The sequence below is a fragment of the Wolffia australiana genome, chromosome 6 (assembly GCF_029677425.1).
Source record: "Wolffia australiana isolate 7733 chromosome 6, ASM2967742v1".
Classification (NCBI taxonomy): Eukaryota; Viridiplantae; Streptophyta; class Magnoliopsida; order Alismatales; family Araceae; genus Wolffia; species Wolffia australiana.
In genome coordinates, this window is record NC_135840.1 from 14,157,194 (window position 1) to 14,229,282 (window position 72,089).

The 72,089-nt window shown below is 42.8% G+C and overlaps 3 protein-coding genes, 1 long non-coding RNA gene and 1 other non-coding gene across 10 annotated transcripts in view; 1 reads left to right on the plus strand and 4 right to left on the minus strand.

Moving 5' to 3' along the window:
- Positions 1–1,208, minus strand: part of LOC144704103 (transcription factor GTE10-like) — a 5,745-nt gene extending 4,537 nt beyond the window's left edge. Inside the window, exons 1-2 of one of the 2 annotated variants that reach the window (XM_078576342.1) lie at positions 1,050–1,208; positions 1–714 (exon numbers count right to left, since the gene is read on the minus strand). The exon at positions 1–714 is cut by the window's left edge and continues 683 nt beyond it. In XM_078576342.1, coding sequence (XP_078432468.1) covers positions 1–442 — 442 coding nt within the window. In that variant the 5' untranslated portion in view covers positions 443–714; positions 1,050–1,208. The remainder of the gene's footprint in view (positions 715–1,049) is intronic. The other variant, XM_078576343.1, reaches the window with a different exon arrangement.
- Positions 1,209–7,205: 5,997 nt separating this feature from the next.
- On the minus strand, positions 7,206–13,406 carry LOC144704546 (uncharacterized). 4 transcript variants are annotated; one of them, XR_013581839.1, is made up of 4 exons: positions 10,423–13,406; positions 9,425–9,578; positions 8,823–9,007; positions 7,206–8,484 (listed from the first exon to the last, which is right to left on the minus strand). It is a non-coding gene; the product is annotated as an uncharacterized LOC144704546 (long non-coding RNA). The 4 variants fall into 4 exon arrangements; XR_013581838.1 differs by having other exon boundaries at positions 9,425–9,599; XR_013581836.1 differs by lacking the exon at positions 9,425–9,578 and having other exon boundaries at positions 10,423–13,401.
- A 22,472-nt stretch (positions 13,407–35,878) lies between these two features.
- LOC144704724 (glyceraldehyde-3-phosphate dehydrogenase 2, cytosolic) lies at positions 35,879–39,233 on the minus strand. Its single transcript, XM_078577246.1, has 12 exons — positions 39,100–39,233; positions 38,962–38,991; positions 38,719–38,819; positions 38,115–38,230; positions 37,900–37,999; positions 37,124–37,270; positions 36,995–37,055; positions 36,802–36,899; positions 36,580–36,722; positions 36,410–36,493; positions 36,218–36,307; positions 35,879–36,060 (listed from the first exon to the last, which is right to left on the minus strand). Exons 1-12 carry the CDS (start codon positions 39,101–39,103, stop codon positions 36,015–36,017), a joined length of 1,020 nt encoding a protein of 339 aa, XP_078433372.1. The 5' UTR covers positions 39,104–39,233; the 3' UTR covers positions 35,879–36,014.
- A 3,580-nt stretch (positions 39,234–42,813) lies between these two features.
- LOC144704723 (trihelix transcription factor GT-4-like) lies at positions 42,814–48,920 on the minus strand. Of its 2 annotated transcripts, XM_078577244.1 has the most exons (5): positions 47,708–48,919; positions 46,690–46,728; positions 45,655–45,780; positions 44,178–44,405; positions 42,814–43,180 (listed from the first exon to the last, which is right to left on the minus strand). In XM_078577244.1, exons 1-5 carry the CDS (start codon positions 48,306–48,308, stop codon positions 42,966–42,968), a joined length of 1,209 nt encoding a protein of 402 aa, XP_078433370.1. In that variant the 5' UTR covers positions 48,309–48,919; the 3' UTR covers positions 42,814–42,965. The 2 variants fall into 2 exon arrangements, with proteins under 2 accessions (XP_078433370.1, XP_078433371.1); XM_078577245.1 differs by lacking the exon at positions 46,690–46,728 and having other exon boundaries at positions 47,708–48,920.
- LOC144705047 (U6 spliceosomal RNA) lies at positions 44,492–44,595 on the plus strand. Its single transcript, XR_013581954.1, has one exon. It is a non-coding gene; the product is annotated as a U6 spliceosomal RNA (small nuclear RNA).
- Positions 48,921–72,089: the final 23,169 nt, after the last annotated feature.

Below are 72,089 nucleotides of genomic sequence, written 5' to 3' on the forward strand. Positions count from 1 at the left end.
TCAGCTCAAATCGCCCACCATGCCCACGCTTCGGTTGATGAACACCAAGAACTGGAGTCCTCTTCACAGAAACTCCATTCCCTGATTCAGATTCTATCTTCTTCTGAAGTAGCTGGATCTGCTCAAGCTGCCCCCTAAGTCTGGATTCAAGTTCCTTTCTCTCTGATGCAGACATCTTAGAGATGGAAAAGACTTGGGAAGACACATTGAAGAAACCATCATACCTGCCCGTGTTCAAGCTTATGCATTGCCTTTTCGAAACGGTAGAGTTTTCAAGCCCATCTGACTCCCCCACTCTCTCGATGGCTTGTCCGTAGTCCGCCATGAATGGGGATGAGTAGCTTCGAGAGAACCTCCGTGGTTTTCCCAACTCTCTAGTGATGACAGAATCACGGAAATCTTGTTTCTGTTCAGCCTCATGAAAGAGAAATGCAGGTGCCATGCGTCTTCTTCAGACACATGCTAATGATCACTGTCACCTTGGAGTGAATTCCGGCAACCAATTCTTCTTCGAGATCTAAATCAAACTCCAGATGAAGCTAATGAAAACTTGGAGCCCGTGGCGAACCCGACAGATTATATCTTCTCCAAATTTCGCCCGAGCGATTAGAACCTGGCGAGTAATTTTGAATTTCAGATTATGCGACCAATAGATCCACGGAAAAACCACTAAAATCCGTTCTTGTATAACACCCGCAACACCGGAACCCTAGCCTGCAGTTTTTTACACAAGCACAAGTTAGAAATTGAAGTTACATGCCAATCAATCATCCCCATCAACCTCCAGCGACACCCGAGCCATTCCAATGCGAAAAAGCGAAAATTGACCTAACTCTCAAGATCTCGAAGACACACGGAGAAAAAAAAAATAGAGACAAACCACATCATGACCTCGGCGAGGAGACCCCGAAATTCCATCACAATTCCATGAACCAAGACATGATAAACAGAGAAAATTAAAATTAAAACAACAACGAGAACCATAGAACGAAACAACGAATCGGGCAAATGGGGGAAGAAAAGGGCAGCCCAAAACGCAGAAAACCAACCTGGATGAGAATTCCCGCAGTCGACGGATCTCGAGTGAACCAAAGCTTCTCAAATTCGTCTCCGCCTTCTCCTCTTCGTCCCCCTCCCTCGCTGCCCCTCACCTCGAAAGGTATAAAGGCAGGGAGTGGAGAGCAAAGAAGGCCGGGCGGCCAATCTTCGATGTTCTCTTGATTTATAGTCCTCCATCAGATTTATTTTCCTCCGTCCGATCTGCCGCTTCGTTTTAGAGAACTGAATCCGACGGCGGAGATGCGAACACGTCGGTGGAGTTCCGTGACCCCGGCACCGTCAAACCACCCGTGAAGAAGGGCTTCAGGTCAACCGCCCCAAACATCATAATGCTTAAACTTAATTCTAAAATTAATCAGTTAATCCTACGTAGTTATCACCGCATTGAGAATACCCATGATGTCGCAGTCAGCCTCACCTATAGAGCACGGACGCGGACAGGACGGTAATTTCGTCCGTAGACCAAAAAATCGTCCCCCCCAGGACAGGACGGGCGGAAGAATCGTCCTCTTGTCCCCAGACAGGACGATTGTTTCGTCCATGGACGAAATAACCATCCTGTCTGGGCCTTGGACGGTGAAGGAAGCGAACGGCGTAATTATTTTAATTTGTCCTTATAAATTTAGATTAACTATAATCAAATAAATTAGATTAAATATATAAACTTACTCAAATTTATAGTGGCCATTAGGTCTGTATTCAATAAATGAGTTGTTAGTCAATAAGATATTGTAATAATACTAAAGAGAATGAATCTAAGAAGAATAAAGTAATTGGTAAATAGAGGGAATATTAGTTTAATAAGATATCTAGAGAAGAGGGAATATCTGATATTGTATGTATGAATATTATAGATACTAAGAATATTAAATAATTAAGAGATTAGTTATTATAGTTAAAGATGATTGATAGTGATATAACTAGCGAAGAAGTATAAATTACTTAATAAGTGTAATTATTTAATATAATCTTACTAAGTAAATAGCTAGATAGATATAAAGATATTAAGATTAAGAGAGGAAAAAGGGACTATTAATGATAATTAATAAGTTTATATATTAATATAGGATCGCATGTAATAGCAGAGTATGGCTTATATAGTTATAATATTTATTCTATAGTCAATAGAACTATTTTAATATGTTTTATATTTTTATATATTTTTTCTATGCTCGATTTTCAGAGTTAAGGGGTCGATTTAGTCGAACACCTTGAAGGTGCTCGACCAAATGCCCAAAAGAGGGTCAGAGTAAGAGAGAGATGTATATTATTTGAATTTTATAGGCTTTGTGTATTTTTATATAGGTTTTATATAATGAAATCGGGGATAAGAGGGTATTTCAGTCGAACACCCGTGAGGTGTTCGACAGAATGCCCGATAGAAGACAGAATAGGAGGGTCAATATTTTTGAAATTTGTATAAAGTTAATAAAATAGAACCTATATAGTTCGAATAATGTTCATTGAACACAAGAGGAGTTCGATAAAATGCCCAAACCAAATCACGGTACAAATTTTTGATCAGAAACTCTAGCAATATCTAGATTAAACTAGAAATATTCAAATTAACAAAACTATAATGGTTTCTCATCCAAATGAGGCGAAAGAAAAATTACCAAGTCGCCTTGAGTCAAAGCTACGGGCGTGCCGATGCAGATCACTGCCGCCTAGCCTCGGTATGCAGATTCCCCTTGCTTCTCTCCTGTGCTGGCACAAGTCTTGGTCTTCTTCAGCCTCCTCTAGCGCCATCTGGAGCTCTAGGAGCCATCGGAGGGTTATCACACCCCTCCTCTTGCTCTCATCGCCGCCAGATGGGATCCCTGCCATCGTTCTGGACAATGGTTGAAAGATGATTGAAATGTGGGCCTTTGAGGCCCCTTTAATGGCCTGGGATGGACCTCCCAGGCCGTTCGATGGAGGGGGAGGCCCCTGGGGGTCCTCCCAGGCAGTTAGATGGTCTGGCGGTCCCTCCTCCGGCCAACAACCGCCTAGCCGTTGGCATCGACGGCCAGGCACAGAGTTGGACCCAACTGCCCTTGGTCATTCAATGCCGCTCATCAGGGTCCAATGGATGCAAGTAAATTGCAGTCATGGACTCAGATTGATGGCGACGACGTCAACACGACTTCTGCGGACACGCCGCCACCGTCAACCGACCAAGTCAACGCTCTGGCATCAAGCACGTCTCCATCTACGCACGCCCCATCAAGCACGTCTCCACCTACACACACCCCGCCACGCGTCATGACACGTCGTCAACGCCAGATCAAGAAGTGCCCTCTGACGTGACATGATATCACGTCGCCTACCTTTACTTTTATTTTTATCTCTCGCATTATCTCTTTCCTCCAAGGCCTATATATATAACCCAATGTTGCAAGAAACATTTGGCAAGTTTTATTTCAAGAATTGAGTTTTCTTCTTGGAGGACTTGCCCTAGCTCTCTCCCAATCGGATCATCGTCACCACCGCTGTCACCACTGCTGCCGGCCTCGTCGTGGTTGTCGATCCCCGTTCTCTCTCGGTGCCCATTCATTGATAAGCCAAAAATAGGGGTAAAGTTTATGAAATTTTAAACCCTTGTCGTCGTCAATTTCAGCTTATACAATAAAATTTATAAAAACTCTACTTAGGATGTGTAATGGTAAGTACGAGTATTGTCCAAGGGAAGCTAGTAAGGAATCAAATTGATGTTCTTCTAGAATCAAATTGAACCTAATTGGGGTCAATTTAATCTTCAACAGAGATCAAATTACCCTAATTAGAGGAGAAATGTAGAAAGGGGGATAGAAGAGATGAGATGAATAGAAGAAATAAGGAACTCTAATTTGAATTGATTGATCCAATTGAAGGGATCAAAGAATTCAAATAGAGAGATTGAGAAGAAGATTTAAATTTGTTTCAACTGATTCTGTAGATTTGATGATTTAGGAAAATGATGGGGGACCATCCGCCAGCTGAGGCACCAGGTCAACCCGCGGTGACACGTCAGTAACCACGTCACGAAGCTCGAGCTGACGAGAAGGACCCGGAGTTCAAATACACGGCGTGACGAGAAGGCTTCCCCAATTTACTTTCCTTGTGTTTTCCCAAACTTTCTCGTTGTGTTTTGTTCGGGGAGGGCCTCCGTGTTTTGGCCCTTCCGTCATATTTTGAACCGCATTTTACGGCTCGATTAGGGGTTTTCCCTAATCACGGGCCGATCCCTAGGGTTTCCTCCCTCCTACTATAAAAGGAGAAGAGATGCCCTAGAGGAGATTATAGAAGTTGAATTATGTTTTTGCAGATTGTTAGAAGGAGAGAGACCCCTCCCAGAGGAGGGAGGGATCCCTTGAGGGAGAAAGGGGAACGCCGCCGCCGCCGGCTCGCTACCGCCGCCTTGCCGCCGCCACCAGCCACCGTCGTTCAGAAGTCCGAGTCTACTATGCCAGACTGCACCGCTACCACGTCGCCGCTGCCGCCCTCCTTTTCGTCTCTCAGAGGAGAGCCCGCCGCCCACCGCTGCCGAGACGCCCTTCCTCCACTGTCGTGGTCGACGACTCTGGTGCCCCGCAGCTATCGCCGACGCCCAGCCCAGGCACCACCGCCGCTGCCCGTTTGTCGTTCTTCAGGTGCCACCGCCTGATCCGGCAGGCGCCTTTGTGCCCTTGTGCCCGCCCGATCGCCGCCGCTCTTCGGAACGCGGACGCCCAGGTGTCCTTGTGTCTGCCGCCGCCAATCGGCCCCAACCACCTCGTCTGACCGCCCTCTCGCCGAGGGGAGACAGTCCAGCACCTAAGCCCTTGCCCGTTTCTCCCGATCGGCACCGCCGAGCCCGCCGGCGAACCGGCCTTGCTCGTCCGTCTGTCCTCCCACCGAGGGGAGACGGTCCAGCACCGAAACCCTCGTCGGTTTGTCCCGACCGGTGCCGCCAAGCCCGCCGACAAGCCGGCCTTGCTCGCCCGTTCGCCCTCCCATCGACGGGAGACGGTTCTGCCCAAAACCCCCACCGATTTCTTCCTGACCGGCGCCGCCACGCCCCGCTAGCGCACCAGCCACGCTCGCCCGCCCGCCCTCCAACCGAGGGGGAAGACGGTCCCCCCCGTAGCCTCACCGTTTCCCCCGACCGGTGCCGCCGAGCGCCGCCAGCAAACTGGCCCCTCCCGGTGCCTATTCATCTTTCATGGGGGCCGCATCCGTGGCCGATCTGTGGCCACGCGTGCCTCCCTCTTCCACGCTCCCCCAAGCCGCCGCTGCTTTACAGCAGACGATCTCCGGGAGACACCTGCCCTGTCGGGGGCCAACGCCGCCCGCCGCCCGCTGCCGGTCGCGCTCTTCGGCGCAGCCGCCGCCCAGCCTCGGTGCCACCTCCGGTGAGTCAAACACGCGCCGGACACCCGCCTGAAGCCCTCCGAGCTGCATCGGACATTGCCGACGTTCCTACTCCTTGTCGCTCTGACATCATCGACTGATCACCCCAACTCATCTTTCGTCTCGCCGCACCAGACCTTCACGCCATTTACGACCCACTGCGACCACCGCGACTACCGGACCTCAGTCCGCATGTCACGACGCTAACCCCTTTGCTGCGTATTATTACCTATTGCAATATTTCCTCTCGTGCTCCACTGTTGAACCACGCTTTCCTACGTTTCTCGCACATTGGGACTTGGGTAGCCACTTTCCGCCGTTAACCCGTCCATCACTATTTTCGGGGATAGATAGTTGGATCGAGGATACCCGCTCCTACGGCGTCCTTCGATTGATCTATCGGATCGTACGTGACACGTACGTGAATCCCTCCAGGGTGCCGCCCTACTTCGGTTATTGCCGTACTTCTTGTTATCTTTATGAACGTGCATTCTCGCATTGCATATCAACATCCACGCTCATTCGTCTCCGCCCTGTGTTGCAACCCGTGCCGTCGATCCCGGCCGTACGTGTTGCATCAGAAAAACTAATCTACTGAATATTGAAATGGGAAATTTAATCTCCTAGAAAGTTAAACCTTTTTATGTTGTTTTTTTATAGTTTTCTTGAAATGCATTTGAATACCCAGTTAAATCTATCAATTTCTCCTCTCAATCCTAATCAGGGTTTGTACATGCCACTCAAGCCAAGCGATTTAGAAGTTCAGACAGAAATTAATAAGAACGATTAAGAGATTAAACTAATAACATCCAAAATACACCAAAAAATTCAAATACAATGAAGGAAAAGGTACCAAACAAGTTGATCCATGCTGGAGCTCCTCTCTGTCCTGCAGCTGTGATAGAGCACCACCAAGAATGAGCTCCCCCTCTCTAAATTTAGCTTTTATACTTAGGTTACATGGTCAAAATCACCATTTTACCCCGTTTAGTAATTATTTTTTATGTATCAATGTAGGTTTGATCTGAATGATCCAACCATATAAAAAGAAAGAGGGGATCAAGACAAGAAAATCCATAAAAAATCATCTCAATCGGACTTCAGGATCAAAAGTTTAAAATTGGTTTAAAATTTATTTATTTATTCATTTCTTTTTTTAACACGCCATGACGTGTCGTCCTCTCATTGGCGCACGCATTTTGAATTCTCCTTTTTGCGGAAAAGTCCTTTAGAAAGTTTGGAATTGCTGCTGAACGCCACCCAAAAATAATTGTGTATATGCCCCTTGCACTTTCTCTCTCCTCTGATTTATCGTAAAAACCATTAAAAAATAGTAAATAATTGCAATAAAACCCTGTAACTGTTTAAATAATAGATTTACGCCTGCATACACGATCGAGAGCTATTTTTGAGGGCATAATTGCAACTGAAATTTACGAAAAGCCCCTAGAAGAGTAGAAATTGCTTTAAAACTCATTTTCTCAATATAAATATATCATTTTCCTCTTTAAAAAATCATTTTTCACTTAAATAAATCTTTAAAAATCCAATTAAATCCTAAATAAATTCTAGAGAATTCCATAGCATTCTAGGAAATTCAGTATTTCATCCCCATAATAATTAAGCTCGAAATTAAATTTTAAACCTGTAATTCTCATTTTAAAATAATTATTTCAAGCTCAAATAAATCTCAGAAATTTATAAAATTAACAGAAAATTAGGGAAAAATCAGAAATCACTTGGAAACATTAAAGTTATGTAAATATATGATAACAACCCCATTTTAAGCTCTTTAAATGCATAAATTGTGCTAATAGCATGAAATAAAGACCGAATTTAGGGAGTTATCATTTGTGCACTGTCATCCAGCGCTCATCTACCCACACCCGGGCCGCCCAACGCCAGGCGCCCTAGCGCCAGGCCACCCGCCCGGGCCGCCCAACGCCAGGGCGACCCTAGTGCCAAGCCACCCGCCAGGGCCGCCCAACGCCATGCGCTCTAGCGCCAAGCCGGCCCACCTGCCAGGCCCGCCCAACGCCAGGCATCCTAGCGCCAAGCCGCACGCTAGGGCCGCCCAATGCCAGGCGCCCTAGCGCGAGGTCGCCCGCAAGGGCTACCCAACGCCAGGACCGCCCTAGCGCCAGACTGCATGCTAGGGCTGCCCAACACCATGTGCCCTAGCGCCAGGCCGCCCCGCCCGCTAGGGCCGCCCAACGCCAGGCGCCCAAGCACCAGGCAGCCTGCCAGGGCCGCCCAACGCCAAGCGCCTTAGCGCCAAGTCACCCCGCCCGCCAGGGCCGCCCGCGCAGGCCACTAAGCCGGTCGCCCGTGCAAGCGCCACCTACGCAAGCCGCCAGGCCAGCCGCCCGCGCAGGCACCGCCCGCACAAGCGCTGCCCGTGCGTGGTCGCCCACCCTTCTAGCTACTATCCATCATCCTCTGGTCTTTCATCACCCTTGGACCGTTCGCCATTGTCTGTGTCGAACGCGGATTGTCTCTTCTCCAACCCGTCAGCGGTACGCCGAGAATTCCCCACAGCCTCGACATGCACTTCGGTGCTGAGGTATCCCTGAACTCTTTTGTGTCACGTGTTCTTCGCCTAGCATTCTGCTAGAAGTTCTTCCATCACCATTGAATTTGTCTTAGATTTTCTGGAATTTTCAACTAGTGGATAAGGTCTTTTCTTGAGTTTTCCCATGAGCGTGAATTCGATAGTATTGATTTTGGTGCTTAGCATCATCGCGGTGGTTGAAGATAGTACTCCCGCCCTCAACGAGGAAAGGGGCTGCACCACTACTATTTCATCGGATTTAAGCCTTCGAAATCGACCGTGAAATTTGTGGTCTGTTTTATCCATTCCCTCCCTAAACCAATCCCAAATATAGCATTCCACCATTCATTTCCCACTCTCCTCAGTTATCTTACACCCCTCATCACCCGTTGTCCTGCATCACAGATTAAATGGTGTACCTCCGCTCTTGCCCTGTCAGTTGCCCACGTCAGCCTTTATTTTCTTCTTATTCGCCCGCAAAGGGGCCTGCGATCTGCTCAACGCCCAGCAACCAATTAGAGGGCCTGAAATAGATATAAAAATGGTTTTTAAAAAATCGAATCGATCTCATTGTCTGATTCTTTTTAACAAGATCAGACGTGCGATATCATATCCTTTTACTTAAAATGGCCCAAAATGGTATGGGTTTCGGGCCAGGTCAGCTCGAATCCTGATCATAATTTGTTTTATAATTTCATCAGATCATGGCCCGTTGGGCCGCAACCCCTTTTTTGTTCATTGGCCCGGCCCGATGCAAGGGTAAAAGATATAGTGGGACTGAAATCACATATAAAAAATGTTTAAAAAATGGAGCGCTAATTAAGTGTCAGCAACCATTTTTTATTGAATTAAAATGCCTTACCTCTATTATTTAATGCAGCCTTGCTTCTCCTATATGGGCCTGGGTGGGCCTCCATGTGATCTTTGTGTGGCCAGCTGGCTTTGCCAGCCAGGCGCGCTCCCCTTGGCCGACTTCAGGCTGGCTTGAGCCCTTCACTTGCTAGCCTGCGGCTGGCTTGGGAGCTATTGCACCCGGTTGGCTCCTAGCTGTCCCAATAAACTCATTTTTTATATATTTCCTTTCTTCTTCGAAAATTCTTTCTTTTGTTTCTTTCTTCAATTTTGACTTCTTTCCGTGCAATAATATAGACTAACATAATAGTTAGAGCATCAAAAATTAACAATGCCTTAAATATATTTTTACTAAGAAATACTTGAAGTTGTACAACATGTAAAATGACATTAAAAATTCATGAAGTTGTACAACATGTAAAATGACATTAAAATGACATTGATTCATGACTTGCTCTATTTAGTGATGAAATGCAAAATTCTTATAAAATTGGAGAGAATACACATGAAATGATCCCAAAATGACTTTAAAATATGGATAATTATACGTCACATTTTGGGTCTATCAGACAGTGGATGGCATATTTTCTGCATTCTGAGTCATGTAATCACCTGAGAGGTCCAGTTGGAATTTGATGTGTTAATGCCACGTGTCAAATTCTGAGTAGCCTAATGCACTGCCTCCTCCCATACTTGGGACGGGACGATCTTCATCTCGTCCCCTCCGTCCACATCCTTGAGGATCGTGCACTATAGCCTCACCTATCTTCATGTCATCACCATCAGGCTTCAAGAGAACACCCTTTGCTCAAAGAGAGAGAAGAGAGGGAGACACTCCTTGTTTTATGAAAAACCTCCAAATAAATCTTCAAAACAATTGAGTTATTCTACATGACAAAAGGGAACCATTCTCTGGCTGGTATATGATCAATGCCTCAACCCCCAAAACTCTGAAATCTGTTTTTGATACTGTCCAACAATCTTCACCTTGCTACACTCCCAAACCCAAGAAGATGTCCCTCAACCCAAAAAGGCGTTCATTATCTTCGTCATAGTACATATAATATAAAGCATTTCTATCTTGAGCACCTTTATCAATGTATAAGCGACAGTCTCCTTTTCGTGCACCTTTTAGAAAGCAGTATCTCTTCAATTCATTAACTCTCTGATTGATGTCAGACGTCGTCCGGTCAATACCGAGATGAGGCTCAGACACCTAAATGTAGTTGGACATCGTCAATGACATTGCCTGAAGGATAAATTCCCTACGGGGAATGTAACTACGTGATGTCGTGTGACCTAGGCGGACATACGTGCAGGCCCGAACTCATGGGGATTCGCCGAGCTCCAAGCTCAGGGGTGAGCGACCGGTGATGGTGGCGGTGACCTTCTGACCCTCGTCGGAGCGAAGACGACAACTACGATACTAGACGGAATATTTCTATTGACGCTCGCATGTAACGGATGGGCTTGGCCTGTACCTAGGAAGACACTCAACTCATAGTTTCTTGATATTTTCTCTCACCTAATTTTAACCTGAGTGCGGTGGAGAGCAGTCAAAAATATACTAAAGATGATAATATAATGGATGAGCAAGGGGAACCGCATACCTCGTCAACGGCGATCTTCGTCGTCGGCATCGTCGGCATCTTCGTTGGTGCCGGGACTGGTAAGGGCAAGCGCGATGGAGGCATGTCGGAGGCAAGCTCGCTCAACAGGCAGCGGGATCGCAATGATGGCGCAGGATGCTGGAAGTCAGAGGCGAGGAGCAGAAGTTCGGTCGCAAGGCAGCCCAATCGTGGTCTGTCAAGCACAACCGGCATCGGCAAGTAAAATCACAAACAACGCACAGTGGCACTACGGGTGGTGATGTGGCTGGTGGCGATCGCAGGCGTCGAGGTCGGTGCGGCCAAGGTGGTAGCAGCGCGCACGGCATGGATGGTGCAAACACAGATATAGCAACGAGCGAACTGAACCGCAGCAAGCGGTGCTACACACAGAGGCGACAACGTTCACAATTGCAACCGTAGTGATGGCATCTGATGGAAATGCAGTCGGAGGCAGCGTCCACGTGGAGCAGCGGCCAGCGGGGGCATGAGTGTATAGGACACAACCCGAGCAGCAGGTCGACCGTACAACACAAGGGTGGTTGCAGGCAGTCAAACCATCTGGGTCAGCCGCTCTGGTTGACAGCAACTGGGGCTCAAAGCGTTGACGACACCGGTGCCTCGACGTCTACGAGCCAGCGATGCAAATTTGCAGGCAGTGTTCACGCTCTCCTTTCCCCTTTCCTCTTTCCTTTCCTTCCTTCTCCCCTTCTCCTCCCTCCTCTCTTGAGACCAAGGAGTCTAAACAAGTAAATTCAATATGAAAGCCTGGTCTGAAAAATTCTAGGGCACCATCGTGCCCTTTACATGGGGGCATGATGGCCCTTACTAAGGGCACAAGTGCCCTTACTAAGGAGGAGGGGGAGAGGGGGGTGGTGGGTGGGGGTGGGGTTCTAATACATAGGACCCCCCTTTTAAAACAAAACAACAAGATCTTTGGCAGGTGTTTGATGACGCGAACATGACACACGAAAACATGATGTACACATGACGGACACAAAATGACATGACGGACATAAAATGACATGACGAACATGGACGAGACGAACACGAATACATGGACGTGATAAAAGGATGAATAAAACAAGCATGAACTGGCAAAAGATCAAAATGGTCGATGGCACGGTCGTGCATTTCACCCGGGGTATTAAACCGGGGTGTCTTCACTGTCGCCTTGGCGTGCCAGTCGGACTGGATGCCACCCGTAGGGCTGTCGACAATGATGATGGTGGTGCCAAAGACGTCTTTGACGGGATGGGGTAGCGTGCTTCATCACCGATCATGTGTTATCACACATCAATATGTCTCAAAAACACAGTAAACTTAATTATTTCCCAACCTATAACACTCTAACTGTCACAAAATAAAGAAACCTCGAGTTTTAGCATATGTCCCTTCAATCACAAGGCCTCCATCACTGTTTCTCCAGCTTCCATGTACACCACCTCAGGTTAGGCAAAAAGATGATAGTGGATATTTTGTCGACTTCCAACGCATAAATCCTACAACCATAAAACACATACCTTATTATAAACCTCCTACAAAATGAAGAAACTTCGAGTCCTAGTATATGTCCCTTCAATCACAAGGCCTCCGTCACTGTTTCTCTAGCTTCCATGTACACCACCTCAGGTTACGCAAAAAGATGATAGTAGATATTTTGTTGACTTCCAACGTGATGTAACACGGCCTGCCGGGATCGAGCGGCGCGTGTAAACATCACAGGAGTGGAGGGCAGAGCGGCAGCACGAGGCGGACGCTTCGATAGTGGTTGCAGAGTGGGCCCGGCTTCGTTCTGCTATCGAACTGCAAAGAAAGGCGTCGTCGGTGCGGAGCGGCGGCTGTATAGCCTACTGCGATCATCTACTTGCAGCGGTAAACAGGCGGCGCCGTGTCATCCAACGTCCGTCTCCTCTGAGGCTCATCTAGGAGACCGGAGTAACGGGTAAGTGGCTACGGACGGTGAGCGGCGTAAGGTGGCTGCCTCTACGTTCTATCATCGGACTACGAAGGCTCTACTAACTACGATGGCGGTAACTAACTTCCGCTCAACCTAAGAGGGTTATAGGTAACTACAAATGGACGGTAGCGGGCGAGTGTATCGGCGGCGGCGGATCGTCAACAAGTCCTCGGAGTGATCTCGACGAAGAAATGTTGGCGACGACCGCCAAGAACCGAAGGTCTCGATTCTTCTGGATTCGTCCCGGAGTGGTTTCGACGGGGCGAATCAAGATGACTGGAGGGGTCCGAGCCGGTAATGGGGCAAAGCAGGTAGAGGAGACCGGTGTCGGCCGGGGCAGTCGGAGCGGACGAGGGCGGCAGAGGCACTCGTAGTCGATCGGAGGAGGAGGTCTTGGTCGGGCGGCCCGTGACGGCTGGCTCGGGGCCGGAGAGATTGGGGGCCGTCGGAAGGCCAGAGGTCACCGGAGAGCCGGGAGTGGACATGGACGAGGGCAGGCCCAGCTGCCAGCTGGCGGCTGTGGGCGGCCGGTTGGCCGAGCGGACGGCCGCAGAGAAGGCTGAGGGCGGCCAGGCGGCCGTGGCGACAGTGGAAGCCGCGACAGCCACGGGGGCCGTGGCGGTCGGAGGCGGCCCTGGCGGCCGGGCGGCCGCGACGGCTGGGGAGGCCAGGAACAGCGGAGGATGGCCAGGGCGCAGGGAGGCACCTGATGACGGCGGTCGAGGAAGCCCCAGGCCATGGAGGCGGCAAAGCTGGCGGCGCCGGCGAAGTCGGCGGTGGAGCTCCGACGACGGGAACAGAAGCAAGCCCTAACGCCCAAATCCTCGATGGCAAAAATGTAATTTTGCCCAACTTCCAAAAATAGACTAAAATCTCTCAAAAAATACTCCTAAAATGCCTAAAACTCAAAGGACAAAGGGACTACATTGTGGAAAACACTTCAACCTCGATTTTTCAATTCTTCTTCTTCTTCTATTACAATGGGCATCCTTCCTTTTTATAGGGGAAAAGGGGAAGCCCAAGAGGCTTTAGGGAAGATGAAACAACAAAAAAACAGAAAACAAAGAAACATAAAAAAACAAGGAAGATAACTCCTTAAGGATTGATGGTCCCCCATCACAACGCATAAATCCTACAACCACAAAACGCATACCTTATTATAGACCTATTACCAAAATCACCTACCAAAGTCAGAACCAACAAAGACAATTATCGAAAGAGCACATTTTTTCAAAAAATATCCTGGTTCCCACAAAACTCTTTAGATATTCTAGGATGAACTCCATCACTTTTCAATGCTCCTTCTATAGGTTGCTCATAGACCTGCAAACAATCCCAACCGCATGAGCAATATCTGGCCTCATATAAAGAATAGCCTAAATTCGAGAGCCAATACCACTGGATTAATACATTTACTGTATTTTATCTATATTCCTTTATGTTAGAGCATTGATCTTTAGATAGCTTGAAATAATTCCCCGGAGAAGCATTGCCACTTTAGCTCTAGACATGTCAAGAAGATCAATAGTCTTCTCAATATTTCTCCTTTAAGTCAACCATTAGCGACCCATCTCCTTGTTCTTATGGGTCTTCATACCAACAATCTTTATCTCAGTGTTTTTCCCAAAAATGGCTTCAACCTCATAATCTCATAATACTTCAAGGAAATAACCATATCATCTGCACAGAGCAACAAAATATTGCATGATCCATCATTACACCACTTTAATTAAATACAACATGTAAACTCACACCTGGTATACTCAGTCTATATCATAGAGGAGTCAAACTTCTTGTACTACTGCCTCAGAAATTATTTTAATTCATAAAAGTGTGTTTCTTACTTTTCAAACAAAATGTCCAAATCTTGGTGCAGTTTAACCATTTGGTTGATTCATATGATTTCCTCATCTGAATCTCCAAAGAGAAATATAATTTTCACATACAATTACTGCAGCTCCATATCCTCATATGAAACAATGGCCAACACCACCCAAATGAATATATGCATTCCCACGGATGAAAATATTTTCTTTAAATCATATCCTTCATTTTGATAAAAAACTATTTAGAAGAAGCCTTTTGTACATTGTGTTTGGCCCTACTACGGCGCTGGTGACTTCTTAAATACCCATGTGAACCTAATAGCATGTTCCTGTGTCAAGCTTCTCCACATCCAATGTATTAACTCTTTGCAGAGGATATTCCCTCGTAAGACAACACCTGCAGCCACTTCTTCTTGGTCAGCAAATAGTTTCTTTGAGTGAACGTAGTCTAGCATCTCTTATTAATAAAACAAAGGTGAGAAGTTTTTCCAAATGAGGATGCATCATCGCCATCTCGTGGTCATCTAGTCACAATGCTATGAGAATTTTCCACCTTTGGGGTATCACCACCAACAACCAAGTTGGGCGGATTCTCCACTTCCCCTACTAACCTACTCGTCTTCTCACCGAGACTATCACATAAGTTTTGAGATTCTATATCAACAAGGAACATTTTTAAAATATGGTGTTCATCAAATAACAGATTCCCACTAACTATACTCTTCTATGCTTTAATATCCTAAAGCTTATATTCATTGATTCCACTTCGTCAATACAAAATGGTACATCTCTTTGACGTTGAATTAAGCTTCGATCTCTCATTAGTGAGTAACTTCGACATCCAAAAAAATAAAAAAGTGGAATAGTCAATAGACTCACCCATTCATATCTCTTTAATAGCATGCCCATTATGAGCACAATAAGATAATTTATATATCAGTTAACATTCAAAAAATGTAACCTCTCCAAAAAAATGTGATTCATGTGTTCTAGAAAACTAATCTAATGAGGAATCTTATTCATTATAAAGTGATGTTGAATCTTGTGATCACCACATAGCTTATCAAACTTAGAATTCTTGAACTCCATCCCATTATTAAACTACAATAACTTGACCTTCCTCCTGATCTAGATCTCAACCTCAACACACCAAGACTTTGATATCCTCAAAAGTATCTCATACTTTTTCATGTATAATTGAACTCAACCCTATTGGTGAAATCATCGACTAAATGAAACAATTATGAACACTTTTCTCTTAACATCAAATCAAAATATTCCCACACAATACAGAAATGAAACCAAGGATGAAGGTTTCACCCAATGATTGACATGAAGTCTTTTGCAAAAAATTATCATTATGACATCCCAAATCTTGATGGCATAACTACCGATCATTTTTTACAGTAATTTGGGGATGAGGAAATCTATTTTATCCATAATATGATGAGATGAGAAAGATGATAATAAAGATAGATAAATAAAATAAAATAAGTACATGCGATGAATCATGATGACGGGAATAAATAAAGATAAACAAAATGTGTGTATGTGATGGATGAGACTACCCTTCCTCATCAATGTTTATATTTTTTATTGGTTTACTCAAATAGAACTGTCAATTCAGTACCCTAAATTTGAGTTCATCAAGAATCTATTCAAGATGTTCACATGTTCAGCATCTAGATGTGTCAATTCACTCAACGTGATGTTGGATCTCCTCCTAAAATCGTTCAACTGTTCTCAACTTGTTCAAATATCATCTAAGTTTTAGATGCTAATCTCACTGCTAATTCTTTCTTAATAGCTAGAGTGTTCTTGATAAAACAAAATAAAAATGGGCCAAGTTTGGCTAGCAGGGGCATCTAAAATTGATGCTTGATAACACCCTAAATTTGGTCTTTATTTCATGCTATTAGCACAATTTTATGAATTTAAAGAGCTTAAAATGGGGTTGTTATCATGTATTTACATAAAAATACTGTTTTCAAGTGATTTCTGATTTTTCCCTAATTTTCTGTTATTTCTATGAATTTTAAGGGATTTATTTGAGCTTGAAATAATTGTTTTTAAATGGAAATGGCAAGTTTAATATTTAACTTCGAGATTTATTAGTACGGGGATGAATCAGTGAATTTCCTAGAATTTTATAGAATTTTTTAGGATGTTATTGGATTTCTCTGAGATTTATTTGAGGAAGAAATACATTTTTTATTAAGAAAAAAGATATATTTATAAGGAAAAAAATGAGTATTAAGATTATTTTCGAACTTTGAAGGGCTTTTCGTAAATTTTTGTTACAATGATGCCCTCGAAACAGCTCTCGGTCGTGGTTGCAGGTGTAAAGATATCATTTAAATTTTTCTAAGGTTTTACTGCAAATGATTTAATATTCTTTTTAATGTTTTTAGGAAAAACCAGAGGAGAGAGAGTGCGCAAAGGACATATACACAAATATTTTCGGGCGGCGTCCATCTGCAACTGCGCGTTTTGAAAAGGCTTTTTAAGCAAAAGGGTCAGAAACAGTTTTCGGGTGTTGACGTGGTCTCATCTCAGCCGTCGGATGAGAATCCAACGGCGCTTGATGATGGGCGCCACCAGGAGGTAAGTTCACCGCCTGCATGGCGCATACAACGAGCATGAGCGGGCGGTGACGTGGCGACACGTAACTCATTAAAGCAGAGACAAAACGCACACGCACGTGCGTATCAAAACGTATACGAGTCGCGACTTTTGAGTTTTTTTTCTATTTTATTTTTGCCAGGGGGGTGTGTGGTGCAACGAGAAGACACCCACACTAAGAAGTTGAAAAGGCGCCAACCAATCGGCGGACGACACTTCAGCGCTCGTTTAAAAGAAAAATTATAAATAAATGAATTTAAATCCAATGGCTAATATCGATTTAAATTCATTTATTCATAACGTTTGATCCAGAAGTCCGATTGAGATGATTTTTTTATGGATTTGCTCGTCTTGATCCCCTCTTTTTATCTTTAGTGTTGGATCATTTATATCAAGCCTACATTGATAGAAAAAAATAATCACTGATTAGGGATAAAATGGTAATTTTTACCATTTTACCTAGGTATAAAAACTGAATTTCGAGAGGAGGGGGTCATTCTTGATGGTTCTTTATCACAGCTTCAAGACAGAGAGGAGCCCCAGCCTGGATCAACCTGTTTGGTACCTTTCCCTTCATTGTATTTGAATTTTTGGTGCATTTTGGATGAAGTTAGTTTAATTTCTTGATTGTTCTTGATTCTAGTCTGAACCTTTAAATCGCTTGGCTTGAGTGCCAGGTACAAGCCCTGATTAGGACTGAGAGGAGTAATTGATAGATTTAACTGGGTATTCAAGTACATTTCAAAAGAAAATTATAAAAAAACTTCAAATTCTAGGGTATTAAAATTTCTTTTTCATTATTATCTAATAGTGCAGTTAGTTCTGAATTATCAAACCTACAAAAACCAACCAACCAAATCAAAATTTTCTTCTTAATCTCTCAAATTGAATTCTTCGATCCTTTCATTTGGACAAATTAATTCAACGTAGAGCTCCCTTCTTCTATTCTTCTCATCTCTTCTACTTCCCTCTCTAAATTCCTTGTCTAATTAGGTTGATTTGATCTTCATTGAAGATCAAATTAACTCTAATTAGGGTTGAGTTATCGAGAAAATCATCAAATTGAACTCCTTACTAGCCTCCCTTGGACAATACCTCTACTCATCATCGTACATCTTAAGTGAGGTTTTATAAATTTTATTGTATGAGCTAAGTATTGACAACGTCAAGGGTTTTAAATTGCATAAAATTCACCCCTATTTTTGGCTTATCAATGCCCCCCTATTTATACTTATTCAAGTAACTTTCTTAAAAATCCTTTTTTTCAATAAACTTTCTTAGAAATCCTTATAATTATGTATACCTTAGTAACCATAGATCCCATGTGTGATCTTCTACATTAATTATTTAATGATTGATATTACCTAAGCGATAGCCCCATTTTCCATCATGTGGGGCGGGGCGCCTATCGAGCTACACCTTGTGTTTTAAAAGATACATAATACTGATTGAAGTCACGTGAAACACTTTTCTTCATCGGTTATTTTATGGTATAAACCTTCATTCGTGCAATACAAATGACATAGTGTGCGATTCACTATTAAACCTCATTTGGCATTCTAAATAGTAATCATGTGTAATGGAGATCACTAGAGAATGCCTTCTCCAATATCTTCACATTTATAATGAGGTATTTAATGCATACCAAATATCTCCAATATCTTCCTCAAGTTAATATTAGCATATACCGAAGCTTGATGATCCCATCTTTATCGCTCAATCACCTTCAATAGTTCTTCCTCTATTTGAGGTAAGACTTATTTGAATGCCATGATTAGGTACTCATAAGTCAAAGTCAGAATATTATCGTCCATTCACAATATGTCTTTTTTGTCTCAGGTCATAACAACATTTATACCACTGTTACATCCATCAACCTCATTGGCATTTACTTATAATCCCATTAAGTCATTCATGTGGATCAATTTAGTGAACGCTTTCCCCAAAGAGCACCCACTATTTGTCCTTTCTCTCTATATTAATGGCCATAGGATGAGCCCTACTTACTTTATAAGTAGTACCAGCTAATAATTCTTCCTACACAGTTTGATGTATGTCTCGATCGTCCATTAAAAAGACTATTTATTGTACATGTTTAGAAATTAGTGATCGCTAAATTATGATATGTTCTAAATTTACTAAGTCAATTTACATACTCACGTGCTTTATTATAAATACCACGTGTGAATAAGACTCAATAAATATCTATTTCAATGAATGTAAAATACCATTGAAGTATCATTGGCTTGACGGTCACATAATATATAATCCATCATGACTATCACAACATCTCATGTAGGATATTATATAGTATTAATCATAAGGATGAAAATTCCCCATTTATTGCAATTCAAAATCATTCTTATATTAGATATGTTATATTTACTAACAAACAGGTCATCAAAGTAGGTCTATCTACCTTAGACCTATCCATAGTTTTAACTACCCATCTTCTTATTCTATTTCTTCTTCTTTTTTCTCACCATTCTAAAGTATATTGAAGGAATCTATAACAGTTCCAAAATCCAACTCCGCATTATCAGTTATGGCCTTATATCTCCAAAAGGAAAGTCTCAATCTGAAATCACTAAAAAAGGGAAAAGCATAAAAAACCAATAGAAGTATGTATCAACTGGAACTTTCCACAACGTATTCATTGGCCAACTTCTTTTAAAAATATCTGAAAACTGAAAACATTCCTTTGGGTTTTAAAAGCCATCTAATTTAATTTTGTCACTTTTGTATGGATCTAAGCACGTTTCCATGGGAATTTTTTTAGAAACGTGAGTAGTCATTCTGATGGATGTCATTATTTATTAGTATCTGTTGTCCTTCAAGTCATAGTATTTGAGGGAAGAAATTTTCTCAACGCATAAAGAGGCATCAGTGACATGGATGCAAAAGTGGTCATCCTTTGAGACCTATATAAAAATATGCCACTCAAGGCATTTAGAATTTTCAAAAATCCAAAAGCAATTGTTAATTTTTTTAATGTGTGCAAAGGTTACTGCTAAGAATCCTTTTGAAACTTTTGATTAATATTTGATGGCATCTTTTGTGGGAAAGAAAAATATTTCATCACTTGAAGGGACCTTACAATGCTACTTGTCATGGAAATGATTGCATGTGCTCTCAACACATCATACATCCTTAAATATTGTGTCAAAGAATAAACTTATGTAGTTTTGAACAACTTGAAGTCTGTGAAAAAGAAAAGCTCATTAGATCAAAATAATGAGATTTTATTTTGATTAAAATTCTTATATAAATGTGTGTTATGGAGCGTATAATATATTTAGAATAAATTTTATTATTTTATCCAGATATTTTTGGTATTATTTAATTACTTTTGAAATATAATATTACAGAATAAAATAATTCAGGATTTGTTAAAAAAATTAATCATGACTATTTTTTCTGAACTAGGATACTTCTTCTGGATTTATTTCCACATTTTATGATTTCACCAATATTATATTGAGCTCACCACATGAGGGAATCTGATTACTATTACCTACGGCCAATAGTTTCTCACAAGCCAGCTACATGATTGGTTGTCATCATTGTAAAAAGTGTCATTATGACATTTTGACTGGCAATACCATAATTGATCAATCATTAAAATGGTTGATTCTCTTCTACTAGTATCCGGGAACATATGGCAGCAGGGAAAAAAGTTGGTTTTACTTTTAATAAATGGGATATATGTACTGTACAAGTGTGAGAACTATAAATTCAAATATTGAAATCATGAAAAATGCAACTGCAATGTGGGAAACATGATTTAAAAAACCATGACCGAAATTTTGAAAACATGTGGGCAATGGGATACACTCAAATGGTGGATCAAGGAATATTTTAGGGAATTGGTCAATCATTGGCTCTATATTTTGGTAACATTAATTTAATATTCTAAGTATATCTGTAAAATGTAACATCTAAATACTTGAAATTCTCCCCCATGGTAAGAGCTGAGAGACAAACCTCAAAAACAGATACTTAGGAATTTTACTGAAATCACAAATGCATACTTAATTCAAATTGTGTATTTTATTCATCAAAGCAAATTGGTCATTTTATCAATAGTTTCTTCAAATAAATATACTTAAAATCTTGAACTCTGTTTCAAAAATGTCAATTATATAAAAGTGTATTAGATAAATATGGCAATAATTCAGTTATAAGTAGAATGATAAATTTTTCTAATGGTGATATATGTATTGACTACCATATCAGTATTGTTAAATCACTTACTAATATTTGGTGTCTGGTCCATCATACTTCAAATCTCTTCGTGACTGTGACCTACAATTTGTTTGTGATGGCGAGGACGCCAACACATCACCGTCGAACGCGTCACCACGGTCAACCGGAGTCAACACGCCTGCTATGGACCCAACGGCACGGTCAACCGGAGTCAACATGCCTGCTATGGACCCAACGGCAAAGTCAACCAAAGTCAACCCGCCACGGTCAACCGAAGTCAACACCAAAGTCAACACGCCGCAACCGTCGACAAGCACGTCTCCACCCACGCACGTCCCTACGCGCGTCATGACACGACGCCAGAGGCAGATCTACAACTGCCCTTTGGCGTAACACGGCGCACGTCTTTAATTTCTCGTCTCTAATTTCTCGTCATTTTCTCTTTCCTCCAAGGCCTATATATAGGCCATTATTTTCAAGAAACATTAGGCAGTCATATTTCAAGAATTGAGTTTTCAGTTAAACTCTTCTTGGAGGACTGCCCAGCCTCCCTCTACCCTCAAACCCTAGCCGTCGTTGCCGCCGCCGCCATCGCCGCTGTAGTGTTCATCGCCGGCCACCTCTTCCTCGTTTCCATCTCTCTCTCTCCCCCTCCCTCTCTTTCTATCAGACCTGACACCCCAAGGCCGCCCAGGCTGCCCCAGTCAGGGCCGCCCAGGACCGCCTAGGCTGCCCCAGCCAGGGCCGCCCCAAGGTCACCCAGGTCGCCCCAGCCCGGCCACCCAGGTCACGCCCAAGGCCGCCCTTGCTAGGGCCGCCCAGGCCGCCCCAGTCAGGCCACCCCGGCCCAGCCCCAGGGTCGCCCCTGCTAGGGCCACCCAAGGCCGCCCAGGCCGCCCAGGGCACCCCAGCCAGGGCCGCCCACGAACAGCCCAAGGCCGCCCAAACAGGGCCGCCCAAGGCCGCGCTCAGGCTGCCCCTATCCGGCCGCCCAGGCCACGCCCAGGGCCGCCCAAAGCCGCCCAGGCAGCCCCTGCCAGGGCCGCCCATGAGCAGCCCAGGCCACCCAAACAGGGCTCCCCAAGGCCGCGCTCAGGTTGCCCCAGTGCGGACGCCGTCCGACGCCTCGAGCCGTGCGCGCTACGTGCGCTCCGTGTGCGCGGAGCGCACAGAGCGCTTGGAGCAGCGCGCGCGAGTATTCGCCTACGCCTGACTCTGCGACAACGACAACTACTCATTGCCAGGGCCGTTTAATGCCCGGAACGTCCAGATCTTGTCGTCCAGTGGGCCTCTCAACGCCCGGACTCGCCCAGCCTCGTCACGATCAGAATTTCCCGCATCCTCTTCACGCACCACAGTGCCGAGGTACGCCTGAACTCTTTGGTGTCAAAGTGTTCCCCGCTCAGTGTTTTATCGAGAAGTTTCCACCGTTGTCAGAATTAGACTTGGTTTGGATTTCCACTTCTCTCTCTTTCTCGAGTGTTTCTTCGCGACGCAAATTCGGATATTGATTTCAGTGCTTAGGCATCGTCGCGGTGGGGGAAGACAGTACTCCCGCCCTAGATAAGGGTCGGAGCTGCACCACCAGATTTTCATCGGTTTTAAAGTCCAAATTCGACCGTGTGATTTCTATGGCTGTTTTATCCCTCCAGTACCCGATCCATCCCTAGTCATCCATCTACCCGTAGTCTGTCCCGTCAACCCAGTCGTCCATTCCTTAGTCGTCCATTTCGTAGCTGTCCTACGTCAGTTTGTTAGTTGAACTATGACACAATCGCACATAGTCTAAGACCAGACACCAATATGATAATGAATGATTTCATGCAAGGTCTTAAACTTATGGATACTAGGCCGTAAAGTGAGGGTAGGAAACATTTTTCCATGATGTGGAAGTTAAAAAAAATATCATTGATCTTTAAAACTAATCAAATTTATCCCCGTGACACTTTTATGGAACTTTTCATGTCTCTAGCCTCTAGAAGTATTCATTCAATAAAGGGGCTTTTGGATCTTGACTTCTTGATGTAATACAAGGGGTGTGCCGAGATCGGACAGCTCGTATTACGTCATAGTAAAGATAATGAGTGGAGTTCGTAAGCTAGTTATATGAAATGAATGTCGATTTAAAACCCCGATGAGCAATATGGACGACTACGAATGAGGATTGACGATCAATGACATCCTCTAAGGAGATATTGATCGGATTAGACTCCCAATGACCCTTTTTAGACCAACTAAGATGTCTACGGGTAAGGGGCATGTGACGGCCCTGGGTTGTTCCACGTCTAAGGATCAACGAGTAATCATCATCCACAAAGAAATCCTATCTCTCGACACGGTGGTTATCCTATAGTAAATTTCATTGTAATCCAAGGCAGAAGAAGTGATAGCGGGAGACGGCACTGCAAGATGTAATAATACTGGAAATTAAGGGAGGGGAGTCGAGTAAGTACCTTGTTGACGATAGTCCACGGCCAAGTAGTTCATCAGAGGGCAGACCGACGAAGGAGATTTGGTGGTGGCGATCGGCGTGAGGAAGATGATGATCCGGATTGGACCCGAATGTGCGTGGCAGCGGATGGGGCAGGCGGCAGTGGAGTCAGGCGCGCGTGCTGGGTGCCTGCGCGCGGCGACAGGCAAGGCGCACGGGCAGGGGCCTGTGCGCGGCAGCGGGTAGGGCGGGCGTTGGAGGAACCGGGCACGCGGGCGGGGCCTGTGCGCGACGGCAGAGCGGGGTGCGCGGGCGGGATGCCTGCGCTGGGCGATGGAGCAAGGTGTGTGGGCGGGGCCCACGTGCGCTGCAGCGAGCAGGATGGGCGATGGCGGGCGGACGACGGCCGCACGCAGACGCGAGCGGCGGCGCGAGCAGACGCTGGCTTGGCGCGCGAGCAAGGCGGGCGGTGGAGTTGGCCGCGCAAGTTGGGTGATGACTCTCAATAAGTCATCAAATATTTAGACTTTTAAGTATCAAAGCACCAAGAATATTTAGTTAATTCATGTGAGTTGTCATGCATATGCATTATTTTATAAAATTACTAACCCCACTTGATTCTTCGAATCAAGTGGATTATATTTGACATTTTTTGGGTTAGTAAGTTCAGAAACAGGTTAAGACAACCAAAGGAGGACGACAAGAATCAAGAGGAGTTGGCGAAAATTCAAGAAGAAGAAAATTCCGAAAATGCCCCCGAGGCATGTGTTAAGAGAAACCTATAAATACTCTCTTGAGAGTTCATTTTGAGGTTGTCCAGAATTTCTCTCAAGGAAGCTAGGGCTTGGAGAGGAAGGATTTCTGCAGACCCTCCAAGAGCTGCTGAGCATTGGAGCTGGGAGAGAGGCAAACTGAGGCATAACCAGGCCAAGAAGATCATCTCCTTGCCGGAAGGGCGTGACCCAAGGAGGTGTGATTGTTTTGGTTTCAGTGTTCTTCCTCTTCTCCCTTCTAAGACAATCAGAGTTGGGCTGGAGATCACAATCTGTGTCTTCAGCATTTTCCAACCTCTGTTGTTCCTCTGTCCACGTTTGATTTTTTTGAGTTTGCAGTCGTTCGAATCGTTTGTTCTGTTCGTCCACCTTTCAATTCCCCAATTCCCTCTATAATCTGTTCACAATCAAAATTTCAAACCATCTAAGTTGTGCACGACAGGGGTGAGCACACCTGCACAGAGTTCAGCCATTGTTGCAGGCAGTAAAGGTTGCCCACGACCTTGACCACCAGCAGGACAGGCAACCGCCCGCGCACAAGGAACCGCCCGCGCGCTAGCCGGTCCTGCGCACAAGAAGCTGCCTGCGCACAGGAAGCTGCCTGCGCATAGGAAGCATTCCGGCGTGCAGGCAGCCACCTGCGCACAAGAGGCAGCCGCCTGCGCACAAGAGTCAGCCGCACGCAGGCTGCCTCGCGCCGCAAGCGCTGCGCGCAAGTCTTGGCCGCTCACCGCAAGGTGCAGTGCGCAAGCAAAGCCTGCGCGCAGCAAGCACTTCAGGCGCACTCGCGCAACCTGCAGGCACACCGGCAATCACCTCTGCAGGCTGCCAAGCTGCGGGCAGAGGTGACCATAGGTGCGCCTACCAGGTGTTTGATATCTTGCCAAATCCACAGGAATAGGTCTGTGGATAAAGGCGTTTCTTAAAATAAGTGCTCAATCTTGAGGTTTAACCCTGAGTAGTAATTTGCTATTCCTAAGAGGATTATTCCACACATCTTTTCTAAGTGAAAAAGAACTTTACTGAAGATTATTTCTTTGACTGTTAAAATTGAATGTTCAGAACTGATAATTTAAAGAAAACTGAAAAGAGCTAATATTGTTTTCCGTGCTCCCTGCGGATCGACCCTTACTCGCCTTAAGGCTGTGAGGTTATAAATTGTGTTGCATAAGCTCAATCCTCACACAACCAACTGATAAATAACCAGTAAAAACACTCCAAAGTTGAGCTTATCACTGGGGCCTGCGCGCAGCGGCGGGATTGGATGCACGGGCGGGGTGCCTGCGCACAGCAGGGGACAGGTCCGGCGGTGGCAGCATCGGGCGCGTGGATTGGAGCCTGCGCGCGGTGGCGGAGCAGAGCGCGCGGGCAGGGCCTGCATGCGGTGGCAGTCTGGGTGAGCGGCGGCGATTCACGAACTAGGAATTCTTGATTGCAACTGCTCCAAGAACTCTTCGTGGGGGCAGAGGAATCTTGAATTCTTGTGATATGATGGAGGGCGCACGTGGGGATGGTTGAAGGAGGCGAACGACGACACACACCCTTGGAGTAGTCTCGACGAGGAAGAGATGAAGCCGACGCTGAGTCTTGGATTCTTTAAGCTCGACCTTGGAGTAGTCTCGACGAGGACGATGGGAACGATCCGGAGTGGTCTCGACGTGATGTCATGCGGCGAAAACCCACGGAGTAGTCTTGACGTGGGGCGAGGACAGACACGACCCCTCTACTCTCTATTCCTATCTATCACTACCTCTCTAAACACTAAGATAGAACTAAGAGACAACTTTCAATTTCAACAATGTCTCCCTTCACTTGGGCATGATATCCCCTTATATAGTGAGGATAGGTGCCAAGTGATGTCGTGTAGAGGATGAACCGTCGCGAGACGTGGTTCGGCCTCAATTCAACAGTTACAAGCGAAAGGAAAACATAACATGGACGAGGCCCAAAACACCGGCCTGGTCCGTAAGATCCAAGAACGAAAATTACAAACAGACAAAATAGAATACGAAAATGGAAAGTGCTTACGCGGAGTATTTAAACCTCGGATGGCGAGCATCGGAGCGAGCAGCCCGGTGTGGTTGGACTCGTCCCGTCCCGGCGTCAGCTGGATGGTCCCCCATCACTTCTTATTAAGTAACTCTTATTCAAGGCTTCATTGATATTCTCACCATCAAAACTCTCTTTCTGGAGTGCTCATCGCTCTTTAAAGCTGTCCTTCGTCTTCTCCTCCTTTGTCTTGCTTGGAGTAGCTTGGTCACATGCCTTTAATTATTTCTTTCTCTGTTTTTTCATCTCACGCGTGATGAGTGAACCAACTAGCTCGTCACCAGGCACTTCATCCATGTCCTTTGCTTCTTCAATTGTTGTCGCCTTCATGATCCATTCATCTGAAAGAAAACTCAATATTTTTATGTTAATATCAAAATTTCTTACCCAATGACCTCATAGAGTTTAGGGGCTTATCTAGGTGTCCCATCATCTCCTTAATCGTCTCGCCTACCTTCATCCTAAAAGGCTCAATGATGGAGCGCGCCAACCCGATCCACCAGAGTCATCTTCGGAGCCACCATCGTCGTCATCAACAGCCCCGCTGGTCCGCGTCCAGCCTGGCCGGCACGTCAAGGCGTTAGTGAAGACACCTGGGTTCAAGTACACTGGTTAAATCACGTCTTCGTGTTTTGATCTTCGTTGGTTCGTGCTCGTTCGATTCATCATTTTACCGTGTTTGTTATCATCATGTCTGTATCTGTCCTGTCGTATATCGTGTCATTTTTGAGTCATTTTATGTCCATTTCAGGTGTCATGGTTTCCAAAAAAAACATGTATTTTTATTTTTGTTTTAAAATGGGGACCCAAATCATAAGGGCCCCATAATGGACCCTTTGTAAGGGCCCATCATGGCCCTATATAAGCCATGATGGGTGCCAAGACAGTTAGAGATCTATATTTTCAGTTTTTGGAAGTTTCTTTAGTCTTATCTCTCTTAGGAAGAAGAAGGAGAAGAGAGGAAAGGGAAGAAGAAGAAGGAGAGGAAAAGAGATAGAGGTGGAGGAAGCCAAGGTATCTACTGCATCGCCATAAGTCCCGACCGCATCCTGTTATGTGCCTGGACTTGGCGCGCGTGGAAACCACTTCAGCCCCGTTCTGACACCTACGTTGGGGCCGCTCAGTTTGCTTGTGCCGGTTGCTCGCTGACTAATCTATTAATAGAAAGCGGCCTCGTTAAAGGATCGCGCCTACACGACTGACTTGTTTGCAATTCTCCAACCTATGAATCTTCTGATGCAAGATGATAGGAGATGCAAGATGATAGGGCTGACCGGGTAGGGTAGGCTAACTTAACTGGGGTAGGATAAATCCGACCACACACCACACAATCAAATTCGGAGATTAAATACGATGTAAATACTGATGGTGCAGCCCCTTTCCTCGATCGAGGGCGGGATTACTGTCTTTCAACCACCGTTGTTAAAACAAGCGACAATTTCAATAAATCGGGCGGTCGATCACGAGAAGATTCAAAGGCCTACTCAACTAATCGCAAGAAGATTCAAAAGCCAAATCAGCTACTCCGACGACGGTGGAAAAACAATCGAGGAACACTGCAAGAAGACCATTGACACCAAAGAGGATAGAATTCACCTCGGTACTAGAGCAATGCGTTGTGGCGTTGAGCGTAATTCTCGACGCATCGTTGGTGTGGGCGAGTGACGTGCGCTTGGACTGGGTGTCACGGATCCAACTTTGTGGTCAGTTGGCGGGGGGGGGGGGGTCAAGGGGGGATCGCCCCCTTGCGGGATTCGGGGTAGCGCCCCAAAACGTAAACGGTAAACGAGGTGTGCTGTTGCGGGACATAGGATCTGAAGCCCTCGATGTTGAATGCAGGGGTTGCGTGGGCGGGCGGTTGCGCGTGACTGCTGCGTCAGCGGGCAGCTGCACACGACGGCTATGTGGGTGGCTGACCGCATGGATGAATGGTTGTGCGTGCAGTCAATGTGGGCTGGCGGCTGTGTGTGCGGCCGACGCGGGTGGACGTGCACGCAGCAAGCATGGGCAGTCGGCAGTGCGCGCAGGCGTAGGAGGACAGGTGGCCTTCTCTTGATGGTGGCGGCGGCGGAAAGAGGTAGCGGCAGTGGCTCAAACGGGAGATGGCTAGGGCAACTTCCTTTTAGAAGAAGAAACTTTACTTCCAAAAGAAATTCACCGCGTCTTTGTTACAACATTGGCCTATGTATAGGCCTTGGAGGAAATAGAAACTAAGATAACCGATAATTTTTAAAAAAACTAATATTAATCAATGTTGGTGACGTGACGACGTGTCACGTCAAAGGACGGTTCTGAAGTTGGTGTTGGCAATGTGTCATGACGTGGGACGTCTCATGTGGAGGTGGAGGCACATCCAATACTGGTGTATTGCCGTGGTCGCCATCATCTTCACATCAGCCTATTGATGACAACGTTGCGATGTTTGTACGATGGTCAAGTTGCCAGTCAACCGCGCCCTCGTCCTGAGTGATCTCACTAGACCTGCCATGTTGTCAAAGCGCTGAGTTATTGCCCCGCCCTTGCATCTCATCGCGTAGTGGCACGATCCAAAGTCGTTCACTGCTCCATTGAACAATTGTGGACCCACAGCATAGCAACACTTGTATCTTGATCGGCTAGCACACAAACACAAGACTGTGTCAACATTGCTCGCATGACTTTCGGCCTGTGTGCGTCGTCGGGCATCCCTCGGTCCAAGCATTATGCGGTCGGCAGAAACGCTCACCCTCCCTGCCTTGTGCGTTGCTCCAATAACATGTTGGACGGACGACACGTCTGAGCGCCGATTCGGTAGATCTGTACGTCGTCACGACTAGTCTTTGGAGACGCTACCACCATCCGCACCAGCCCGAGTCGCACTTTGCAAGTACACATCGGCGCCCTACTGCTGCTAGAACCCCAAGCTTCTGTTTACACCACGCGCAGGCGTGCTATCACTGTTGTTTAAAAATCCTCCACCAACGAGTTGCTGGCCTCAACAGCGATCTTATGCTACTCATGACGACGCACCTTTAAGGACGAACCCGTACAGTCCTGAGGCTCGACCGATTCATAACACCACCAAACATCTCCTATCCTGTCAAATCCCTCCAGCATTTCGCTCCTGCGACGTGTCACGCAGTCAGCCAAGCAACGTTGTGCCGCCTCCAACATGCCTCCACCCAACCTGCGTGCATCTCCCCCACAACGATAAAGACGTCGACAACGAATGACACTACCGATTGCCCATCAGTTATATTACATATTTCATTATATTTTTGGCTGCACTCCACCATGCTCGGGTCAGTATAGGTGAAAGATTATATCAAGAAAACTACATCACGAGTGAATTTTGTGATAGGGGTCGAGCCCGTCGGTTATGTGCGAGCGCCAATGGAATTATTCAGTTTGACATTGTAGTCACAGTCGTCACTACGACGAGAGTCGAAGGCCATCGTCGCCATCACAGGTCGTCCACTAGGAGCTCGGCGCTCGGCGAATCCTCACGAGTCAGGGCCTACACGTACATCCACCTAGGGTTTGAGTCATCACGTAGTTACATCTCCGTAAGTTATTAGCTATCAGACAACGTCATCGACGACATCCAGCATCACTGAAAATCAGTTATTAAAAAAGACAAACTAGTTTGTTTTACCCTTAACGTACCTTCATGAATAATACATAATTTATCCCCCATCTACTTAGTCGTGCTAAGAGATGAGATCTTCTCATGTTCAGATGGGTCTATGCAACATAAGATAATGATCATGGCCCTAGAGTTAAGTGATAACTCCCTTCTCATCGATCTTATCAAGGTCTTCTCCTAATCCATCACTCACTATTTTCCATAGTGTGACACTAATCCCCATAAGAAACATTCTCATCCTATTATTTCAATAAGAGAAGTTTGTTCCATCAAACGAAGGAGGTCTAAAGTCATTGATCCCTAGCCATGTGATCTACTCCACTAGATGAGTTACAATTATAAGTCCAGGTAAGTGCTGATACCACTTGTTAGTTGAAGTGGATAAGGAATAACCTGGGGGGTGAATTAGGTTCTCTAGCTATACTATTTTTTATTTTTTAATTAACCTAGGATTTTTCTAGTATGAAATGAGGTAAAGAAAATGGGAGACACAATTATTTTTTAGACAGCTTAGGCTAATCCTTGAAGTTGTTTTGGGGCTATTTGTCCCGAGTTGATGATGTGCCCTAATCACTAGGAAGTAGGGCTGAACAAGGATACAGAAAACTAAAAAAAGTTGATGAAGATCTGTCATCCTCAACCCCTAAAGTCTTCCACGGAATGACATCACTTGACATACTTCAACTTGGCACCCAAAACCTTCTTCTTATGGCCCCCAAAGCCTTAACCTGAATAACCACAAAGATCTAACAAGAATAGTATATTTCTGAACAATATCTTCTCTTCATACACTTACTATAACAACTCTTTAAGTACTATTCATATAAAGCTTCATTTCATGACTTTCAACAGGAATATTTTATACATTGATAATTCAAGTTAGAGATGACCACGTGAATGAGAGAATGAAATAATAATGATGTGTGGCGTGACAAGAGTAGGGTGGAGAACAAGTCAAATATGATAATTAGCAAATAATTTAAGGGTGCAATGATGGTTATAAATGATTTTGAAGATATATGGAGGCAGTGTGACAGTGATATGTGATTGTAAAATCAAATTACACTACCAACATTGTCGAGAAAGAGCATTGTAATCGGAAGATGCTTTCTGTAGATCCTTATGTTCTGACACGATCACAATGTTTTGTGAGTGCAGGTAAGCTTCCCCTCTTCTCTGTTGCTTCTTCCTACACACCCAAGGCACCAAGAACACACTTGATGGATCTCAAAAACTAACTATCTTCCAACCAACCATGCCTCTATTTATAGATCAAAGGGTATGTATGGAAATAGGAGGGGGGAACAAAGCAACCCTGAAATTTTCAGCTCAATCAGACCTGTGGATCATCAAATATCGCATTTTGAATATGGAGCAATCATAGTTATTCATTTTATTCTCTCTCCTTGTCACTGGAGCTGATGCTTCCTCTTTTTCTATTTTCAGTTAAAACATCCAATCATCATAATTGCATCATCGCCTCATCTTCTTTGATCATGTGCCTCAAAATTGCCACGTGTACCTGGAGAAGAAAAGGACAACTCTTGCTCTAAGTCTCGTTACGAATATTGTGACATGATAGCTGTGACCGCCCGCCACCTCAAAATATTCCCTTTTCTCTTAATGCCACACTGACGCGTGTCATTCATGTAAAAAAAGGGAATAATATTCCTTATAATTACCTGACATGGCACATGTTTCCGCATGATGTGTCAGCGCCTTTTTTCTTTTTAATCAATTGCAGGGGTACACGTGTGCGCCCACATATAGTGCTGCAATGGTTCAATCCTTTCTCCTCTTTTTTTATTCTTTTCTCTCTCCATTCTTGTATCACAGTTATTGTAATTTAAATCACCTCTTTTTTCATTGATCCTGGCCGACTCTAGCAGAAAATTGTGTCAGCGTGCCAGCTAGTGATTGGCGCATTGTGCTATGATAATCATTGCAGAAGTGTGTGACTAGTTGCCATTTGACAAATCGAAAGGCGACACATGACGGGTGCATATTAAAACCAAAAAATAGATTAAGACATTATTATAAAATAAATACTGAGTCATCAAAATATAATAAATGTATGTTTTGACTTAAATATTTCATATCTCTTTGAATATAAGTTCAAAAAATTAGAAAAAAAAAATTTGAATCATAAAATTAAGTTCTTTAAGGATAAGGAAAATTCCTTTAAATTTTGATTAAAGACACAAAATCATAATAGCAATCTAACATTAGGTTTAATCATATTAAACTTGATAACATGTATATAATTATTTTAATGCATAAAAATATGTAAATTTTATAAAAATAAATCAATAACTTGTGTATTATTGATGTAACACGATGGTCAGAGTTGACGCTTCGTGTTAACTTCGGAAGGTATATTCTAAATGCGATGAGATGACGAGTCTTAATGTGTATGATTTGAGTAAATATTAACAAGAAATACGAAGACCATTGTTGATTTGAGACGCAGAACAATTAGAGACACAAAACGGGTTAGTCACCATCAAGCTCCCAATGATCCAGGCGACCAGATCGAAGGAACCAACGTGATGGGGAACACTCTTTGTCCGTGAGTGTCCACACCTTCAAAAAAACGACACTAATCCGGAAACCGTCAATAAGAAATTAACTAACACAGTGTTCGGTGGGTAACCTAAATATACATTCAATTCTCTCTAGGCAGAGGAACAGTTGTAACCGGCCCTGAAAGAAGCAATTAACATTGTAAAATAAAAGGGGAGATTGAATGGATACCTTTATCCCAATGCACTGGAAGTAGAGAGTTGATGTTGACGTAGAGCCAAGCACGTTGAGGCAATGCAGGAGTTCTTCAAAGACAATGGAAGGGGCGTTGACAACCATCAAAGGATCTCGTAGAACTGAATGTCAAGGGTATCGGCGGATCTTTAGATGGCAGTGAAGACCATGGACCCGCGTATGCTGACTGGCGATGGGGAATTATGAAGTAGGATGACCGTGGAAACTTCCGTCGGCACGAGCGAAATCCATAAGGACGTCGTCGACTACCGTAAGCACTGCCTTAGAGGATCCATATGCTGAGATGAATAGCGATTGAGATGATTTCGAGCGGTGAGACCGTTGAATCTATATTCAGAGGTCCAGAGTTCCGAGGAAAAACTTCACAAATGCATTTGGCGATGACGTTCTTCTGGGAGATGGAGCTAATAATCCAAGCGGTGTGATGTCCGCCCCAAAAAAAAATCACGCACAAACTTTCTACGGTGGAGGCATGGTCGAAATGGAGAAGGTGATGAGAAACAAGGTCAATGGTGATGTAAAATCTGATCCAACGATTCAATGCTCTGCTTCCACTGATAATCTTTACCGGAGAAGACGCCCAAAGAAGCCATTAATCACCCTCGGAAGGCACAGAATCGTGGATGAGAGAAATTCGATTCTGTGAGTCGAAGGACGAACAATGAGGACGATTTTACCAACGTATTCTGGGCGATGATGTTATATCCTCTGAGTTACCCAAAATGTAGAAAATATTGCGGTGGAGAGGCAACTCATCAGACAATGTTTCCGACAATGTTGACGATCAATTCGGGGAAAGAAGAGTGGTTGTCAAAGGAGGGCGAGATCGACCGGCGAGGATGACGAATCCGTCATTTGTTCAAGCACCCTTCTTCTTCCTTTTGAATAACAACTTCTTCTTCTATGATATCTGCTTCCTTTTCTTCTTCGAGGACTTCTTCTTCTTCTTCAGAGTGCAATCACGATGAACAAGAAAATAACTACCAATCATAAAAAAAAGGACAAAACGAGATCTGGTTTTCTGAACAAAATGACTTAGGCTTGGCCTCCACGTCCACTCTTCCCTATTCTTTATAGAGGGGAAGTGGCAGTTGTGGAGGCTAAAGTGGACCCCCTTATAAGGAGAAAGCCTATTGGACTTTCCCCTTAAGAGGGATCTTGAGGGGGAGAAGAAGCCCAACATGGATTTCCTCCCCCTAAAGATGACACTTAAACATAATTAAAATAAAACACGCACGAGGGGAGGCCGGTACTCATGCAGGAGGGCCTCCTGATAATCCAAAGACGACGAAAAAAAGAAGGAACATAAAGATACACGACGCAAAGCGATAAGACGATGTCGGTTCTCAAGCTTGGTAGTGAAATTGTAGATTCTTCACGTACGCTCGGGCTTCACGACGTGGCTGGCGACGGATCGGGGCGTGATCGACTGGATGGTCCTCCATCAGTTATCAACCACTCAATCAACTGTGTACTTCTAATTATATTTCAGCTATTACTTATATGAATCCCATGATTAGTGGCTCATGAGCCATAGTCAAGACATAGTTGTCCATCCACGAGATGTCCTTGGCGTCTCAGATCAATGGATCGCCTAAATAAGCATGACATGAATCAACTTGAATATATGTGAAACCCATTGACTATCAGTTTAATGAACATATTGAAGTTTGGACATTCTTCAAAGAGTTTAGGTGGCATTTTCACTAAAATGGACAAAGCCTTAGTCTGAATATAGTTACTGAATCATGTTTTTTATATATTTATATGGGTATTCATATGTGGTTCTTACAACTTTGTGATCAAAGTACTAAACATTAATTTATGTTTGTATGCAATAATTTCTTTAATTTATTCAATCCTTATGATTATTTATGTTCCTCATCGATAAGATAGGAGTGTGTAATGATGTCAAATTGGAGATTAATAATTCATTGATAATTGAGAAAATGAATAATTCTATATTTGACATTTTCCTCTTAATTCAAGGTCATGCAAGGGTCCTCTCCACATGGGTGATGATTAGGAAATAATAACTTTTTAAATGGTGATTTTGGGATGGGAATATAGATAAAGTAAGAAATATGGTGAGATGAGAAGTTGACAATAATAATATCTTATATATATATATCGGAAATATAGCAGGTAGGTAAGGGATACATTACCTAGATATGAATGTATGAAAAGAATCGTGTGTAGGGACCTATATGTAGCAGTAAATTATTATATGTTGTAAAATGATAATATGTCAATCGTGTGTGATTTCCAGGGTCTCACAGAATCATCAGATTTAACAAATATTTATTTTCCTACTCCATAAATCTTCAAAATGTCAAATAAATCGGTGTATAAGTTGAGTTAGGAAGGTTTTACCAATTGTCACTGCAGAAAAAATAAACTTTTAAAAAATCTTAGACTATGAAATAAATGGACCTTACGCATTCTAAGGTTGTAACTCATCAAAAGTCAGTTCACCCTTTTTTTATTACCTACTGAATCAGATAATAATAACTCTATAAATATATCTGAGAAGAGTAAATGCTCAGTCTTAAAGATATTCCATCTATTGTTAAACGGAGAAATCTAGGTACACCAGAAAGAGGCAACAAGTATTTCATTTTTCAGTTTATACTCGCAAGCGCTCGTTAAGTGGATTGATCATAGCTAGTTGATATTGTTCTGTTCAAATTGTTATCTCAGAGAAAGTATAACCTTCTTGACATTAATTTTTTCATAATTAGATGACGTCTATGGCACTACCCATAATCCCTATTACACTGAAGGGGCATGTAAGAAGCCTATGAAGATAAATATACCATCCTGAACTAAATTTCAGTGGCTGGAGAAGCAAATCAGAGTCATATTAAATCCTTATCAAAAGAAACTGAAAAGGTGTTAAGATAATGGTCACTCGCTAATAAGATAATGGCGAAGCATATTCTTACACAATTCTATTCGATCGAGTAATCTTCTTAATAATAAGAAGATTGATTGAAATAAGACCATAAATTGCTTGTTATTGTATGGTCTTCAGAGGTGTTGGTATGAAGAACGAAGTTGGTATGTAGCCTCCGAATAATACACTATCAATCGTAGAACTATGTATATTTATTAAGATTGTTTTATCCTGATCGATCCAACCGATCAAGATGCATAGACTCGACCCATCTGATTGATTGAATCTGCGGCTCAGGAAAAAACCAAGTCAAATAAAAATAGAGCGCGGGCTAAGTGCAGAAAAGGGAAAAAGAAAACGATAGTAAAATCCCACGCGACGTTTATTTCTCGGCTGGTTGCAGGCTGAAATAAGAAGCCGATGGCATCTCTACTCAACGGACGCCATGTGACGCACCAAGTCAATCACGCGAGAGCTGCATCAAACGTTAATTATTTATCAACGACCTACGTATTACTACATTTTAAAAAATAAAGATAAGATACGATCTCTATATCACATAATGGACATAAAATATAAGGAAACATAGAAATAAAAAAATATTTCGAGCAGCAAAGGACGACAAAACGCACCTGTAACCCCACTCGTTGTCGTACCAGGATACGAGCTTAACGAAGGTGTCGTTCAAGGCGATACCGGCCTTGGCGTCAAAAATGCTCGACCTGGGATAAAAAATACACATACGCAAGTAATTAATCTCCATTTTTTATTGTTTATACCAATAAAAAAAATTCATACATTTCTAATTATATCTATCATTGTACCTGCTGTCGCCAATGAAGTCGGCAGAGACCAGATCCTCATCAACATACCCGAGGATTCCCTTCAAATTGCCCTCAGATTCCTCCCTGGGGAAGGACAAGCGCCATTTTATAAGTGATAAATAAATTGTTTTGGTGAAAAAATAAATGGGAAATTTAAACAATAAACTTACTTGATGGCGGCCTTAATCTGCTCATAGGTCGCCGGTTTCTCCAAGCGGACGGTGAGGTCAACGACCGACACGTCAGCAGTGGGAACCCGGAAAGCCATGCCGGTGAGCTTTCCATTGAGTTGAGGAAGCACTTTCCCTACAGCCTTTAATATACGAAAAAATAAATATTAGATGCTAAAAAAGACTTAAAAATTACGGAAATGATGTTGGACGGCAACTCACCTTGGCCGCTCCAGTGCTGCTGGGAATGATGTTAAACGATGCTGCTCTCCCACCCCTCCAGTCCTTGGCAGACGGGCCGTCCACCGTCTTCTGGGTAGCTGTTAAACATCATCATACATGATTAATAAAAGAAGAAATTCATTAATAAAGATAAAAGTTGGAAAATCAAATGAAATTATCTTGTTAAACTCACCAGTGATTGCGTGCACCGTGGTCATCAACCCCTCGAGAATACCGAATCTGTCGTTAATCACCTACCAAAAGGAAAGCACAAAAAATTAATTCGAGGCATTGAAAATTTGAATTTATTATAATGATATACCTTTGCAAGAGGTGCCAAGCAGTTAGTCGTGCAGCTGGCGTTGGAAACGATGTCAATGTCAGACTTGTATTCCTTTTCGTTGACGCCGATGACGAACATTGGGGCATCTTTGCTGGGAGCAGAGATAATGACCTTCTTGGCGCCACCCTGTAGATAAATATACATGTCGAGTCAATCCATAGAGCCAAACAATAGTTTAAACAGTTTCATCGTAAGAATATGTATAGAGTCAATCAGTGGATTCAAAGGACAGCTGGCTCTATCTATTACATAGTATATAATTCACATTGGGGGCAAAACTTAAACCTGAACACAAAATCCAAGAATGTGGCTATCAAGACAACTAATTTAATTTATACAATATGCATGGAGTTGATAGATGGGTTCAAATGACAACTTATACTTTTCCATTGAAAATTTTCACCAAAAAGGATGGATAAACAACACCTCTCTGCCCAAAGAAAGTTGGCACCTAGAAAACTGAAGTAACCTATTAAAGTATTAACGGGATCAGACAAAGATGCAAGCGACTGCTTCAAGTGTTTCAACGTAGATGATCAGTCTACAAGGTCAGAAAAATAAACACTGAACTCAAGTCCCCAGGAAAGATAATCTCGAGACAGCTGATAAAATCTACACGATGATGCGTAAGCGTCAATCAATAGACTGCAAAGAGTCATGTCATAGAAGGTAATACATTGTAGATATTCATCCGGATAAGAAGAAAAACCTGGAAGAATACCATCAAGTCACTAGGTGTAATCGAATGAAATTACCTTCAAGTGAGCCGCAGCCTTGTCCTTGTCGGTAAATACACCAGTCGACTCGATAACATAGTCAGCCCCAGCCTCGGCCCATGGAATTTCTTCGGGATTTCTTCACGATCATTATAAAACAACAGAACAACGAGCAAGGTTAACATAACAAGCCAGCCTCTTGAGTTAACAAGGACTAGAAAAATGAGAATGGACTAGAAAAAGGAGAAAGTTACCTGATGCCGAAGACAGTGACCGCCTTCTCGCCAAAGAGAAGAGTTTTGGAGTCCTTAATCTTGAGCTCATGATGTTTCCACGAACCATGAACGGTATCGTACTTGAACATGTACGTCTGCAAAGAGAATGGACAAAATATGACACATAAATATAGAGAATAAATACGAAAACAAAATAAGATCAATTTAATTCTACGCGCATGTTGTTACCAATCACAGATAAAACGCATTATAATTGTGAAGAACTCGTATCCTTCGGATCCAGCACCGGTTACTCGATTAAAAATGAGAGACGAAAGAAGCGAAAAATGAATGGTTGCGTTCGACCAGTCATTTCTCGGCGACATCAGCACGCACAAAAGATGATATTTTGAGAGTTCTAACGCCTATTCGAAAGAGGTTTGCTAACGAACAGAAAAACTTCAACCAGACATTTCTAGCTCATTCCAAAAAAGGTTTGAAAACGACCAGAAAAACTTCGACCAGTCATTTCTAGCGCCTTTCCGAAAGAGGTTTGAAGACGAAGAGAAAAGCTTTCGACCGGCTCTACATCAACCACGGAGGAGACGAAAAGTAGAAGATAACAAGTTATTTCACAGCCTACCATGTAATCCGTGGTGATGAAAGGGTCGTTGACAGCGACAAGCTCGACATCATCGCTCTGCAGAGCAACCCTAGCCACGAGACGGCCAATACGGCCAAAACCTACGAACATGGAAGAAATCAGATCGGCGCATAGAAACATAAGAAAAAATCAGATCTGAAAACTCAGGGAGGACTGAGCATAAAAGTCGAAGCAAATCAGTAGACCTAACAACTAAAAGGATAATGAGATAGTTTAACTCACCGTTGATACCGATCTTCACCTTCTTACCGGCTGAGGTCAAAAGAACACAAAAAGGGAAAAGAAAATCCAAATGAGTACCTCAAAATACGAACAGGAAGAACAAACAAAGCAACAGAAAGCAGAGATGAAGATCAATACCCATTGCTTGATAGTAATTCAAGAAACAGAAAGAAGGATCTGATCGGAGAAGAGGAGAGCAGTGAAAATTTGTGAGATGGAGATAACGTGAGCTACCTTATTTATACAGCGTTCAGGTCGAGGAGAGCTTATTTTTGGCATATTTTATGACCTAAATGGCCGTTACATTACCTCATAATTACGAAAATAGTAATAAAAGATAAACCCCGACTCGCTTCGGAAGCATCTAGAAGCATCTTCTCTGCTCGCCACGTACCCTCTTAAGATTTTCAGATATAAAGCTACGACTCACGGGGAAATAGGCGTGGGTTTGTGAAAGTTCCTAAACGCCCCTATTATTATAAGAAACGAATATTCGGATTAAATTCTGCCATTTAAAATGGAATTATTTGATTTCCTGTACGTTAGATTCGAGAAAAAATAATTGATTTCTGCTATTTGCTTGCAATGAAATTAAATAAGAGTATCTTCAGCATCATTACAATCAATAATTGACAATAGCCAATGCTCTGGAGAAGTGTTCCTCGAGTGTAATAAAATATCATCATAAAATGTTTTAAGGTTTAAATATTTTGATAATAATTTGTGCCTGGCACTTGGCCATTCTTGGTTGCATTAACAGAGAGTCGTACTATGACAATCGCATGGACGAATGAAAGTTTTTTTTTCTGAATTATAATTTAAATTTTATTTAAAAAATAATTAGTTTTTCCAATCAAAACAACAGGCCCATGGCATAGCATTGCAATCATACAGTTGATTGTTGGTGTATATGATGACAAAAGAGAAACATGGGTATTTGTGAAAACTTCAACGTTTTCTACTAAACTCCTCCGTGTATTTCCATGAAAATTACTTGATGCTCCATTATTTACAACTTCGTGCTCATATTTCTCTGGATTGTGTTTTTTAAGTTGTTGCTGGGATAGTTTTTTTTCAAAGATTCGTATTTCCTGTCTTTTAGGAATTTTCAAATATGGGATAGTGATGAAAATTGATAGAATAATATACCAACGAAAGCATACCAAAATCCTTCGATTGGAAGGATACTGGAGTATGTTCTGGATCTTTGCAGTGGAGACTGGTTCCTCCACATTTTAACCCATGCTCCATGAATAGGGCCTTCATCACAGTCTTCATAAAATCACTTTAATGGGATATTTTAACCATGTAATAACCAATGAATTAGCCTGGTACATGTGTTATCCTACTTATAAGATCCAACAATCGCATTATCCAACTCCCAGTCACTTTAGTTCCAATTTTTCCAATTAATGCTAATGTCAGTTACTTCATTGTGGCTGCTCCATGATTGTTTTTTCCAATACAAGCTTATGTTCTTTTGAAACCAATATGAACGACAAAACTTCAACCACATAGAAAAATGGAGACGTTTTCTTTCATTTAAATGAAACCATTTTTTGTTATCAATAAGTTATGCTTGTACATTTTTTAGATATTCTTTGTTAATCTTATATCATTCCATAAATTAAACATTTGATAAAATAATTAATTCATAATAGTGTACATAATTTTACAAGCAAAGAATGTCAATATCTAATACTGATATTCTTTGCTTTGAGTGTAATTTTTTATGGTGAAGCCATAAAAAATCAAGACAATTAGTGAAGCCAATATCCAGCATTTGAATCAAGACAGGACGATTTCAGATATTGTTTATTGATTCCTGTCAGATATTCAATTGGATGGAGATATCAAAGTGTGATGAGCTGACTGGAAATAAACATATGGATGGAGGTCCTTTTTTGAGTCATTGTCCCATATGGAAGAAAACATCAAAAAGGAAGAATACAAAAGCTTTGCCAAGGGTTTAAGCGCCAAACTATCTTGACTTAGAAGGAGACATTGATGAAAGGATCAGATCTGATTCAGGCTTGGAAGTTCCATGTTGACTTCTGTCACTGTTGGCTAATCTCAATCTTATGGACTTCTTATCCACAAATTGAATCAAATGACTTTAATAAAATCATTAATTGAGACCACATATTCATACAAATAGTTTGATGATTTAGTCTTTCTTAAATGTTACCAATAAAAGTATAGGTAGCCCACATATTTTTTAGTTTTACCTTCTTTGTGATATATATTTTATTTCAGTACATTTATTAATGAAGTTTAGTGCATTCAGTTTTTTCACAATTTGATCGAATCGATAATAAATCATTCAGAGACACATTGACCCATCACTTGGTATGAGCTAAAATATGACGTGCCAAACTATCTTGCTTGGGATAAAGTGTATGAAAAGTAATATATTATTATAACATATCATCCATGTTAGTTTAATACATTTTTTATAATATTATCTTATTATAACTATACTCAAACATTTTTTATGATCATCCTCATTGTAGTGCAATGTCTCAATGTAGTCATATATTACCACTATATTGTTCACATCATTTACTAACATTATATTGATTAACAGTATCTTGGTGATATCCTTCCTCTAAATCGGTATTGATTTGAAATTTACAGAACAGTAAGGATAAGATTTATATAATTAAATGAGTATTTTGTATCTTCTTTGGTATTATCTCCATCTAATTATATTGGAGTTTAATGATAAGTCTTATTATACGCGAAAGACATAAATGAAAGAAGTAAAGTATAAATGTAATTATTCTCATGAAGTTTCACATATATTATTTGGTTAAAGATGCTTGTCTCATGTTCTGAGTGCTTACTATAATGTCGTTCGTTTCCAAAGCAGTTTTTACATTGTCTTGGTCATCACTTGAATAGTCGATGCCGACAAATAAAATACGATGGTTATGAAAAATAACTTCAATACAAGGCTTGGACAGCTGGAAATTCAAATTTTGATATGATTCAACACTCCTTTCTTTGCCATTGGTTCCACTTTGATATTGTTTTATCCCTGCCTATTGTCGACAAAAAGTCAGCCCTTCATCATGACGAGTGTTTCAATGGTTGATGGGCCAGGGTTCTCTCTCATTTGTGATGGCATAATGTCGTACCAAGAACAATCATTCAGTCTTACTAATTGTAGCATAAAGAAGTAATATTTATTTTGTAACTACACCTCTTCATCGGGCACAACTTCTACTTCATAAGAGTTTAAGTACGCCAAAACTGACCGTGCAGAAGTCTACGGACGAGGCCCTTTTCACTTAGTGCTCCACAACCAACACTCAAACTCCCTTTCTTTGAAGGCACAAAAGGTCACAACATGCGTCGATAGAAATATATGAGGCCGGGAAGCCAATTACACAATCTAGATCTCATTGATTGTTCAGTAATATAATGCATTCGTTATAGTGCATGTGTGATACTTATATTGAAGTCCACAAACACATGACCCAACTTATAAAATAATGATGAGATCGTTAACCCAGTTGATAAGTATATCAGAAGGCGCGAGAGAGAGATGGCAAGATAGAGAAATAGAGAGGGAGAGTGAGACTGAGACAGAAAGAGATCGAGCGAGAAATAGACAGATTGAAAGAGACAGAGAGAGAGATTGAGAGAGGCCGACAGAGAGAGAGACTGAGAGAGATCAAGCGAGAAATAGAAAGATTGAGAGAGGGAGAGAAAAAGAGAAGACAAGAAATAGAGAGGTAGAGAGAGAGAAATATAGGGGGAGAGAGAGGTCGATCTCAAAGAAAGTATGATTATCTAAATTGTGGTTTCTTCACCTGAATGTCCTAAAGTCAGATAAGCTAGTAAATCTAGAGCCCAACGGGATGGATCACAATCAATATAAAAATAAGACTATATCATGGAAGATGCAAAAATACATCAACGCCACTCAGAGAGCACTGTATATACAGATGGCTTTTGAGAGAAATTATAATCTCCTCGAATCATCTCACCATGAATGTTCATTCGGAGAGTAATCTCACTCCTTGGTAAACAGCTCCTTGGCGGAGCTCAGCTAAGCTGTCCACAGTCCTGAACCCCCCGAACTCTCTGAGACCGGTCCAGCCTCGACGGCTGAGGAACTCATGAAAGTGGTCTTCCGTGTACAGCGTCTTCTCCTCTGTGTGCACTGGGAGCCGCTCGGTCTGGTCGTAGATGCAGACTTTTATCGTCACCCCTACAGAGATTTTTTCGGTCAAATGGATGATTTATAAAAATGATCAAAGAGTTATGGGCTTCATTCAATATAGTGATGGGAAGTTCGAGTTCGTTGGTTCACAAACACACATAAACACTAAAATGTATTTTGGACACGAACACAAATGTCAAAGCACCCCAAGCAATTGATCGTTCCTCGGCGAAAAATGAACTTCCCATCTCTAATTCTAGGTACTGTCTGGGAAGACATGATTATTTAACCCAAGAGATTAAGATTTGATGATAGTGGAACAGGAACGCAGGCTTTAACTTCTTGATACTATTCGCTACCCCCTTTAAAGACCATGTGCATGATGGCAATGACCAAAATGTCCCACATCAGGTAAAATGATGAAGACAGCCCTGGATGTATAGGGTTGAATCATATTCTAGAGATAATATAGATTAAGACTCCCAAATTAACCAGGCTGAATTTTTGGAGGCAGTTTTATTTTTGGGCCAGCCAATAATGATTATCTTGCTGTGCAGGATGACAATCACGGACTAGCTGGTTCTAAATCACAATTACAAGCTTGATGTGTAGTGATTATCTGTAGGATATGATACGACTGATGCCCCAAGGGGTATCTTTTTAATTCTAGTAAATGAAGCCCATATTGGTCTTTATTAACTTTAGAAAATATGATTTTTGAGAGTCAAATCATACTTAAGAGAAGAATCCAGAGCTGAAAAAAAAAGGATATTCGGCACGAAAAAAAAGAGAACAATAAAAGAGAAACATGAGAAAACACTTGAGTCCTCAACCCCAAATAATGAAAATATCTTCTGGCTCTAAGGAAAATGACCCAAAAAATAGTATAAAAGAGCATTCATTCAAAGCTTGCAACAAACGGCCTCTAAATATTAAAAACAAAGATATGCATGCATTTCAAGAGAGTATAATAGAGCATTAGATATATCAAACCAAAAATGAAGTAATACACGTCTAATTATCAACAACTGTGATGCCATTTTACCTTCATCGAGATGAATAGTATAAGTCCCCAGAGGCATGTCCCTGTCCAGGCTTCTAACAACCTCGTCCTCGTCTTCAAGCCAGAAAGCTCTCCTCGTTCTTAGTCCAAATGCAGACTTAATGGCCTCCTTGATCGCCTCTGCACTGGCATCGATTCCTATCTTCCTCGTGTAGTCTCCCATCTTGACCAGAATCACTCTCCCATTGTATGAAGGGTTACTCTGCCCTCCTGAGAATAAAAATAAAAGAACATGCAGTCTGACACTCTTCTCTTCTTCTTTTTGAATTGGAGCACCTCAATCCACCCAAAAACTAGTCCCTTCAGGAACATCCGATAAAATTGGAACAAAAACAGAAAAAGATTAGCATCGCCCCTGCGCAAGGATGAGCGGATGACATGCACAACTTGAGAAATGCTCCACATCAAAAACTCAACTCGGCCCAGGGGATAAATTAAAATCACATTGACAATTCAGACAGTCTTATCTCTTTTCAGAGATGGAAAGAGCTGGTTGTGTCCTGATTGAAATCGGGTCATGAAAGTGATAGGCTATGAAAGAGTAAGAATAAGTGCCATTGCAAGCCAATAACATAACGATTTGGACTGAATGATGCATGGCCAACAAAAACAAGAAGGAAAGAACTGGTCACAAATGAGATTAAGGGCACCTTGATCAATTTCAGCCAAATCTATAATTTGTAAAAACGCTATAGCACCAACACAGAAGGCTGACAAATTGCTCCAACGATCAAAGGAGATCACCCGCGGAAGCCTCATCTATTATAATGTAAGCATACGTGACAGGTTCTTTACTAGAACTATCAAAGGAAAATACCTCATGACGAATTAATGAATCTGTTCCTGATTTGGGAAGGCCGAGCGCAGCTGAGGCTGAGCGTGAGCAATTCCATGATTAGATAAGGGGAGAGTCCACTCCATTCTTCTCCAGAATATTCTATTCTTGCCTAATCCTTTACTTCCTACGCTTTATCCTTACAATTGCAATTGTCCTGAACTCTATTCATTACAAGTTTACTAACCTTCTTCAGCGAATTACCGCGATTCTAACCTACACAGTATAAGATCAAGGATATACCTCTATCAATATGCTTAGTACTAGTATGTCCAACTAGGAGTAGACCCTAAGCATGATCATCTAAAATGACAAGGCTCAAGAAAGTCTTTAAAATAAAATAAAAAAGGACAAAAGAAAGGGAAACATCAGTTACCAGGTTGGCATAGGCCTGGTACTACAATGGCTAACTAGGAGAATACTCTACGCATTATCCTGTAAAATGGCGTGGCTTAAAAAAAACAAATAAGAAAATGGCCTCATCAGTCGCAAGGAAGGTAAGCACAGGCACAGTACTAGACTGGCCTACTAGGGACCTAAACGTACTGATGTAAATGTATGGGGTTAAAAAAAAAAAGAGTAAGAAAATGGTATTTCTTGGGAGTTTAGGTTTAGGTTTCTCACCGATGGCACCAGCATCCCGCCAGTTCCATGGCGGGACGCCATTACCTTCGACAGCATCTGCCACCGTTATGGCAAGTGGAAGCCCATCATTGTCAGAGTGCCGATCCATGTTGAGCGCTGATCGACCTGAACGCAAAGATATAAACACTCAAAAACAGAGTTTCACAAAAAAAGTTCCCATATCCACGATTAAATGGGACAAATCAGCATGCACACGTATAAGTTGATGCACACGTATAGACAGCATTTCGCAACATGAGAACAAGTCAACCCCTGGTTTCAAATCGGAACCAACCATTTTTTAGACGTCAAAGCTCATCATGAGGAAAAATCCATGTATGTCAAAAAAACCCCTAGATCCTGGAGAAATTATCATTAGATTTATTAGACAGTAGAGTTTCTTGCATTTCTCTCATAGGATTCCAAAATATTTCAGACTGAACTCTAACCGAGGCATTGGTGTTGGGCATAATTCAAACCTCAGCAATTCAAGCAACATTTGAAAAATCTGAGAGAAAGTATTAATCTATTTCTGGTGCAAAAGTTCGCGAGTTTTAATAAATTATGGTAGACTCTCAAATCAGATCGAGTGAATGACTTGATCCAAACACAACAATTCAAAATATAAAAGTTCTCAAACGAAAATTGTCCCAGACCCAACAAGGTAGAGTTTTGGTGTCAATATACAAACAAATTAAAGTTTCAATCATTACTGTCGGATCAACCCTCTAGCGGAAAATCTTAACTAATAACTACAGTTGGTGGTTGTTAAAAAGATTCGGCAACTTCATCGTATGATATCATCATTATAGTTGGCATTAATCATAAAAACGAAAACAGAAAGATTATTCATATAATTTCATCATCATATGATCCAAAAAGCCAATTACCAAGGATTCCAAGAGCACCTATGGGAAAAGAAATTATTCATTAAAATCCTATGGAAAAAGTTTTCCTCCAATCTGACAAAGATTATTTATCTATTAATTCAAAAAAGTCAACATAGAGATTAATATCATATCAGAAAACATGTACCTTCAACAGAGCCGAATGACATGCCCGCATCTTCAAGGCCTAATTCAATAAGTATAGAGCTGATTCTCATGAGGGTTTGGGCAAAGATAATATGAAGTAACCAGAATAAACATCACAGGCTATATCTATCTATACACCTATCAATCAATCGATCGACAAATCTATCCATCAAAATTCCAGTGGTCTAGTCGAGAGTTGTAGACTCAACATCAAACAACAGCAAACATGCAATAACTTGATCGGCATCATTCACGCTTCTCAAGGCATCTAATAAGTTTTCATACTCATTTCATTTTTTGTTGTATTTATTAGATTAGACTTAATCCCATTGTTTTCCATTTTTGGGCTCAAAATAGACAGTCTTGTCTAATAAAGAACTTCTTTTTATTGTTCCGATGCATCAACTAGCGGAAATAACATTGATAGCCGCCATTCTTCGTTTCAATGAATTTTAATCTTAGAGGTAGAATCCAAGGTGAAGAAATTTCATCGAATTTGAGGGAAAACTAGAAGGAAGCTCGAACGCCAGACACAAAATCAACGGACAACAGCAAACATGCAATATCTTGCAGGGCATCATTCACGCTTCTCAAAACCATCCTTTTCGTTTCAACGAATTTTAATCTTAAAGGTAGAAATTTCATGGAATTCGGGTGGAAAACTAGAAGGAAGATCGAAAGCCGGACACGAAATCAACGGACAACAGCAAACATGCAATATCTTGCTGGGCATCATCCACGATTCTCAAAACCATCCTCTTCGTTTCAACGAATTTTAATCATAAACTTCGAAATTTCATTGTAATTCGGGTGAAAAACTAGACGGAAGATCGAACGCCGTACACGAAATCACTTTGGAGAACAGCAAACATGCAACATCTTGATGAGCATCATTCACGCTTCTCGAAACCATCCTCTTCGTTTCAACGAATTTCAATCATAAAGTTCGAAATTTCATTGAAATTCGGGTGAAAAAAACAAGACGGAAGATCGAACGTCGGACACGAAATCGCAAGTACCTTTGTCGGAGAATTGAAGGTAGGAATCGACTTTGACAGAAGACGAGGGGCTCTTGTACTGAGAACCACCGCCATTGCTCTTGCTTCTATCCTTCAACAGCTCATCAATCTCCCTGTAGCAGCACATCTTCGAAGTCCCCCCGGCCGCCCTAACCTGCTGCTTCGCGCGCTTGAACTCTTTGAGAAGATTTCTCCACTTGTCGGTGCACATCGTGGGCGATCGATCGAACCCCTTTTCTCGCATCTTGGCCGAAATCTGATCCCACAAATGCCTGTTCGACTTGGAAGTGTTGAACAGCCCGTCCATCTCGCGGCGGAGAGCGACGAGACTTCGCGTTTCGTCTTGAACCCACGTCTCCGCTCGCTTCTTCGGCGCTTTCATCTCGTGATCTTCTCCGCTGCTCTCGGCAGGAATCATCGGCTGAGGAACTGGATTGCTGCCCACCACCTCCATCATCATGCTTCGCCCTTCTTCCTTGTAGAAATCCGCCGATCGCGGCTTGTCGGAGAGGTACATGGATGAACTCCGCTCTCCGCCGGCTTCCTCCTCGTCCTCCTGCCGAAGCGGGGAGAGAAGCTGGTCTATGGTGAGCATCGACATCTCGAGCTCGATCGTTGCGGGCGATCAATGCGGGGGAAAGATGCCATTTTTCGCTTGCCTCTCGCGATGCCGGAGCTCAGGAAACGCCATGGAGATGGAGAGATCGGAAGAATCGATCGAAGAACTCGAAACCCATCAATTATCCGGATTTGAAGCCCGATTTTTGGGAATGCTCGCGGGAATTGGGGCTTCTCGGGATGAAAGTCGAAAATTTCTGCTACGATTTTGAGGAGAGGAAGCTCCAGAGATAGAGGACGATTTTTGGGAATTCTTGCGGGAATCGGGGCTTCTAGGGATGAAAGTAGAAATTTCAGCGACGATTTTGAGGAGCGGAAGCTCCAGAGATTGAGGCCGATTTTTGGGAATTCTTGCGGGAATTTGAGATTCTCGGGATGAAAGTTGAAAATTTCAGAGACGATTTTGAGGAGCGGAAGCTCCAGAGATTGAGGGAAAGGAAATTCGGGAGGGGGGCGATCGATCGTGAATCGTACGTCGTGAAATTTACCGTCGTCGATCGTCTGTCCGGGCTGATGGACGGAGTACGGTCCGATTGCGACCGCGATCTGACGACGCCACTGCAGGCCGGAAAGATTCCAAGATAGAAAATCTAGATAGAAAGATAGACATCTTTAAAAAAGTCAATAGAATTTATGTTGTACGTACAGTTCCGGATCATCCCAGACGTGGACGAAGGACGGGACGGGACGAAGGACGGGACGGGACGGGACGAAGGACGGGACGTTTTTCGTCCACCGACAAAAACCGTTCCATCCAATAATCTGGGGACGATTGTTCGTTCTGTCCAGTCCTCCCGGGATGAATTTTCCTACGGATGAAAAAACACATTTTATATTTTTAATAGATTATAATATATTATAATATATTATAAATTGTCCTAGCTAGGCCACGTGGCAACATCTTAACTGTCGGATGTAAATCAGATTCATCCGTACATTGTCCGGAGACACAGAAGGGACGATTTTTTCGTCCTGCGGGATGAAAACTGTCCCGTCCACGTCCCTGATCTATATTTGTATGTGTGTGCGTATAATAATAATATATAAATCTAATTCCATAATTGTATCACCATTTCATATACATAGATTTTCTCTGTTACACGTATCTAAGTATGTCCATATGCAGATATCTTTACTGTATGTCTATTTAAATTGATACCTATATATAAATATAAATAATTATTGATTAAGGAAAAGAAAGAGATATATATATAGGTATTAATTTAAATAGGCATACCGGTAAAGATATCTGCATATGCACATACTTAGATACGTGTAATATGCAGATATCTTTACCGGTATGCATATTTAAATTAATACCTATATATAAATATAAAATACAAAATAAGGCAAAGAGAGAGATAAATAATTATTGATTAAGGCTAAGAGAGGTATGTCTAATAGACGTATCTAAGTATGTGCATATGCTGATATCTTTACTGGTATGTCTATTTAAATTAATACCTACATTTATCTCTCTCTTTGCCTTAATCAATAATTATTTTATATTTATTTACAGGTATTATTTAAATAGACATATCACTAAAGATATCTGCATATGCACTTACTTAGATACACGGTAAAGAAAAAATCTATGTTTTGGGGATACAATTATGGACTCAGATTTATATATTATTATAAATAGAACTTAGATTTATATATTATTATACATAGATTAAGGAAATGGGGATACAATTGTGGAATTAGATTTATACATAGATTTTATCTATTACATGCAACTAAGTATGTGCATATGCAGATATCATTACTGATATGTCTATTTAAATTAATACCCATATTTATCTCTCTCTTTTCCTTAATCAATAATTATTTCATATATATATATATATCAGTATCTTTTGACATAAATATATATATTTATTGATCTGTACATCTCTATTTTTGCATATATCTTGATGAGTATATCCTGATTATCATTTATAGTCGACTTTTGTGATGAACTGATATCTCAAATTGAACAGAAGTTATTTCTGAAACTATTCTCATCAGTTTAAGTACATTTGCATGTTGATGTGGTGATATATCTATTCCATAGATATCACAGGATATTAATCAAGAACAGCAAAGGAAAAAAATAATAAAAATAATTTTTATGGGGCTTTTCAACATTGGGATAACAGTTTTGTTCAAACACATTCTCAACAAACAATTAGACCTCATGAACAGATGTTTTTATATCAATAAATGGCCATCTGGTTCGATGACTAATTACACGTTAATGTCCAATCATGAGAACAGCAATATTGTTCTCTCAACATAAATAAATGACTAAGAAGTATGACTGTTTTTTCTCAATGCATGTTTTTGTCAGACATTCAAATGTCTGACCCCAAGATTTTAAGGCCCTTATCTAAGATTATATCCATAACATTGTTTCCTCACTGGAGAATCTACGAGTTCTAATTGACAATAGAATACGTATTAAAATAAATCTAAAATGGGTACATATCTAATCTTGGTTTAAAATACTTGCTTGGATGAATATATATCATGCACACAACAGCTGAAAAATATAAATATTGATTTCTTGTGTATAAAAGGCTGCAACATCATATTGATTTCTTCAGGTATTTTCCATGAACCTTTATACACTTTTGGTTTTAACTTCTTCGAGATATGCATGTTTCAGACATCTCCATTTGATGCACAAGATTACATCAAAACAAGCGCTTTTTCAACTTGGATAAAGTTGAAAAATGAAAAATATGTGTTATCATTTTAAAGTTTTCCACCAGATAATTGAAATGAAAATATTATAAATCAAGGAGACAAACTATTATACATGCAAAATGAAAATATTCATTTAACAAATCCACCAACCAAAGATAGTCTACTTAATGCACCAATAACACTTTAAATGGGACTTCCAGTCCATAAAATCTATGACGTGGAAACTTGATAGATTAAGGATCAATAATTAATACCTAGAATAAAAAGTATTTTATTCTAAAATATAAAATAAAATATGGGAAATAAATTATAAAATAAAACGTGGATTCCAAAACAAGTGTATTTCAAAGGGCAACAACATAGTTGTGATGAAGGACGACATAATTTTTGAAAAATGAAAATAACTTTACTACTAAGTCTATCAATCCTGGTGAAAATTGGTAAACATCTAAGGTTATGTTATCCTAATCATTATTTGGTTTCACATGAATAAAGTGATGGAAATATATGTGGCCGGCAAGCCCATTGCACATTCCATATCTCGTTCTGTGTTCATTAATAGAACACATTCATTATGATGGAAATATATGTGGCTGGCAAGCCAATCACACATTCCACATCTCGTTCCATGTTCATTAATAGAACATATTCATTATAGTGCGCGTGTGATGCGTATAATGAAGTCCACGAATACATGATTGGACTTAGTGAATTATGATGAGATAGTAATACGGAGATCACTAGTCTTTAAGCATGTGTTCTAAACATTCCTATTCGAAGGATACGCGAGAGGACATCGAAGTATCCAGATAGAATAGCACTATCTAGCCTCACTCATATGATGAGTATGGCCGGTCTCATAGCCATTAGTGTGGCGACACTAAGGATAGATAGTGGGTGCTCTTTAGCGGAAAGAGTTCACTGAATTGATCCGTACGAATCCCTGAATAGTATTATACCGAACTATCAATTAGGTTGATTTACATCACGGTTGTGTAAGTGGTCCTTAGACTTGAGACACCAAAGACGTCTTGTGGACGGACGGTTGTACTTTGGTGATGGGCCAACGAGTCTCTAATCATGGGATTCTAAATGGTCTTAGTTCGGGTACATCAAGAAGTTCACGAAGACGATTGAGTGGTCAAGATGGGATCGTCCACCCTCAGTATAAGATGCAATGAAGTCCTTGGCCAAGGTATTGAAATATCAGAGAAGAGTTCTCCGATGATTTTGGAATTCATCAGTACTAACTCGGATGATCGATTAGGGTTTGATAGTTAGCCATACCCTAAGTTGTCTAAGGAGCGCCAAGTGGATGAGCGATTATACATACACGGTAATCGATGACGAACAGGTTCCATGAGTGAGTCGATACACACTCATTTGTATCTTCTAGGGCACGAGGTGTAGCTTAGCATCCCACGTGGTGGAGTCTCGACCTATCGATTGGGTTAGATCGATCCGACATTAATTAAACTATATGATGATATAGTTAATTAATTTGGAAGGCCAATAAAGGTTATTGGGCCGCTAGGGTCGTTAACTAGACTAATACATGGGCCTAGAGGGTCACACACAAATGGTATTTTGGACGTCGGAAGATATACTTAAGTTTTGGGGGTTTTTATGAAAAATACCCACTTAGTATAAATAGGGGAAGGCCCTAAATGAAATTAACCCAGGCCAGAATTGTTCAGGGCCTTTCCCCTTCTTCTCCACTCTCCCCACATCCCTCTTCATGCCTGATGCGATCAGGGCGACATAATGATGCCAATGGAGAAAGAACGGGACTCGTCAATGAGAAGGAGGAGATCCGATGTGTCGAGGACCACGTGGATATGTCTAGAGGCTGCATACATGAGCAGCTCGACTCGGCTCTCTCTAGGATCGAAGAAACCACGAATGTGATCCGTGGAAAGGTACACGTTTCAATGATTTTGTTGATGCCGTTCAATTCGCAAAAGTCTTCCACTGTGAATCGTTTTGTTTTGTTCATTCATGTCAAGGCCTCTAGAACCCAACACATTATAGTGCAGGTGTGATGCTTATAGTGAAGTCCATGAATACATGATCGGACTTAGTGAATTATGATGAGATCGTAATGTGAAGATCAATAGTTTTTAAGCATGTTCTAAATATTCCTACTCTAAGGATAGTGGATGATTGATGAGATCATCTACCCTCGATGTAAGAGGTGAAAACTCGAGGAAGATAATGCAATGAAGCCCTTGGCCAAGGTAGTCAAATAACGGAGAAGAGTTCTCCGATGATTTCAGAATGCATTAGTACTAACTCGGATGATCAATTAGGGTTTGACAGTTGACCATACCCTAAGTTGTCTAAGGAGCGTCAAGTGGATGAGGGACTATACAAACACGGTAACTGATGACAAACATGTTCCATGAGTAAGTCAATACAAATTCCTTTATATGTTTTAGATCACGAGGTGTAGCTTAGCACCCCACGTGTTGGAGACTCGACCTATCGATTGGGTTAGATCGATCCGACATTAATTAAACTATATGATGATATATTTAATTAATTTAGAATGTCAATAAAGATTCTTGGGCTTCTAGAGTCATTAACTAGACTGATACATGGGCCTAGACGGTCACACGCAAATAGTCTTTTGGACGTCAGAAGATATATTTAAGTTTTGGGAGTCTTTGTGAAAAATACCCACTAAGTATAAGTAGGGGAAGGCCCTGAAAAATTCATCCAGGCCATAATTGTTGAGGGGCCTTCCCCTTCTTCTCCCTTATCCCCATGACTTCTCTCCACTCCTAATGCGATTGGGACGATGTTACGATGGCGACCGAGATTAAACTGGGTTCGTCAACGAGATGGAGGAGATCGAACGTGCCGATGATCATGTGGATACATCTAGAGGCTGCACAGTGGAGCCACTCGACTCGTCCCACTTTGGGATAGAAGAAATCACGGATGCTATCCATGCACCGGTTCTTCGTTCAATAGTTTTATCGATGCCCCTACGATTTTGCTTATGTCTTATGTTGAAAATTATCATGAATTCTTTATCCAGATCCAGGCCTCTAGAACCCAACATAAAGGATGTCCACGTTGTATTGTGACCCTCAACGATCTGCTCTGAGGCAAGTTTTTCAGAGAAATATAGCGCACAAATTTATTATTCTCTTGCATGTAGTTGTTCATTATGAAATATTTTCCGGTTGAGGAGAATCTCTCTAACACGTTGCGAGTGATCATTTGTTTCATACTAGTTCTGTTCATTTTAAAATTGAAGATAAAATTGTTAAATGTCTCCATAATGTATTTTTTTGCCTTACTTCTCTTTAAATAAATCTCTGAGGTATGAATTGGGCAATGACGTAGGTAAGTTTGTTGGCCTGATGGTTACTTGTGAGAAGGGGGGAGGAGTTAAGCATTTTAAATTCTATTTCATTTTATTTTCTTAAAATTTCATCTAGATGAACCTATAGTTTCTTGCCTAATAAAATTGTTTAGAGGATGATGATTTAACTCAAGTTTTTTTTAGTCCAAGTTCAAGGATGAACCCTCATACATCTTAATCCAATTCTCTTATTTCTGACTACTTACTCACCTACCACCTAACATAAAGCCTAGGCATATTCCACCTCAACTCGGTAAAGTTATGGGTTCCTTGGACACATAAGGTATCATGCCAAGGTTAAACAGATGCCCATTGCACCATCTTACACTACCTTAGTTTCGATAGTGTCCCTAATCTTATATTAAGTGCAATTCTTCACATTTATATCAGGTTGACACCTCTGGTGTTCGAACTCAACATTGGTCTCACCTCCACCTCACAGGTTTACACGATGGTGAGCAGATTATGCATTCATACTTATTTAGCGTCCATAGGCTTTCACACCTTTATAATAATAACTTTCATTATTTACAAATGATGTAATCAATATGAAACAATGTTTTCAAATAATGATGTCTTCTTATTTTTGTTATTTCACTAGTTTTATCTCTTTTCTTCACTTGGGTATTGGTCTCAAGAACATTACAAATTGAAAAACAAAAATTTGAATGAAAAAAATACATAAAAACCATCCACTCATTATTCTGTCCTTTAAAAATAAGAAACTAAATAAGAAAAAAGGAAGAAAAAGTTAGATTATGGGGTTAGATGTTTTAGAAGCATATATTTTTTAAGGAATTGTTCGCCAAAGGATTTGTTATCCCTTGCTTAATTGGACAACAGCATCTAATAGTCACTATTTTTGAAATATTTTTACTTTATCAATTTTTTCTACACCCTTCTGGTGTATTCTGTTCATCTGTCTACCTTCGAGATTAAGTTAAGTGTAATGTATCCCTTTATTATTTCTTTCCTATCTTGCCCTATATTTTGAGACATCCACCATTATCTTCCTTCTTTAACCGATGTTAGATGTAAACCTCACTATTCGTGTTTATTACATGGTTGATATTATGTGCTTGAACAAGACGAGAAACATACCCATCTTTTAATTTCAAGTATGATGACTGATAGTGAAAAATCCTAACTCTAAGTTTCTGTCACATGTGAGAGGTTGAGCTTAGTAGAAATAAGGGGGATATAACCTCATTGATTAGTATCACAACTGGTGAGAAATAACTTTCCCTCCTTAGGACCACCAGCTCTCTCAAAAATCAAGATGAAGTTTATTATGTGCACTTAATATCTATGATTCCTCATACTCGTGTTTTGGTTCTCAAGTCCAGTAAAAAATCCAATTAATGCCACCAAAATTCAAGCAATGTCGAATATGATGTCACAAAATTCTTTAAAAAATATATTCCCACTTCAAACATATTTTTTATTCAAAAATCTAATGTCAAAAGGTTTGAAAATATATTCTAACTTCAAAAGTATTTTCTTTTTGAATGTCTTGTTGGAGAATCCTACAAACATCATTTTTGAAAGTCCAAAAGTAAGACTGTCATTCAGAAATGGGCTTAACAATTTTTAAATTGACAACACCCATATATATTCATTTTAATGCTAATAAAACTGAAAATCTTATAATGTTAATACTTTTTAAGTTAGGATATAAAAATCTTTAAAAAATCTTATGATCTTTCATGAGATATACTTTGGATCTCATTTGAGTGTTTTCTCATCTCGCTTACTTTTCCCCGAGATGATATCTTACCCAAATTTCAATACGTATTTGATGCAGGATGGAAAGACGTCGTCTACGTCCTGCGGCGGAAGGTCGTGGTGTCCGTTCGTCCTTCTCCGAGGACGGTCATCTTGGACGGCACACCCCACTCTATGTGGGGATGTCCCGGAAAGGTCCTGCGCGGGGTCCTCAATTCGTTGGGGCCGAAGGGTGTCTCTATCTTCTCGTGGTCGACGCTCCACGGATAGTCGTCGAGGCGCTGGTAGGCCCGACTACCGGTGGGCAGGGCGGTTCAATTGGCCAGATGGCGTAAATGGTGGCGAACAGAGTAGCGGCGGCGACGTCGGCGTCAGCGAGCGGCAGCGGCAGCGGCGGCGGCAGCATCGAGCGGCGACAACGGTGGCGGCATCGAGCGGCGGTGGCACCGGGCGGCGACGGCGTCGAGCAGCGACGGCGGCGGCGGCGGCATTGAGCGGCGTGCGGTAACGGTGGCGGCCAGAGATGGCGGCAGCGACCGGAGGTGGCGGCAGTGGCCGAAAGGAGTGGCGGTGGTGGCGGTAGCAGCGGCGACTAGAGATAGCGGCGGCGGCGGGGCCGGGCTGGACCGGGCTGGGCCGCAGTCTGGGCCGCAGGCTGGGCCGCGGTCTAGGCCGCAGGGTGGGCCAGTGGCGGCCAAATAACAATGCCCACAAGGGCTAGGGCTGACGTGGCTGCCTCAGGAAGCGTGCCTGATATCCAAAGAAGCGGTGCCTCGGGATGCGTGCATGGGCGGCTAGGCAACTGGTGAGGTTGCGGCACCTCGGGGCGCGGTTTCGGCGGCTGGGCCTGGCCGGCTGGAGCCGGCCCATTAGGCCGAATGGCCCATGGGGCCGGTCGGCAATGGCGCGGCGGCGCGGCGCAGGGCGGCGCGGGCGGCGCGACAGCGCGGCGCGGGCGCGCGATCTGAGTCGCGGCGCACGGGCGTGGCGGGTTGGAGTACTGCGGCTCGGGTGTGGCGGCGCGCAGCGGCGCTGACGGCGCGGGCGGGCGCAGATCGCGCAGCGCGCGCAGGACGCAGACGGGCGGCGCGGGTGCTCGCGGGCAGCGCGCGGCGCGTGGGCCCGCAGGCTCGGGCGCGCGGGCAGCCAGAAGGAGCCGGCGGCGGCGGAGCCGCCTTCTTCTAGGTCTCTCGGAGCTGTTTCTTTCTTTGTCTCCAAAATGTGTTTTCTCAAAGGGCAAAAAGTCTATCGTTCTATTACATGGGGGTTCCTTATATAGGACCCATGAAGAAAATTAGGGGAAAAACACTTAACCTAAAAATGAAAAAGTTAACTATACCTAAGGAAAAAAATAGATGTAGATAGCTTGAGGGCTTCGCCATCAGTATTTCACATTCAAACTTTTAAAAATCATGTAAATAATAAATGTTCCAACATCATACACATATATGGATGCACATACACTAATGGACACTGGTATACATGTACTTGCATACACTCATATACACATATATGGAATCAAATATTTTTATTTAGATACAATCCAAATATATGTAAATGTATGTATATATGGGTTCAAATTTTAAACCACATCACTCTGAAATGAATATCTAAGTTAATCTACATTTAGATACAGGTTCAAAATTAGACCTTAGTAAAATGTAAAAAGAGAAAGAAGTTAGAGTTTAGTTTCATTTGAATACTCAGGATTTGATGTTTTTTTCCGGATTCGAGGATAATAGCGACTATGTTCATTAGTGATTTGCGCATAGAGTGTAACTAGAACTATGAAACTTCAAGTCACAATGTGGCTTATATTATGAATAAAAACCAGATACCATAGTGTAAAATATTTTATAATACATTTTCCATGAGTAAATTTCTAACATGAAACATATTTTATTCCTCATTTAAATGTCAATGATATTTCTTTAGTGATTTTTTCACATTATCAAAGAAATCGTGGGATATTTTATTCCTCATTTAAATTTCAATGATAATTAATATTATTTTGGGATAATAAAACTTGCATAATTTTTTTTTCTGGAGAAATTTTAAGTCAACCTTTACATTTATAAATATTTTATAACTCCAATACATTATGAAGACACTTGCATTAGCTTAAACAATTCATAACATATATTTCATTACTTGTTTATTGCATTAGTAATAACACATAAATGGATTATGGGGAGTTCACTAAATATCATTTTTATGAGAGTTTTTATATTTGAAATAAAATATTCATCCTAAAAGCATGATCACTAATACATAATTAGGATCATATTTAATAATTGACATGTCACTCTAATCTGCTTATAGGGATAAAGCTCATATGTGATGGAAATTTTAAAGTTATGAATAATGAGGCTACATCAATCATTATTTTCAAAATTTCTTTGGATGTTTATTAGGAATTATGAATTGGGAGTAATATGAACAGGTAAATTAAGCTAATAGAAATATGAAGAAGAAAGGATACGTAGTTATATAGGACTGATGGCTATTATGCCCTAGAGAAGGATATGGTCTGGTTCTATAGACTAGGATAATAATCTATTAATTTATCACTCTAATAAGCTACACATTACAAATTTGATGATATAGGCATTGATCCATTCATACCCTTCACTAAGATCCATTCAAAATTATATTTAGTCATTTAACTAGCTGCGAGGAGCTAGAGCTTAGCAAATGGTGTGATCATGGAATAAATTTGATTTGTAAAAATGGAAGATAGAATAAGAAATAAAACACATAGAATATTTTTTTCTTCTGCACATATTGGAATCATTACCACACTTATCCTCATGCTCCTATCAATGTGCTTATCCTCGAGCTCCTCAGTACACAAACCATCTTACTCTCTCTTGTCCTCCTCATCACACTTATCCCCATGCCTTAGATTTTACTATCAAAGCACTTTCCTGGTGTTCCGGTTATAAATATATGTGGCATAAGTACTAATCACACATTCCACATCTCATTCAATATTCATTATTACAATATATTTTCATTATAATATATATGTGATGCTTATAATTGAAGTCCATCAATATATTCAATGATTATGACCTAAAAATCTCTAATCAAGATATTTTAAATGATTGAGGACCATGCCATTGAACACGCCCCGACTCGTCACCAGCCTCACCGCGGAGCCTGAGCCAATGTAAAGAATCCGAACTTCCACTACCAGGTTTAAATCACATACGCGTCGAGTGTTTTATTTTGTACTCGTGCAGTTTTATAGTCTTTAGAGGTCCTTTGTGGGTTTTACGGAGGTTCCTTTTCACTTTGCCGGTTTTATTTTTATCGCTGCTGAACTGTGGGATGGCCTCCTCCTGCGTGTGTGGGGGTCCTCCCCCCATTTCCCATGAGTTGTGCGTCTTCTCCTTTTGTTCACTCTTTTGAAAAGAGGGGGGGGGGGAGAGGGGGGGAAGACCATGCTTGGTTTCTTTCCCCCCTTGAATCACTCTTTAGGGGAGGGGAAAGAAGCCCACTAAGACCTCCCCCCCTAGAAGAGCCCACTAGGGCACCTTTTGACCCCCCTCCTTTCTCTTTTGCTATAAAGGGTAAGGGAGGGCGTCGTTTTGAAGAGGACTATGTTTTTTGAAACTGGAAGAAAAGTCATGGTGTTTTCTTTTTGTTTGGTAGCGCCCCTCCCTCTCTCCTGGGGTTACACCGTTCTATCCGACGAATTCTTGCCAAGGGTATCGATCGGCCGACTACCTCTCTACTTTGACCCCTCGGGGTGATCCCCCTCTTCGGTCAGGTTCCACGGAGGTGAAGGCTGTATCAAAAAAAATGATGCCTACTCAAGTGGAAGTGTACGGACACCTGAAGGCCTTAACGCTGACAAGACACGGAAGCCTCCAGAAGAATGTATGGACGCCGTCATCGACGTTAAAGCAACACCTTGTCAGTTTTTGACAAGACATTCTCCAATCGTTGTCGCACTCTCCCAAGACGATAGAGGGTGGCGACGTCGACCTGGCGACTTAACTGACATGCGCCATCATGACAAGCAGCATGGTGGCTGGCGCAGTGTGGCTGATGCCGCATTTAATGCTTCACCGCCTCTAATCCCTTTTAAATACTTGAACATTTTGATCATTTGGGTTATGGGATTTTCTCCTTATCCCTTTTCTTCTTCTTCTCCTCTCTCAAGTTCTTCTCTCTCTCTTCGCAAGTCCTTCTACTTTCAACAGGCTGGTCATCAACCTCGCTGGTGCAAGACAAATCGAGGGAGACCCGTTAAAGGGCTCTCGCACGAACGTTGCACTACCCGGTCGGTACTGACGTAGCGCACTATCACGGAAGGTGATCTGCTTCCCGATAGCTCCCTAGGTAGGGCTCACTACTGTCAAGGTACTGCTTCCCTGACGACACACCCCTCCTGTTAGTTCGTAGAAGGCACCGCCTCATTGGGACATCACTTCTCCCTTGACCAAGTCGACTCAGCATTTTCCACTGGAGTGATCCATGCTATCGTCAACTAGCGTGAATGCAACGCAGTACGTGCTCGATCATTCTATCAATGACTCCAGTTATTGATTCAAGCTGTACCTGACCAACAATCTCGACGGGAAGCGCCAATACTGCCTCCTCCACCCCTCCATCGACTACCAACAAGCATCCAAGATGAGCGGTTAACACGTCCGTTCTGCGTCGATGGGGCCCTGCTGCTGCCATTCACAAGTCACTACGCTCCCTTCCTCCGCTCCATTTTATTTCGTAGTATCATTACTCCCTCTAGTGCTGATCTTTGTCTGATCCTCTGCCGCGAGAAATTCGTTACCTCGATATAGGACTAGCCACCGTATCATGATAGGATTCTCTTTGGGTTAATTCGTTATCGACGACGGCGGGGGCGTCATCGGATGGTGACAGGTCCCCCACTCCGTTGGTCTTCGAGCTGATCCCTCAGGTCATTGGGAGCCTGGGCAAGGCTTGACACCCCAGTGTCGACTCCTGACTCTCGCCCCACGTCAGCTGGTCACTGCAGCTTCTTGTTTAATTCCTTCTCTCTTTAAATCGCTTGCATTTTATTACTTGGTATTTCATTCTTAGTAGCCACTCTAGTGTTGCAAAGCGATGAGCCAAACACGTTGTGTTACATCACTAAACCATCCTAGTTTGGATGTAGCAATAATTCCACAAAGGTGATGGTTTGGTCAAGATGGGATCGTGTGCCCTCAGTATTAGAGGAGGTTAAATCAAGGAAGAGGATACACTCAATTTGTTGTCCACGTTAATGGAAATATAAGAGAAGGTGTTCCCCAATGATTTCACCATGCATCGGCACAAAAGAAAATGACCTATTAGGGTTTAATGATTAACCGTACCCCAAGTCTTTCAGGGGGCTCGTGCAAATAATGGATTATACTTACATGGTAAAGGTTCCTTGACAAAGTTGGTATGCTCCAATGTATCTTCAAGGTCACACAATGTAGCTTGGTACCTCATACGCAAGCACTTTATAGGTCCATAAGTTGACTTAAATCAATCTTTGATTAATTAAACTATATGTGCTTTTGTCAATTAATAAGGTCAGACAATAAAGGTTATTGGGACATTGCAGTTAGAAACTAGATTGATACATGGGCCACAAAGGTTACGTGCACATGATTTTTTTGGTATTGGTAAATGCACTCACAATTAGGGGACCATTAATTTTTCATTGAGGGAGAAATTGGTGACATTGTTCCAAGGGCTTTTAAGAAAATTTTCATGATTTTACAAATAGAGAGGGAAGCCTCATTCTAAACATATGTGAGCCAGTTTGAGTGCCCCCCTCTCTCTTATCTTCTTCTTTCCTGAGTGATATTTCTAGTGGAGAATGGATGGAGAGGAAATTATATTTCCAACATCAGAGCTTGTGGTAAAAGAGGAGATCAAGTGCTCTAAAGATCGTGTGGATACATATAGAGGCCAACCACTTGATGGCTTGAATATGCTCACTCAAGGAACCAAGTTGTTGATTTTATTCATGCAAAGGTTTCAGATCAAGCTTCAATTTGACATTTAATTCTCATCAATTCCATATTGTGTCACCCATTTAGGTGGAGGAGAACAACCATCGACTAGACCTCTTGATAATATCTTGTGAATGGTCCGTCAATGTAGTTGTTCCATTTAATAATGGAAAACTAATTTTTTTATGATTCAAAATGTCTGATAGTTCAAAATTTTAATCAAAATCAATCATACCACATCAAATGTTATTGATGTTAAATATTCTCAATCAAAACCTATTTCCGTTACTAGACATTTCATTAGCGCTCACACTTGGCCTTGAGCTTTTGTTTTTACTCATTGTATTTCTCATATGTATGTGCTTGTTTTCATCCTCCTGTTTGCTGTCACACTCATCCTTATGCTCATTCTTCCTCATGATGAGGGAATCTTTATCACCTTTGTGTTCAATTCAGCATTCTCTTAACCTCACACGTGTCAGTGCTTTATTGTGCACTGAACCTCGTATTGGGTTCTAGGATCGTGATTGGAGTGAGATATTAATGATTTGAGTATCAGAAGACTTAAAATAGAATCATAATGACACTTACAACTTAGTTCTCAATTCAATATTTTGTAGATTGAATCCCCGATTTCTTTGCTCCTCGATCAAGTTGTGTTTAAATGTTCATCTATCTAGCCTCAGAACGTATCTATAAAATCTAGAACACGTTGAGTCTCCTTGTTTGTCTTGATAATACATGTTATCAATCCATCCTCTTTATTATGTTAGTCCAATGATATCAAGAGTGAAGGAGAGCAAAGCGGAGAAGGGAGAAGAAGGTTACATAATTGAATAAATCTTGCATGAGTGACGTAGGATGGCTACGAATTGGACGACTAAGGAATGGACGACTAAGAAAAGAGCGAATGAGGAGACGGATGGGTTGACGACGGGTAAAGGGTGATAGACGGGTTTGTAGGGAGGGATAAAACAGTCCATAGAAATTCACATGGTCAGATTCGGACTTTAAAACCGATGAAATCTGGTAGTGCAGCTCCGACCCTTATCGAGGGTGGGAGTACTGTCTTCCCCCACCGCAATGATGCCTAAGCACCGAAATCAATACCCGAATTCACGTCGCGAGGAAACACTCAAGAAAGAGGGAGAAGAAGTAGAAAATCTAAACCAAATCTAATTCTGACGGCGGTGGAAACTTCTCGAGAAAACACTGAACGGAGAACACTTCGACACCAAAAAGTTCAGGCATACCTCGGCACCGTAGTGCGTGAAGAGGTTGCGGGGAATTCAGATCGTGATGAGGCTGGGAGAATTTGGGCGTTGAGTGGCCCACTGGACGAGGAAGATTCTGGGCGTTTCGGGCGTTGAACGGCCCTGGTAGCGAGTAGATGTCGTTGTCGCAGAGTCAGGAGTAGGCGACTACCCACGCGCGCGAAGTGCGCGTAGGGTGCGTGGAGGGCGGCCCTAGCCGTTCTTGGGCGGCCCTGCCCTATTGGGCGGCCTTGGCGGGGCTGCCTGAGGGCAGCCCTGGCCGTTCTTGGGCGGCCCTGGAGGGGCTACCAGGGGCGGCCAAGGGCTGCCCTGTTTGGGCGGCCTGGGGGCGTCCTTGGACAGCCTTGGCGGGGCTGCCTGGGGGCGACCTGGGGACGTCCTTGGGCGGCCTTGGCGGGGCTGCCTGGGGGCGGCCTGGGGGCGTCCCTGGGCGGCCTGGGGGCGTCCTTGGGCGGCTTGGGGGCGTCCCTGGGCGGCCTGGGGGCGTCCCTAGGCGGCCTGGGGGCGTCCCTGGGTGGCCTGGGGGCGTCCCTGGGCGGCCCTGGCGGGGCTGCCTGGGCAGCCTTTTGCGACCTTGGCTGGGGCGGCCTGGGCGGCCTAGGCGGCCCTGGTGGGGCTGCCTGGGCGGCCTTGGGCGAGAGAGAGGGAGAGAGGGAGAGAGAGAAAGAGAGAGAGTAAGAGAGAAAGCGGATGGAGAGAGGAAGGAGAGAGGATGGTAGGCCGACGTCACGAGGCAGCGGCGGCGGCGACGGCTAGGGTTAAGGGGGATAGGGGAGGATGGGAAGTCCTCCAAGAAGAGTTAAACAAAACTCAATTCTTGAAGTTATGACTGCCTAAGAGTTTCTTGAAAACAATGGCCTTTATATAGGCCTTGGAGGAAAGAGAAATTGACGAGAAAGTAAAGACGGCGCCGTGTCATGCCAAAGGGTAGTTGTGGATCTGCCTTTGGCGTCGTGTCATGACGCTCGTAGAGACGTGCGCGGGTGGAGACGTACTAGTTGGCGGCTGTGGCGTGTCGGCTTTAGTGTTTACTCCAGTTGACCGTGGCGGGTTGACTTCGGTTGACCGTGGTGACGCGTTCGTCGATGATATGTTGGCGTCCTCACCATCACTGAGTGAATTTCATTCAATATTTTCTTCAATTGATACTTAACTGGTTTTGTCATTAAATTCCTAACTTTAAGTGTATCTTATGACATCTAATATACCATTTCTATGTGACCCTCAAGGTCCACACATGACTCTAACTAACAACCCCCATGCCCAATGACATTTATCGATGAATCATTGCAATTGATCTATATCAATATATATATGAATTTAGAAAAAAGATTGCTTTAAATCAATCTATTGATTTACTTATCCTTGGATTACAAAGCTACACTACTCTAAATGATACAAAGGAATATATCACCCTTCTTATAGAACCTTACAATCATGAATTATCTTGAACGTAGAATCTATCATTGACTTGATACTCTTAGGATAACCTGGGATATAGGAAACTATAAAACCTTAACCAATCATCATGGTTAGTAATAATGAGTTTATAAAGAAAATGATAATTGTTCTCTTATATTTTACTACCTTGCCTATGGAGTTCATCATTTTGTATTCCTTGAGATGCCTCCTCTTATTTTCAGACCAAATGATCCATCTTGACCACTCAATCATCTTGGTAATTTTATTGTTGCATGCAAGCTAAGACAGTTTTCTGGAATTCCAAGAATAGGAACTCATAGGTCATAATCAAAATACAATTAGTCCATCCACCAAGAAATATTTATTTTCTAGGGTTTAAGGACCACTTACATAATTGTGATGTGAATCAATCTGATTGATAGTTTTGCATTATAAAATTTCTACTAAAAAGAACCCATTATCCATCTTAATGTCTCCACACTAATGAGTGCAGGATTGGCCTTACACAATGCATGATTAAGACTAGACAATGATATTGTATGGGGATATTTTGACTACCTTCTAAAATATCCTTTGAATAACAATATTTATAATACATGTATAAAGACTAGTGATATCCTTATTACGGTGTCATTACAATTCATGTATTTTGTTGCATATATTTACGGATGACATTATAAGCATCGCACATGGATTTAAATGAACCTTTAATGAGATATGGAATGTGTGATTGACTTGATAGCCACATATGTTCCATTACAATGCTCGTGCATGAAGCAAACAAATTTCTCAATGTGGTGTGCGTAAAAGTGAAAAAGTTTTATGGTAAGTTAAGTTCTGAATTTTCCCTCACACGCATGACTCATTTTCTCAAGCAATGATATTTGGAAAGTGTTTCCGGTTCCTTAAATAAACTTTGAAGTACTCCTGCTAACTCTTTAGACCAGACTTACATCTCATTTTGGGCTCTTAATTTAATTTAGTATGTCATAATTTATTCACATTCATCTGATGTTGGTAATTAGGATGTGATTGTTTAGATGATGGGGGGAGATGGAGAGAGAAAGACCTAAAGAATAAGTCTCATTTGAAAATGTATAGGTTGTTCTTAGAATGTGATAATTTTAAATATGTCAGCACTCAACAAACAACTACCCCCTTCTATGTTATACTGTAGGAGGGAGTAAGTCAAAAAGTATGTTGTATTCTTTGATGATCTACTCATCATAAGGTTATGTTCTTCTAATGCCAATTTAAGAGGAGAAATGTGGAAGTGTTTCCATTGGATGCCTAATCAAACACTAACATGGAAGGCTAGTAGGGATCTCATGATTGTGCGATAGAGGGTTATGCTTTTTTTATCAATGGAAAAAACCTGTTGCTGGGTGGGACCAACCCCTAGGGTTGTGCCTGTAGACCCATCTGGTCGTGCCCTAGACTCCACCTAGGGAGATGTTATTTATTAAATGTAAGTGTGCAACAACATTTATAGTCATGGAGAGAGTGTACATGTCTCAATTACACATGGACCCTACTCGCCCACGCCCTTGGTGCAGAAAGAAAAAATACCTGAGTGGTACCTATAAGTAGCCAAGAGAAGGTTGCTCGTCGTTGTTAGTGTGCTTGGTGGCGACGACATCAATGCACCATCTTTGGACGCGTCAGCACAGTGATCCGAGACGTCCCGCATCATGACTCGTCGCCAACATCAACTGCAGAACCGTCCTGGTAACGACCAAGTCAACACACCGGCATCAGTCGCGTCCCCACGTACACATGATGCATCACACATCATGACACATCATCAACGCCAGATCCAGAACTGCCCTTTGACGTGACATGATAACACATCGTCTATTTTATCTTATTTCTCGTATTTTCTCTTTCATCCAAGGCCTATTTGTAGGCCAATGTTGCATGATACACTTGGTGAATCTACTTTCAAGAATTGAAGTTTTATTCTTCTTGGACAAATTGCCCTAACTCCCTCCTCCCCTCTCGGGTCGCCACTGCTTCCGCTCGTCGTTGCCACTGCCCCCCCTCTTCGCGCAAACCACCGTCCGCGCATGCAAGTCGCCCGCTCAGGCCGCCCGTCCGCACAAGCAAGTCGCACGTGTGGATCGCTGCCCACGCAGGCTGGCCACCCGTGCAGCACGCTAGTCCATGCAGGCAAGCCGCTCGCGCGAACTGCCCCCACACAGGCAACTGCCTGTGCATGCCACGCCCTTGGTAGCCCGCGCCGTTGGCGGCTGCCTTGCGCCCCGGCCGCCCGCACCCACCGCACGCTCGTCTGCCCGCGCCCGCCGCGTGCTTGTTTGCCTGCGGCGCGCGCTCGTCGCCCTCGCCGCCGCGCTTGTCCGCATGTGCCCACCGCGCTTGTCTGCCCGCGCCCACCACGCGCTTGGCCGCCGGCGCCCGCCCGCGCCTGCCGCGCGCTCGGCTCCCTGTGCCCGCCGCACGTAGACAAGCTGCCCGCATAGGATGCTAGTCTGCGGAGGCAAGTCGCTCGCGCGGACCGCCACCCACATTGGCCACCGCCCGCGCAGGCCGCGCCCTTGGCCGCCCGCACCCTTGGCGGCTGCCCTGTGCCCTGGCTGCCCGCGCTCGTCGCGCGCTCAGCTGCTTGCGCCCGCCCCTCGCTCAACCACTCGCACCCGCCGCGCGAATGACTACACCCGTTAGCCGCGCGCTCGACCGCCTGTGCCTGCCGCGCCCCAATCGCTTGTGCCCGCCACGCCCTTGGCAGCCCATGGGCGCCCGTCGTGGCCCCCTGGATCCTTGACATCCTGTCAAAGCGCAAGTCAATCGCCAGTGCCAATGATGCGTCAAGAATCTCTCGCATCGCCATGACGCACTGCTCTAGTGCCGAGGTACTCTCTTCACTCTTTGGTGACCGTGTTATTCATCCAGTATTCTTCGAGTGTTTATCCACCGCCAGCGGATTTGATTTGGATTTTGAATCTTTAGGAGACTAGTTGAATAGGGCTTTGAATCTTCCAGTGATCGCCATCCAAATTTATTGAATGTGTTACTTTGTTTTCACCGCGGTGGTTGAAGACAGTACTCCCGCCCTCGGCGAGGAAAGGGGCTACACCATCACTATTTCATTGGATTTAATTCTTCAGAATCGATCGTGTGATTTTTGGTCTGGTTTTATCCTACCCATTCCTTAGTCATCCAATATCCTACACCCGTTGTCATCCCGCCCCGTCTCCTCTTGTCATCCTGCATCAGTGCAAGAGCCTGTAGTGTGGTAATGCTTGGAGTGTGCGCAGTCCCCCCACCGTCCGCAAAAGTCACTTGTGTTGCACGACAGGAAGGCCTATCAAGCGAGAGTGTGGCCTCTCTTGCCCTAGCACTCCATGCAATAGGGCAGTCCTACAGGCCCTCTTTCAATAGTGTGCAACGCGTACAAAGAGCTGACGAGCCAAGTCGCTCAACGCGATAACATCCACGAGCTGCATGAGGGAGTTCTTGCCAAGAGAGGAAAAGAGAGGAAGGAGTTTGTGTGCATACCGTGTAGTTGGCAAGGGCATCCGCTAGTTGTCCTTGCACAGTTGGTGAATAACACTAGTCAAGTGAGGGCAGCACCGCATGATGTCCTGCCATACGCGGTGCATCCGCCACTGAGATCATAAGCATGCATTAATCATGTCAACTAACACCCGTGAGTCCAATTCTACGACGATATTGTGAAGATTTTGCTCCTCACAAAGGAGTAAACTATCACGTATCGACATAGCCTCGACTATCATATTAGTTTGAATGCTCTATGCACGGTCATGGAGAAAACTACCCCCTTTTGCTGGCCCCGTGTTCCCTTTGGCCGCACCATCCACATTCACCTTGAGGATGCCGATTGGCAATGGATGCCAATTGACAATATGTAGCTAAATGGTGATGGGGCCGAGGATTACCGGACTGTAAAGGAGGTTGCATTGCTTAACACGACGCAAGATATCCGTTGCTCGCATGTGAGTCCCTACAAAACAAGAAGAATTTTGCCATTTACAAATCTTCCATAGTAAGCAAGCTATGGTGACATGAAGGAATGGGCTCCACTTAGGGCGTGCTAGCGAGAGAAAAATCTTACCAAAACACGCAAATGGTGTAAAAGCAGGGGGGGTAGATAGTAGTGGGTGCCAATGGTTTGTGATTCAGCACCAACAGTTTAGGGCAATCTCATTATGGAAGAAAAGGTGTTCCATAGTCTCAGCCTAAGGGGAAACCGGGTAGCAATGACAACGCGAACTGAGAGAGTGTCCTATATGGGTCACTCGATCATCACTCAAGAGGCCACGATGCATAAGTCTCTAGAGGAAGAAGGAGACGCGGGTGAGGATCGCCTGATGCCAGATGTGGCAACCCCATGGCTGGGGGGATCTCTCTCAAAAATGCTCCCAAGAGGACTGCAAGAGAAGGACCCATTTAGGGAGGGCAACCAAGTAGGGCAGTCATGATAGGTCCCTATGGTAATACTCAAAGCTTGTGGTAAAATATCTAGTGGGAAGCCATGCTTCTCCCAAAGGTGGCACATGTTGCCCATCAGCAGCTACACCATGGTCAATCGTAGTCGATGAGGGGTAAAGTGGGAGTGGCGGGCTAAAGGCTCATTAGTAAGCCAGGTATCATACCGCACGCTAATCACGCCTTGGCCGATATGCCAACGGGTGACATTGGCTATCTCTAGCCAGTGTCGCTGCCAAGTCCACCATCTATTATGACCTCAAATGTCTGACTCTCGACGGGCCCATTCTTCGTACTTTGCTGAGATGAAACTCCCAATGGCGAGTATGTGGTATGCATACGCCACACAAGCTTCTTCTTAAATGTTTCGGACGTCCTGAGGGAGTCTGATCCCTAGACCCCCTCGTCTATCAACCAACAAGCTTTCTCCCATGAAACCCAATGGTGGCGACTCTCTCCCTCAAGGTGACCAAACCATAAGAAACATACGCACAATCGCTCCATAGAGCAGAGGACTGTAAGCGGTAGAGAGTAGACCTCTAGGGTGTGTATTGGGATACTCATGAGGACATCCCACTAGGGGAAACTAGATGTATGGAAACTTCATTTTGTATCCCCTAGTGGATGCATCCAGCTTATTCGACATTGGATTTAAATTCATTTATTTATTAATTTATTTACTCTACACGCAATGATGTGTCGACTTGGGATTGGCTGACGCATTTTAACTGCTTTTTTTGGGGTTGAATCTGTAGACGCCACCTACCCCCATAGCAAAAAATCCAAACGAAAGATTAAAAAATGCAAACGGAACATATGCTACACATCTAAACATGCGTTCTTCAGCGCACGAACGATTCAAAACACGCCACGTCACCCCCCGTGCGTGCGCGTTGTATGCGCCACGAGGGTGGTGAACTTACCTCCTAGTGGCCTCCCTCATCAAGCATTGTCGGATTCACATCTGACGGTCGAGATGAGGCCATGTCGATCGCCGAAAGTCTCTCCGCTGGTTTTGCTATAAGGCCCTTCTTAAAAATGGAAAATGGCCGCCTGACGCTGCCCAAAAATAAATATGGATATGCCCCTTTCGCGTCCTCTCTCCTCTGAATTTTTCCGAAATCACAAAAATACCAAGCACATTTTCTAATAAATCCCTGCCACTTTTATATAATGTGTCTATGCCACTACCGAGAGCTGTTTTTAGGGATATAATTGCAACCTGTAATTACGAAAAGCCCCCAGAAGAGGAAAAATTGCTTTAAAACTCATTTTTTATTTATAAATATATCCTTTTCCTCTTTAAAAATTCATTTCTCACTTAAATAAATCCCAAAAGATCCATAAAATCCTAAAAAAATCCTAGAAAATCCTAAAAAATTCTAGAAAATTCAGTAATTCATCCCCATAATATTTAACCTTCAAATTAAATTTTAAACCTGCCATTTTCATTTAAAAATAATTATTTCAAGCTCACATAAATCCCATAAAATTCATAAAATTAACAGAAAATGGGAAAAATCAGGAATCACTTGGAAACATTAATTATATATAAATATATGATAACAACCCATTTTTAACTCTTTAAGTGCATAAAATTGTGCTAATAATATGAAATAAAGACCAAATTTAGGGTGTAATCAGAAACAACAGAAGGAAAGTGATGATTTTGGTCAAAGATTGAAGGATGACAATTAAATGTTCTCATAAAATCAATGAATTAATACTCACTAGCACTTACATAGTCAGACGACAAATTAAAATGGCGGAGTTTGATTAATCAAAATCAGACTCCTAAATGTCCCTTTGGACCAACTAGAAGATTAAGTAATGAGAGTTGCTGGTAATACCCAGTGGCATCCAAACCTCTACCGATAAGGTCTAGCCATATCACAAGGAATTAACCTAATTCTCGCTCAATTTTGGGTGGCTAATCCTATCACAAAGCAATGAATTTGAAGGCAATGGGAACACACATCAACTGCACTTAAAGAAGTAACTTTAACTTCAAACGAAGGGGAACTATAGAAACTGTATGGGCTAAGCCCGTCGTCCATGGCGGGCATAAAGAGTAACCTCCTTGCAGGATTGCGACAGATTGAAGATGGATCTGATCCTCATGAATGAGACAGTGCGGGGTTCGACGAGGTTTATACAACTATGAGATGTGGCCTGGCAGGGCACTAGGTGCAACCAACTGCCTGGGTTGCGCTGGTGTAGGCGATGGCACGCGTATACAACCGGCGCTACGCGCACATATACAACCGGCGCTACTTGCGCGTATACAACCGGCGCTACGCGCGCTTATACAACTGGTGCTACGCGCGCGTATACAATCGGTGCTACGCGCGTGGGCAGACTGGCAGTGAGTGTGCGCGGCATTGGCAATCAGCGCGCGCACGCGGGTGTGACCTGCCATGCGCGCGAGAGCGCAAACAGATGACGTGCACAAGGGACCCTGACCGGTGGTGCGTACACAGGGATACAAACAAACACATCACGGCATGGTTACGAGGTTAAACGAGGAAGAAATGTGCAGGAGCGGCAAGCAAGGGCGGGCAGGATGCTGATCTTACTAACGTTGTGATGGTGTCAGCGTCGATGCGGCGGCGGCAATGATGGCAAATGGCAGCTCCAAGAATGATCCAAAAAATGGGTTATTGGCTCTTCTTAACCAAGATCTAATTCAAGAAGCTAACCTTCTTGATGCAGACCTTCAAGAACAACTACAGGGCGCAACAACGATGGTTCATCCACGGGATTCACGACGTGGGTAGGATGTCCTAGCGGGCTTTTCCCATGATCTACGCTAGACTAGAAATGATAAAGTCCAA

Excerpts from the sequence above, each read along its gene's own strand:
- LOC144704724 (XM_078577246.1), bottom strand. Across the intron at positions 36,494-36,579 it reads CAGATTAAGGCCGCCATCAA|GGAGGAATCTGAGGGCAATT; the intron begins GTAAGTTTATTG and ends GTCCTTCCCCAG. Across the intron at positions 36,061-36,217 it reads GACAACGAGTGGGGTTACAG|CTCTCGCGTGATTGACTTGG; the intron begins GTGCGTTTTGTC and ends CGTTTGATGCAG.
- LOC144704723 (XM_078577244.1), bottom strand. The coding sequence starts at position 48,308 with ATGTCGATGCTCACCATAGACCAGCTTCTCTCCCCGCTTCGGCAGGAG. Across the intron at positions 45,781-46,689 it reads GTCATTCGGCTCTGTTGAAG|GTCGATCAGCGCTCAACATG; the intron begins GTACATGTTTTC and ends CTTTGCGTTCAG. Across the intron at positions 43,181-44,177 it reads TACTATTCATCTCGATGAAG|GGGTGACGATAAAAGTCTGC; the intron begins GTAAAATGGCAT and ends AAATCTCTGTAG.